Here is a 72,089-nt window from a genome sequence, read left to right on the forward strand (position 1 = left end):
ATTATGACTGCATTATTAAGTACCATCCTGGGAAGGCCAATGTAGTGGCCGATGCTTTGAGCCGTCAGGTACAAATGGCTGGATTGATGGTTAAGGAATTTCGATTGTTAGAGGAAGTTAGCTATTGGAATCCTCGATTAGAACCAAGGAAGGTGATTTTGGGGAATATTGTGATAACCTCCACTTTATTGGGACGTATTAAGGAATCTCAGGAAAAGGACCCTGAAATGCAGAAGTTGGTGGAGAGAGTCAAGATGGGAGACCAGACCGATTTCACTTTGGGATCAGATGGAATATTGAGATTTCGAAATCGGGTGGTTATGCCAAAGGATGAAGAGCTTAGAAAAGAAATTTTGGAAGAGGCACACCGATCAAAGTTTACAGTACATCCAGGAGGGAATAAAATGTGCCAAGACTTGAAGAGTTTATATTGGTGGAAAAATATGAAGAAGGAAATTGCCCAATTTGTTCAGACATGCTTGGTTTGTCAACAGGTTAAAGCCGAACATCAGAAACCATCAGGACTTTTGCAACCTCTAGAAAATACCTGAGTGGAAATGGAAAATATTACCATGGATTTTGTATCAGGCTTACCAAGGACACAGAGAGGCCATGATGCCGTTTGGGTGATAGTAGATAAATTGACTAAGTCGGCTCATTTTCTGCCGATTAATATGAAATATCCATTGGAGAAGTTGGCCAGATTATACTTGGATGAGATCATTAGACTACATGGTATACCTGTGAGTATTGTATCGGATAGGGATCCAAGATTTGTTTCGAGGTTTTGGCAAAAGATGCAAGAAGTGTTGGGGACTAAGTTGAACTTTAGTACTACCTATCACCCCCAGACTGATGGACAATCTGAAAGAACAATTCAAACTCTTGAGGACATGTTGAGGACTTGTGTACTGGATTTTGGAGAGAATTGGAGTAAGTTCTTGACTTTAGTAGAATTTGCCTACAATAATAGCTTTCACTCTTCTATTCAGATGGCCCCGTATGAGGCACTTTATGGTCGGAAGTGTAGATCCCCCATTTGTTGGGATGAAGTAGGTGAACGGAAAATCTTAGACACGACTACTGTATCTTGGATTGAGGAGGCCAATGAAAAGGTGAAATTGGTACGGCAAAGAATTCAAACCGCTCAGAGTAGACAAAAGAGTTATGCCGACAATCGGAGGAAGGATTTGGAGTTCACTGTTGGAGATATGGTATTCCTCAAGATTACGCCTTTAAAAGCAAGTTTGATGTCCGGAAAAGGGAAGAAATTACAACCAAGGTTTGTAGGGCCTTATAAGATTATTCAGCGAGTTGGGAATGTAGCCTATAAGCTGGAATTACCACCGAGTTTATCTCGTATCCATAACGTGTTTCATGTGTCCATGCTTAAGAAGTATCATCCAGACCCCTCTCATGTTTTACAACCGGAGAATATTGAGATCGATGAAACCCTAACCTATGAGGAGAGACCGGTAAAACTTCTGGATCGAAAGGTGAAGGAATTGAGGAACAAGCAGATACCACTAGTGAAAGTTTTATGGAAGAACCATGGAGTAGAAGAAGCAACATGGGAAGTTGAAGAGACAATCAGAGAGAAGTATCCAGACTTGTTCACCAACCAAGGTAAAGTTCGAGGACGAAATTTTCTTAAGGGGGAGAGGATGTGAGGACTCGCAAAAAACTATTATTCTATGCCTAATTTATGGCTTAATAAATTATTTAATTGGATTTTATTTCCAAGGAATATTTTCTAGTCTTATGAGACCTAAACGCATGATAATATAACTTCGTTATATTTTTAAAATGATTCGTTTCGAAATTAATTTCCTAGAGCGCGTTTAGTAAAAATAGTGAATAGTACTTGGAGATTTTATCCGCGTAGTAGCCCAATAAGCTTGGAATATTGGAGACTTGTACTAGGGTCCTAAAATAGGTAATTGTATGAATAAATATTCAAGTGATAGTTAGTAGTGCAATCGTTATAAGAATTTTTCGAAAGTTCCGCGTTATAGCGGTAAAATTTGACGGTACGCGTTTTCACACGCGCGACTTCAATTGAAGGACTTTAGACCCTTATTTCGGGACAATTAAGAGTGAATAATAATTACAAGAATATATATGCATTGGAGGTTTATTGCACTAGTGAACCAAACGCGCGAGAAAAATCGAGTCCAAACGCACCCTACATTGCACTATTTCAAGTTGACTTTGAGGTGCATTTTGCACCACACAAAGAATCTTCCTTTGGAAGCCAATTGCATCAGCACTCTCTCTCTCTTCACCTCACTTGGCCGAACAACAAGAAGGAGAAGAGCTCTCCATTGTCTTCATTTTTCATCTTCAATCCATGCACCAAAATCCACCCAAATCACACCAAACTTGGAGATCTCTTAGCAAACCACTTGGAGACTACATCTAGCTAAGGAGGAAGGGAGCTTTCACGGTTTCTTTGGAGCTTCTAGAGGGCCGAAAATTCTGACCTTGCAAACCAAAGGAGTAGGTAATGATCAACCCTTGGATTCTTATCTTTTGGAGATTATATGACAAGATTAAGTTCATGCATGCACTTAGTTACTTGTTTATGGTGTAAAAATGTGATTGTGGGCTCTTGGAATTCCCACACTTGGGTTGTTGTTGCTGATGTGATGATTAATGGTGATTATATTGTTGGTTTAGTGATTTTAATGATGCATTAGTGATGGGTAATTAGTGGAAACTTCATTGGGTGTAAGAAGCTAAACTTTCCGATTTTGCCCCTGCCATGTTCGGCCATTTCGAGGCCAATTTTTAATGGTTTAATTGCTTGAATTGGATGTTTGTAGGATGTATTAGATGTGTGAAAAATTGCATTGAAAAATAATGAGGTTTGAATGGGCAAATGAATTTTTTTTAGAAACCAGCAAATCTGGAAAACTGATTCGCGTATGCTCTGACCAGCAGTAGTATATTGGCTATAACTCTGTCCTCGGATGTCGAAATCATGTGCCGTTGGTGGCGTTTGAAACTAGACATTCCTACTTTAATTTGGTATATAATGCACGTTCTGAGTCTTTGTGAGCAGGCCGAACCAAATGTTTTAAGTTCGCTGTCCTGTCACTCTGTTCATCTGGAATGAAGTGTGCAGGCTGCAACTTGATGGCCGAATTTGAACCAGATGGGTGCCGAATTTGGAAACGATTTCTTCTATGATATTTTAACTCTATGAATGTATTTTCCAACGGCGTAAGCCATGCTCAATTTCGAGCTATATTGACTGAGTTGTGACTAAAACAAGTGGACTGCTCTGTTTTGGAAAACCCTAATGTTTGGACTGGTTTGGAACAAAATCTCGGAGTGAACTTGTTAGTTGATGTTTTTGATATTAAACACTTACCAAAGGTATCATGGGTATATCTTAGACCCTTATTTCACAAATGAACCATGGTTGGATAACTTTCTTGGTTAAACGATTGGAAATTTGGAAAATGAAGGTCCAAGGCAGATTGCCTTAGGATTTTTCTTGAACTTCGGTTGGCTCATTAACTACCTTTCCGAAGGTATTTTTCCCCGAAATTCGATAGAGAGATACTTTCCATATAGTATTGAAATACTGCCAATTTTGGTGCCGATTCAAGTTCGTTTCGATACCAATTGAATTACTAAAGTTAGAGGTTCAAATCTGGAAAATTCTCATCCAGTCTTGAATTTGCTCAACTTCGGGCTACCGTATCTCAGTGCTCGAGACTCCGATTCTTGATCCGCTTGTTTTGTCATACACTTCACTTGCAACACTAATTGAGCTGAAAATTTCAGAGGCCGGTTTGCAACGTGCGAATCGTGCCGAATTTTCAAAGTTGGCCAAAAACCAACTTCATTCTGCCTTGTGAACCAACCCTGCATCTTCAAGCTCATTTTTGACCACTTTCCACTTCGATTCATGGAAAAGTGTCTTCTAGGAACTTATAGTACTCTCTAAGAGGTTTCCAACGGTATAAAGTTTTCCAATTCTTGACTTATATCGAGCGAGTTACGATTTTTCAAAGATTTATCGTAAAACTGAAAAATTTTCCAACTTCAAAGAAATAGAGTTTTTCAAAAACTCTTTATTCTTTTGATGTTCTTAAACGTTTTGTTTACGAATTTCATGATCAAAACTCAAATAATATTGTACATGATAAAAGGCAAGTTGAACCTCGATTTACGTGTAATTGAGGTTCCTTTTTGCAAAATAATTCTTAGATTGTACTAGTGTACAATCTTCCTGATAAGTGGGTTAATTGTATGATTTCGCCATTTAATTGTCAGGCGCGCAAGGTGACCTTCAAGAGGATCTCACCGCGGACACTTGAACTCCCAGAAAATAATTCTTATTGAATTGCTCGGTGAGTGTCAAGTGTATGAATTTGATACTTGCTATTGTGATACTTGTTGGGAGTTTTAAAAATAAGGGCGGGTGCGTACTTTATCGCACTCGTTCTAATTTCAAATGAATGAATGAATGAATGAAATGTATTGAATGAATGAATGAAATGCAATGTCATGTCATGAATGATTGTGTCGTTGGAGTGAATCTCCTCGACTACCAAATGAATGGGGGACGCCCAAACTCATAGGCCGTCCTTAGACTCGAGCCGGCAATGGGCTTGGTCGGGAACTTGGGCGAGCCATGAGATTATAAGCTCGACCTAATAAGAGGTCTTGCTTGGCATACTCGTCGAGTATCGCCCTAAAAATAGACTTGTGGGCCCTTGGGGTGTATGGTGGACGGAGGGAAGAAAGTGGTGATCTACGGAAATGGAAATACCGACCCGGTTGACAGGAGGGTCAATGCGGGAAAGTATACGAATGACATCGACAGATCGAGTGGGACTTAGCTCCTGAGAGCTACTATATCCTTGAATTGTTTCTGATTACTTTTCCTGTTTGATAGATTGATTATTGAAAAGACATGGCTTTATTTATTAAAGTTGGGATTGTTATTTGATTACGTGCTTGCATGTGTGTTCTTGGCCTCACGAGCGTTAGCTCACCCTATAGTTTTGTTTTCCTTAACAGGACCGACTCTTGGAGAAATATGGAGATACTATCCGTTGAAATTTTGTTAAGACTCCTATTATACATTTTGACTAGACCCTGGTTTGGGTTGTACTTTTGGAAATTGTAAACTTGAAAAGTTTGGGCCCTGATGTGTACTTTGAATTTAAGTCGTTTCATGACTACCGATGTACTGGTGATACATTAAATGACTTGTTAAGTTTGAAAGCTTCCGCATTATTGTATTCATGTTGCTCTCATCGAAGTGTTTAGTTCGTTTTGAAATTGAATGGAATTGCTTGAGTCCTGGCGTGAGCTGGGCAGGCGTCCGCGGATACCCTTTGGTCCGCCTTAGGGAGATGTGGGGCGTCACGAGGTTTGGTTTTGGAAACTGATTTGGGGGTGTTTGGGGCTGGTTAGAATTCAATTAAGGTTGGAGACTCAAGAATTGGAAACCAATCAAGATTTGGAGACTCAAGTTTTGGGAAACCAATCAAGATTTGGAGACTATTCAAGAATTGGAAACCAATCAAGATTTGGAGACTATTCAAGAATTGGAAACCAATCAAGAATTGGAAACTCAAGATTTGAGATACTTGATTTCCTTTGTGTGAGAGCCGATTCCTTCTCTTCTTTGTTTTTTTTTTTGCTTCGGCTCTTCAAGGAACACAAATTCAGGTCACACCAACAAGTTCAAGAAAAACGGATGAAAGGTTATGCAAATTTCAAGAAGGCCCTGATTCTTGATTTATTGTTCAAGAATTTTCAAAACAAGACTTGATGGTCCAAGAACTTCAAGAATTTGTTCAAGAAGCTCAAGAACTTCCCCAAATTACGTTGTGGTGTTTAGGGTTTGCAAGAACAACAACCAATACTCAAGAAATAGGCAAAACAGAATTTCAGCAATACTCGAAAGAAAAATTCCAGCAATACTCTAGCAACTTGGACACTAAAAAACAATATAAGGTACGTGACTCCTTTTTTTTTTTTTTTTTTCTCTTTAAACCCTAACAACCCGAACAAAAGTATAACAGACTCAAGAACAAAAGTTGGACTGAAAACACAAAAAGACAATACCCAAACAGTTTTTTTTTTCGGATGAACAGTAACGTGAACAGTCGCTACAGTACGATGAACAGTATTTCGGAACAGTAACTATGAACAGTAATCGCTACAGTTTTTTTTTTTTTTTTTTGACAAGAGACACAAACTAATAAGATATGAACAACTTCAATTGAAAGAGAATTAACCTGATGCTCTGATTACCAACTGATGAGCAACCCTAGGGGAAGACCCTCCTAGAACCTCCCAACCTTGTAATTATCAGAGTTGGACCTTTTCTCCCAATGAAAATTGAACTCGATTGTTCTCATGAACTCAAGACCTCTGACACACAAAGGCAATCAGCAACCTTAAGCAAATAAAGATGGATGAAGAGACACCACGATTAGGGAACAAACTCATCGATAAAGTCAGATTTGAATCCTAAGCAATGAACTCAAGAATTCAAGAGTAAGTTCGATTAAGAACTTGAAAGGAAAATTCCTCACGATTTTTGGTTGTAAAATATTCTGTCTTTTACTCATACAAGAGGTGCCTTTTTATAGGTTAAAACTAGGGTAAAATCCGGCCCACATAAACCTGGAAGAAATTCGGTCCGCATAAAGAGCTTAAAGAGCCAGCTCTTTAAGGCTTTCCGATAAGGCCCAATAAGTAATAAAATACTCAATGCCTAACAACTACTAAACTAGACAGTCTTAAAACAACTACTAACTAATCTACCAAGTAGGAGATCATTCTTGCACTTCAAATGTACAAGTGAGCAAGGTAACTTCATGGTCCATCAATTCTTCAAACTTAGCCTGCTCCTTGCTTGTATGGTGAATAATCAAGGCTCTTAAAACTTTCTTCACCTTCTTGGATCTTGATCTTGTCATCGGACCGTCAATGTTGTCCTTGACCCAAGGTTGAAGTGGTTGCGCACCCGTATCTGCATCAGAGGTTGTCCTACGCTTGGATTGCGGGACCTTAAATCAACACAGACGACACGAGTTGGTTTAAAGTGGTAGAACGATGACTCCAATGAAGGTGATTACTCCAAGGGATAGGTCGGAAGAACAATCATGGACAAGACGCAAGATTACTCAATAACCCTTGCCAAGCAAGTGGAAGGCTCGAAACTCTCTCTTAGAGGAAGAATCGAAATAAAGGAAAAACTTTATTCATCAAACTTGTCTCAAAACCCTTACAAAGCAAGCATTTTTATAGGCTAGAGGTTACTAAAACCCTAAGGAGAATAGGAAAAGGTAATTCGGCCATCTTGGTGGACAAGATGGGCCGTCCCATGTTCTTCTAAAAACAACTAACCCAATCTAATAAGTATTAAGGACTAAGGCCCTACTCGGCCGACTCACGTGGAGGCCCACTCGGTTCCTCATGGGCTTGGATCAAGGTGTAGATTACTTGATTGTCTCTTTCCAAGCCCTCAATATCTCTATGGACTCCATGTTGGTCTTGAACATTCCGCACAAGGGCTTGGAGTGATTCCTTGAATTGCTTAGCCCATGCACGTGTGACTGGGCCCAATGGTACTAGAACTGGGTCATTGCATGGGCCAAGGTTCGTGCACACATCACATATTAAGTCACAACACAAGTTGAATAAGCGTCATGTTAAGTGGATTGCATTTATTGAAACCTTCCCTTATGTGATCAAGTACAAAGTAGGGAAAGCTAATGTTATTGCTGATGCATTATCACGCCGGTACTCTTTGCTCACTCAACTTGATGCAAGGTTGTTAGGATTTGAATTAGTTAAAGAGTTATACACCAATGACCCAGATTTGTCAGGTATTTATGACTCTTGTGGTTCAGCAACTCAAGGTAAATTCTACATCCTTGATGGATTTCTTTTCTACCTCAATCGACTGTGTATACCTAACTGCTCTATTCGCTCTTTACTTGTTAGGAAAGTACACGGATGTGGCTTGATGGGACACTTTGGCGTGGCTAAAACCTTAGCTATCCTTCAAGAGCACTTCCATTGGCCAAGGATGAAGCGAGATGTGGAGCGAATGATGGCTAAATGCATCACTTGCCACAAAGCTAAGTCTAAATTTCAACCCTATGGCCTTTATAGTCCTTTACCTGTACCTAAGCAACCTTGGACCGACATTTCCATGGATTTTGTTTTAGGGTTGCCTAGGTCAAAGAGGGGAAATGATAGCATCTTTGTTATTGTTGACAGATTTTCAAAAATAGCACATTTTATACCATGTCACAAAACAGATGATGCATCGCACATTGTTGATTTGGTTTTCAAAGAAATCATTAGATTGCATGGCATGCCTAGGACAATTGTCTCTGATAGGGATGTCAAATTTTTGAGTTACTTTTGGAAAACTTTGTGGAGAAAATTGGGTACTTTTGGAAAACTTTGTGGGGAAAATTGGGTACCAAATTGCTATTTCCTACTACTAGTCGCCCACAAATTGATGGCCAAACTGAGGTTGTCAATCGTACACTATCTACACTCTTGCATGCCATCATTAGAAAAAACATTAGAACCTGGGAAGAGTGTTTACCCCACGTTGAGTTTGCATACAATCGCACGGTGCATAGTTCTACTCATTTTTCACCATTTGAAATAGTCTATGGTTTTAACCCTTTAACACCACTAGACTTATCACCTTTACCTTCTTCTGAGCACATTAACATGGATGGTGCTAAACGAGCAGATTTTGTCAAGAAATTACACGAGCAGGTACGCCTAAACATTGAGCGAAGGATGGACCAAGTTGCTCAATGGGTTAACAAGGGATGCCAACACGTCGTGTTTGAACCTGGTGACTGGGTATGGTTACATCTACACAAGGAAAGGTTCCCAGTCCAAAGGCGCAATAAATTATTTCCCCAAGGAGATGGGCCATTTGAAGCCATCAAGCGCATCAATGATAATGCTTACAAACTGGACCTACCCTATGAGTACAATGTGAGCACATTCAATGTCTTTGATCTATCTCATTTTCTTGCAGACGATGAAGCTGATTTGAGGACAAATCCTTTTGAAGATGAGAGGGATGATATGAACCAAGAGACACCATTGCGAACTATTCGAGTTCCCCTAGGACCCGTGACTCGAGCACGAGCTAAGAAGATGAGGGAGGAACTCCAAGGGCTTGTTTGTGAGATACAAGGCCAAGAAATTGTCCCCAAGGTCATTGAGGGACTTGAGCATGAAGGAATGAAGGTCATCCATGTAGTGCACGTCAAAGAGAACCATGCGTGACCCTTCTCTAGTCACATTTGCTGTTTTAGTTAATTCATTGTAATAAGGGTTTAATGGTCCATAGCCTTGTTTTATTTATTTAAGGGATGACCTCATAAGGTTATTTACCTAAGGAATAACCTCATAAGGTTCGGTCAAGCCCACAATTCTTAGTCTTATGGAAATAGTCAAGCCTACAATTCTTAGTTTTAGTCAAGCCCACAATTCTAGACTAGTTCCACATTATTTAGTTTTTCATCTCTATGTAAGGCTATAAATAACCCACACTTCCAACGGTTTTAGGCATTCAATCAATAAATCAGATTTTGAGGGTTTTCTTGGTTTCTCCAAGGCTTATTGTATACCTTAGAATTTCTCTAGGTGTTCGTGGCTTATCAATCTAGAATCGCACTAGGTTGTGGCATCTTCTACCATTATACCAAGGTTCGTTAACCACGTGATTAACGGGTTGGGGTCATCCGCTCCAAACTTGGTGTCCTCTTGTCGATCCTGAAGCTAATCTTTTACGGGTTTTGTCACAAGGTTGATGATGTTCGTATCATAGGGTTTTTTCTTGCGGCTAGGGTTTTGTTTTGCGCTAGGGTTTGATTGTCCAAATCTGTCCAAGTTTGTCTTGTGCATCCAAGTTGTTTTACTTAGCTTTCTAAACGGATTTTTGGGTTAAACTTGTTAGGGTTGTGAATCTTGAGAGAATCTACAAGATTTAAGAGCTTCTTGAATTTCTTGCTTACCAACTTGAAGTTCTTGAAATTCTTGACAAGTATCTTCGAAGTTCTTGAGGGAAGTCAAATATTGTTGCATGTCTTAAGCCGAAACCAAATCTGGAATTGTTTCTTTCGGCCAAGTGCCTTGGTTGTTCGTCGTTTGAGTTAAAAAAAAGGAACAAAAAAATAGAAACGAAAAGAAAAGAGAGACAACCCGATTGGAAAGAAACAAAGAGAGGAAGAAATTAAAAAAAAACAAAAGAGGAAAAGTTGAATCTTATTGCCCAAACAGTTTCTGACATCTTATTTCCAATCCAAAACAGAAAATTAAACAAGGAAAAAAAGAATTCAAAAGTTTTGACCCATCTCCTCTTGGAGTTCTTGAATTTCTTGTTTCTTGGAAACTTGTACCACCCTTTGAATAATTTGATCACCTTGTGTCTTGGAAACTTGAACCACCCTTCGAATAAACATCTTTTTATACTCTCTTGCGGTGGTGAAGGGCTTCCTTGGTTTGGGAGTAAAATTCTTGGGAAACTCTTGAGTAGCCATTGGGGGGGAAGCTTGAGTGACATTGCTTGCATCTTCTTGAGACGCCATCTTCTTGCCTTGACCAATACCCGAATTATCGATCTTGAGCACTAAGACCAGAAATTCCAAATTGCACTTGGTTTTCTTTGAGACTGTAAGTGACAGATATAGTGAAGGGCTTTATGTGACGACCCCACTTCTCCCAAGGGCGAACCCAAGGGTATCGGCGGGCCGCCTGCCTAGCTCGCGCCAGGACTCAAAGCTTAAAGTTCGAAAGAGCACTAAATACAATATATACAACCCCCAAAGAGTTATAATTACATTCTCCAAAAGTATCGAGTCAAACCACCAAAGCAAAAACAAACATCCTAACTGTTCAACTATTACAAGCCAATCTAACTATACTAGTATACGAGCCAAAAGTCCCCGCGTCGGCCCCTGCTAAGGAAAACAAAATGAATGGGGTAAGCTATATGCTTAGTAAGTAAACAGGGGCGAAAGCATAAATTTCACGTAACAGTTACACAATAAGAGTAAAGCAAAAGCAGAAAAGTAACATCACATAATAAGGATACAGGTGGTTCCAAAGCCAACTCATGTGCCATGCGTGATCTCCTGCCGACACTCCGTCGACTGCAAATAATAGTCCGTAGAACTTCACTTGTACACCCACCGACACCTTATCACCCTCACTGGCCAGTCACCTCACAAACTTGCCCGGGCGAACGAAATCACAAACTTGAGCTTGAGTCACAAGCTCGGGTCACAAACTTGGTCACCTTCTCGGTGAACCGGATTCACAAAATTGGTTCATAACATGAACCTACAAACTTGGTGACCTCAGACTAAGTTAGACTGCCTTCGACCAAGCCCTAACCGGCTCGAATAGTCCAACCAGGTCAAGAGTTCGCCCCAAACTCACAAACTTCACAAAATTATTCAAAATCACAAACTTTGCAAACTTCACAAACTTTATTCGAAAGTCGCCCCGAGCCACAAGCTCAAGGGTTTTGGTTCCAAAAGGTTCATATACATATGCCAAGTACAATTATACATTCAAATTAGGGTTTAGGTCGAGTGCGATAAAGTACACCCTCGCCTAAGTGCCCTTTTCACATATCTCAAACACATAGCAAAGAAAACACACCAAACCGGCCTGAATACTTACTCAAAATACCAAAAGTAGTACGAAAGCAAAATCGCTTCGCGCGTTCGCTAGTAGTGGGCCCCACCGGCTCCGCCTAGCTCACCGCTGTCTGAAATAGAAGATTTTATCACAAACGGCCACTAACATGCCCAAAACAAGCAAAACGGCAAAACAACACGCGCGCACGTAAATATGACAGACGGAAACGGAAACGGCAGATTTGATACTCATTTCTAGTTCACCCATAAGTTGAGCTACGAATATCGGATTAAGGTGGATGAGATGCCAAATCGAAGCTTAAAGGATGAACAACAACTGTTATGAAGACATCCAGAACTGAAACTGGAGGCTTCAGTCCCAAATGAACCAAACACAATCACTTACGAAATCTGGCCAATGCACAAATGGTCAGTTTTGAGTGCTAACTGTTTTCTATGCTACACATGGTCAAAAGAGCTGAAACTTGGCAGTTAGATAGTTCATTCCAAATGGAACAACTTTCATGAAGGTCGGCAATCCAAATTCGGAACGGAAATTGGTCATCAGGACCAAAACAGATTTCTGGTCATTTTCACGGGCAGGCCTTGTTTGCTCGGCTATATCTCAGGTTTTATAAATCCGATTCATGAAATTCCAAGGGCGTTAGAAAGCTCTGATATAGGGCTATAAGTTTGGTGTTTTGGTCGGAAGCCCAAACAGCTTGTAACTCAGTCAAATGTGAAGCCAAAGTTCCAGCCATAAACTTTCCAAAAACGTACCAGAATCACAAACCGTATTTGACCTCAATATGCGGTAATGGCACCAAATTCACTACGGTTATCGGATGGGGGTGTAAGACCCACCGTTTCGAAGCTAAGAAACAGGAGTACAACAATGTAGAAGGCCACTCAGTCCAAATCCTAGCACAACTAGGTCAAATATGCAAAATACAAATCCAGAATTACCAAAACAGGTTTGCAAATCACATAAAACTGTAATGACTATAACTTAGTCTATACAAGTCCAAATGCCGAAATTCCAAAGGCATATGGTAGCTAAGACGTCCAGCTACATTTCATCAGATGACACCAACATCCAAATCCAAACCAATTCCAGTCAAAATGGCCAATTACCAGTACAGTTTTCGCATTCTGTCCAAAGCAGAACAGCTACAGTAATTTCATTATATCTCATTCTACATCAATCCAAATGACCTTAAATTTTACAGGCACCTCAAACACATCAATACCTACAACTTTCATGTTTTGAGAAAAGTCAAATTCGGCCTCTAACCTTATGATCCAAAACCGGACAGAATTGGGGTTTTATGAACCCTAGCTTTTCATTTTCCAATCCAAATCCATAATTGGTTGCATTTATCCACAATTCACACCCACTAGAGTCATTATAGTCCATTACCATTCATCATACAAGGCCACAACATCCCATTCATATTAAACCAGAAAAATTCCCAATAAAATAAAAACTTCACCAAAACTCTTCAAATCAAGAAATAAATCATATATTCCATCACTCAAGCCACCATTAAGCACAAAAAAACCATCATTAAGTATAGGGGAAAGGTTGAAGCATCACTCACCTAATAACAAGAGAGAGGAAGATGATGGACACCTTAGCTCTTCCAAAAAGCTTCAATAAACCAACCAATATCACCAAAAGGAAAGATTGTATGGAGTAAAACTAACTTAAACTCTTGATTTGGTGGATTTTGGTCCAATTGGAAGCTTGAAAGTTGAAGAATTTCCTTCTTCTTTGAGAGAGAAAGTCTGAGGCCCCAGTTCGTTCTACGTCGATATATTCATTATTTGGGCGGTAACGTTTGGTTTTGGGAGTATTTCGACAACTCTAAGTAGGAATTAAGATTTAAACCCTAAGTTCCGGTTAAGATTGAAAACCCGTTTTTCTACTTTTTTTTATTAGAAAATTCCCCAGATAATTTTTATTGAGTAAATAGAGTTTTTAGATGATTTTCTAGTATTAGTTGGTTTTTGAGAAATTGAGAACGTATATCGGACGTGGGACCCACTAGGGCGGAAAGTTCGGAGAAATTCGGCCAATTAGGTTAAATTCCGGATACTGTGTGAAATTTATCGGGTGTTAAGAGATAAGTAGAGAGTGAAATTTGATTGATGTGAGAGGAAAAGAAAGTGATAGAGATGCATTAAATAAGGTGACAAGTGTCACCACAAGATTAACTCTTACAAGTTGATTTACTATTCATGTTTTTGACTTTTGACCAAAATTGGTTAAATATCTAAAAATTTCACAAAAAATCACCATTTCTTCCCTCTCTTTGGCCGACCTTCTCCAAGCAAAAAGAGAAAAGAAACTCTCCACAATCTTGTCTTCAATCTTGCCCAATCTCTCAACTAAACCGATTAATCTTCAAGTTCCTCCATAAAATCCATTAAGTGAGTGATAGTGAGTTGTGTGGTGAAGTTGGTTGGAAGCTTAAGGTGCTAAGTGGTCTCTCTTCTTTGGTTCTAAGGTAAGTGACTATGGAACCCCTCTCTTCTATCTAAAGATGCTTAATAAATGACTTGTGGTTGTTATAAGTGTGATTTTGTGGACTATTTCTTGATTTTGGTTAAGATTGATGAAGTTTTCTATTTATTTGGGATTTTTGCTGGTTGCATATGATTACTATGATGTGGCTATGTATGATGATTGGAAATGATTGGGAATGAAGCTAGTTGGTGTGAATGGTAGTTAATTGCAGCAAATTTCTGGTTTGGAAGATAAATTAGCAAGTTAGGGTTTGAAAATCCCTAATTCTGTCCGGTTTTGGATCATAGGGTTAGAGGCCGAATTTGACTTTGCTCAAAACATGAAAATTGTAGGTATTGATGTGTTTGAGGTGTCTGTACAATTTCAGGTCATTTGGATTAATGTACAATGAGTTATGACGAAATTACTGTAGCTGTTCTGCTTTGGACAGAATGCGAAAACTGTACTGGTAATTGGCCATTTTGACTGGAATTGGTTTGGATTTAGTTGTTGGTGTGTTATGATGAAATGTAGCTGGATGTCTTAGCTATCATATGCCTTTGGAATTTCGGCATTTGGACTTGTATAGACCGCGTTATAGTAATTACAGTTTTGTGCGATTTGCAAACCTGTTTTGGTAATTCTGGTATAGTATTTGGCATTTTTGACCTAGTTAAGCTAGGAACTGGACTGAGTGGCCTTCTTCAACATTGTAGCCTCTTAGGTCCTGAATCTACTTGTAAAATTTCAGGTCAAACAGATTAGTGTATCCTGAGTTATGGACAAAACCATCAGGCCTGTTTTAGACGTTCGTTTGTGTACGTTTTGAATTTCAGTTTCGGACCGTGGGTTTTTCCGTATTGATCCCATTCGATCTGGGTGTCGACTTCTTCATAAGAAATTTATATCTTGGTCTCAGCTTCGAAACGGTATAAAGTGCGTCGAAATCCGAGTTCCGTAGCTCCTGTTATGATCAAAACAATATCGATCGTCAGAACTGCCTTGTATTTGGACAGTTCTGACGGGTATTTTGGCACTCGATTTTCGTTCTATTCTGAGTGGATTCTGTGAGGACTCGCAAAATCCTTACATATTTCTCAAAAATTCCCTTTTATTTGAAAATTATTATTTCATGTTATTCATGGTTCAATCACCCTAGAAAAGTGCCAATGACCATAGGAAATTAGGGTTTTCCTATTCGTTTTCAATTCAAGATGAAATCGGATTTTTCGTGTAACCGCAGTATAATTATCCGGTACCGAGTAAGGATCAAATTTGGTGCTTAAGAGTGACTTTTAAGTGAGAAATAATATGTGATTAGGAGCAATGATATAAAGTTGGTGAATAGGAAGTAAAAATCCTAGTACGGGGGATTTAAGGAAAAACAGTGCGACCCGACGTGTACCGGGTACTACCGATTTAACCACCACTTGACCACCACTTTCTTGCCATACAAGCTTATCACTAATTGAGCAAAATATCTTCCCTCTCATGATTACTTATTGACCAAAATATGTGGCCCAAAATGCAAGGAAAGAAAGAGAAAATTGTGTGGTTGAGGTTGAGCCAAGTGTTGGCCAAACTTGTGGTTAGAATTAAGTCTTATCTTTCTACCTTCTTATAAGACAAACTTAGCTTAATCTCCTTCATTTTATTCTTCATCTTGGCTGAGCAAGAGAGGGATAAAGGGAGAGCAAGAGAAAACAAATTCCTTCTTGATTTACACCAACCAAGTGCTAAAATCGAATTCTAAACCGATTGATTGTAAGTTTGGAAGCTTGGGAAGCTAAGGGAACCAAAAACTTCAAGAAATAGTGGAGGATCACTCTTGCAAGCCTTCTTTTTGAGGTATAAAATCTGATCTATGGCTTTGATCCTTTTATTCTTGTTTAAGATGTTAAATAGTCCATGTTTTGGGTTTGATTACAAGTGATGCAAGTTGTTGTGGTGATTTTTGGATGAAATATGTAAGTTAGAGTTTGATTAATTTCTGCCTAAACTTGTTGTATAGTTAGTATATGTTGTATATAAGGTTATATAGGGGGTTTTGGTAGCAAGTGTAGCAAGAAATTAAGAAAACTATCATTGAAACCAAAAGATTTCAGATTTCTGGAAATTTTCATCCTATTCTGTCCGAATTTGAATCCCTATGTTAGAGGCCGAATTGGCCTTAGATCAAAGAAGGAAAGTTGTAGAGAATGGTATTTTATAGGTTCCTACAAAATTTCAGCTCAATCGGAGTAATGTAAGACGTGAAAAGTCCAAAATACCCTTACTATTTTAGGTATTTCCCAAGCAGTCCGTGTGATCCGTTAAGTCCAGTTTATCACATTTTTCGACTAGCATCCATTCTGATTTAGCTTTTTTCCAAAACATGAAAGTTGTAGTATTCTGAATTAGCTTTCAAATGCCTCTAAGAACACCTGTTTCGGACTTGTGTACTCTGAGATATGTCCATTACAGTGTTCTACGTTTAATCAGCCGACGAATTGGTTTCTAGTTTAGTAATTTGAGAATTTGACTAAGTTACATTAGGAACTGGACTAAGAGACCTTCATGAATGTTGTAGCCCTGTGTCTTAGCTTCGAAACGGCATAATGTTCATCCCAATCCGATAAGTGTAACTCCGGTTGTGACCATTATGCATGAACCCGTCAAAACTGTCTTTTGTCAAATTGCATTTCCGCACTTGTTATTACTTTGATTTTTGTTCTTATATTGTCTTGAGCCTGTGAAATGGCTATTATGATGAGTTTGTGCTGTACATGACTTTGGGTTTGGCTGAGAAAAAAATCATGAAGCCATAAATGGCTGGAAAATTAGGTAAACACAAAAGGGCATGCTGCCCAAATTTTCGCCCGAAAGCTAAGTTCTATTTGAACTTGTATAATACTATGACCGTTTTTCCATCTTAAAAACATAATCCTTCTTCAATTGGAAACTCCAAATGTTTACTTACTCTTACCAAATAAAGAGGAGTAGTTTAGGATTTTCTTGAGTATTTTGTCCTCTCTTTTTCATGAATTTCATTAAGACAATTAGTCTACAATATCTACTTGAATATGAGATAAGTTTCAACCATATAAACGATTCCAAAAACGGTATTTCTTAGTCTATCTAGTTGGATTTTGACTTGTCTTTAGTTCAAGTGTTTCCATTAGAAAATTTTATAACCCTTTTGAGTTTGGTTTTATGTGTGGTCTATGAAACCCTAGTTATTTTTGTCCACGGGTCCAAATGTCCTCGTTCCACTTTAAAGTCTTTTATTACGTTCTACTCATCATTCGTCGAGCCTCTTTGATTGCACCTAATTGGTTGTGATAAATGAGCTGTAATACTCTTTTCGTTTAATCTTAGGTTTTCTCGGTGATTAAAGATAATATCCGGAAAGATATTTTGCCGTTGTTTTTCATATGTAGGTGAGTGTTCTATATACGTTTTGTTTCTATGACTATGTGGATTGTTGGGTCTATGTGATTATTTGTGACTATTTGATTAAATGTTACTTGTTTTCTATGATTTCTAAAATGAACTTTTTCTAGGTGAGTGTGTACTTTATCGCACTCGACCTAAATAAATATGAAATTTTCAATGATTTAATGATGGAAACATTAGTTGCGCATGATGTAAGCCTTTTGGCTGAATTGGGCCCTGCCCTTCGTTACCGATCGACTCGAGCCAGAAGCGGACTCGGTCGGGCGATATGGTGACCCTGGGTGAATTTGGTATACTCGAGTATTATCTTGTAGTCCGGCTACGTCCGGATGGGTGGAGTCCGGCCAATGGTCGGATGGGTGGAGTCCGGTCAACGTCCGGAAAAGGGGATGAACGAACAAAAGGATGAACGAGGGATTCTACTTACAAAAAAATGTATTTTCAAACGATTGGAGGAATAAGGGGAAATGTCAGGGGAACGAACGAACAAACAAATAGCTCCTCGTGAGCCTGTATCCTTTTAATGAATGTATTATCATTGCTTTATATTGAACATGTTTTCTGGATTAAATGTTATTACATGACTAATGTTCCTTGTTTAATTACTTGTTTATATATATAGAACCTCACTGGGCTTTTTAGCTCATACCACGTCAATTGTTTTCCTTAGCAGGGGAAGGCGAGCAAGGACGAGCGTTCTGTATAGTCTAGTTGATCTAGTTCTTTGGCCTTGTAATGGTTCTCGCCCTAGTGCTTGGCATGGGCTGGTTGTATGAGGAATGAGAACCTTTGTATATTCGATGGTTGTACTTGAATGGTAAAAACTTTGAAGACTTCTGGTGTGTAGAAGTTTCTTATCTTTTACTTGAGCATCTATTGTCTATGGATGTATATACATGATTCGAGTTCCATAGTGAGTGAGTCCTGGCGAGAGCTGGGCAGGCGACCCGCTGAACCCTGGGGTACGCCCTAGGGGGAAGTGGGGCCGTCACAGATTCCGATCTTGGCTAAAACATCAAAGTTTTAGCCTTATGTCTCAGCTTTCTAATGCCTTTGGAATTTCCTGATTTGTACTTGTGAGCTAGAAGTTATGGTCTAGTAAACAGACCCTGTCTGTCATTCAAAGTGCAAACCTCTGGTACCGTTTTCCATGATTTCAACTTGTTTTGATTCGGATCCAGTTTAAGGTGTCTTCATGAGAATTGTAGGCCTTCCTCATAGCTTCGAAACGGTGTCCCGTTCACCTTGATCCGATATTTCTAGCCTAACATTTGACCAAAACGGTTTGAGATGGCAGATTTGGCCGTCCCGTTTGCCGTTCCGCGCGTGCGCGTGTGCCCCTTTTTGCCGTTTCCGCACTTGCGCGTGCCAATTTTGCCGTTTTGCTTGTTTTGGGCATGTTAGTGGCCGTTTGTGATGATAATGTGATAAAATCTTCTATTTCAGACAGCGGTGAGCTAGGCGGAGCCGGTGGGGCCCACTACTAGCGAACGCGCGAAGCGATTTTGCTTTAGTACTACTTTCGGTATTTTGGGTAAGTATTCAGGCCAGTTTGATGTGTTTTCTTTGCTATGTGTTTGAGATATGTGAAAAGGGTACTTAGGCGAGGGTGTACTTTATCGCACTCGACCTAAACCCTAATTTGAATGTATAATTGTACTTGGCATATGTATATGAACCTTTTGGAACCAAAACCCTTGAGCTTGTGGCTCGGGGCGACTTTCGAGTAAAGTTTGTGAAGTTTGTGAAGTTTGTGAGTTCGTGGGCCCGATCTAAGACCTGTTTGGACTATTCGAGCTGGTTAGGGCTTGGTCGAAGTCAGTCCAACTTGGTCTGAGGTCACCAAGTTTGTAGGTTCATGTTATGAACCAATTTTGTGAATCCGGTTCACCGAGAAGGTGACCAAGTTTGTGACCCGAGCTTGTGACTCAAGCTCAAGTTTGTGATTTCGTTCGCCCGGGCAAATTTGTGAGGTGACTGGCCAGTGAGGGTGATAAGGTGTCGGTAGGTGTACAAGTGAAGTTCTACGGACTATTATTTGCGGTCGACGGAGTGTCGGCAGGAGATCATACATGGCAAATGAATTGGCTTTGGAGCCACCCGTATCCTTATTATATGATGTTGTTCTTTCTGCTTTTGCTTTACTCTTATGGTGTAATTGTTGCTACGTGAATTTATGCTTTCGCCCCTGTTTACTTACTAAGCTTTTAGCTTACCCCATTCCTTTTGTTTTCCTTAGCAGGGGCCGACGCGGGGATTTTTGCACTTACACTAGTGTAGTTAAGTTTGTTTGTAATAGTTGGACAGTTAGGATGTTTGTTTTTGTTTTGGTGGTTTGTATAAGGACCCTTCTTAGGGTCTATCTTCTGCTGGTTGTGGTTGTAGTATATTAGAGTGGTGTGACTCGAGACTTTTGAAGATGTAAATATAACTTTTGGATTGTATATATTGTATTTAGTGCTCTTTCGAATTTTAAGTTTTGAGTCCTGGCGCGAGCTAGGCAGGCGGCCCGCCGATACCCTTGGGTCCGCCCTTGGGAGAAGTGGGGTCGTCACAGTTGGTATCAGAGCGCCTAGGTTAGAGGACTTGGGCAATTGTGGGACATACGTGATAGGCACTAGGCATATCTGATTCTTTTAAGTTGAATGATACCTTATAAGCTGAAATGCCGGTTGACTGACGACTTAATGTTTTGTAGGTATGTATCCGGGCGGTTCGAGTGATGCGGGACCCAGTGGTGTGGGACCGAGACCTCCGAGTAGGAGGGGCCCAGAGGATCGAGCGCTGCGTAAGCGGGCGATCCGTTATAGGCAGAGGCTGGGAGAGCCTTACACTTTGTACTCCCCCTTCGGCCAGGTGTCGCGCCGACCCTGCGCGTGTTGGTATACGTATGGCTATCCCGATGAGGTAGTCATAGCATTGGATGATGAGCGTTATTACCTCGACAGGACGGTCGAGACTCTGAGGGTGCAGCTCGACGAGGCTAGAGCGGTTGGCCGTGAGCAGGCGAGGCGCATGGGATACTTGGAGCGGGGTCTCCGAGAGGAGAGGGAGAGGACGGATGCTTTGCACCGTCAGCTTCAGGACACACACCAGCACCTCTTCGCTATGAAGAGGCAGCTGAGGGACAGGGCTCGGAGTATGTCTGTTGACTGCGAGCTCTTACTAGATTTAGCCGCTGAGGCTCCGCCACGAGCCACCGGTCTGGAGATGATGGATGAGGTGGATACGTTAGGTTCCGTTGGGAACCTGGGTCCTAGGGGTGACGCATAGGGCCGCTTTTGTACTTTTGACTGTTAGGCGGGTTACTTTTGTTAGAACTAGTTCGGCTAATTCCTTTTGTTACGTGGCCAACTAACTAGATTTTTGGAGCCGGAGTGCTCGTGTATATTGGGTTTTGTACCGACTGGAGGTCGGGTAATGTGTAAATCTTTTGGTGTGACTTTGTAAATACGTGTATATATTTGAATAGAATGTTGAACTTATCTTTTGTGTGCCTTTTGTGCGTAAGTTTTGTGTCTCTTCTTTTGCTCATAGTTTGGATAATAAGTATACGTATTGTTCCGAATTATAGACTTGTACACTAGATGGCCTCCGGTACTCGAGGTGGAGGTAGAGGGCGAGGACGAGGCCCTGAAATGGAACATGAACAAGAACCAGACCAAGTAGCTACAGCCATCCAGCGAATGGCTGACTTGATGGAGCGTATGATTGACCAACAGGCTCAAGGCCATGGGAATGCTGTTGGAAACCCTGGACATAATCCGGGACATAGTCATGAGGGCGAGGACCGTGCCTTAGAACGGTTCCAAAAGTTTGCACCTCCCAAGTTCATAGGAGGACCTAATCCTGATTTAGCAGAAACCTGGATGGACCGTATGCTGAATATATTTGCCGCGCTTAGGTATTCGGAAGAACGGCAGATATCTTTTGCTGTGTTCCAGTTTGAAGGAGCCGCTCGAGCCTGGTGGAACGTGATTAAAACTAAATGGGAGCGTGAACGAACCCCCTGGACCTGGATCAATTTTACCCGAGAATTTAATGAGAAGTATTTGCCGCCCATCGTGCAAGAGAAACGGGAAGATGATTTTATCCGCCTGCGTCAAGGTGCATCTAGCGTGGCCGAGTACGAAACCCAGTTCACTAAACTTTCTCGCTTTGCCCCAGAGCTGGTGTTAACGGAGCATAAACGAATCCGTCGATTCGTTCAAGGTTTAAATGTGGAAATCCAGGAATCGCTAGCAGCTGCTCAGTTGGACACGTTTAGCCAAGCGCTTGAAAAAGCACAACGGATTGAGACTGCCAGGGGACAGGTTAAAGCTTTTCATGACCGGAAAAGAAGGCAACCCAGCTCGAACGATTCCTCGGTTGGACAGAGTTCGCGAAACGAGCCACCTGCTAAAACAAGTAAAGGCACAGATGGTCCACGACCTACAAGAAATCTGACTAGCTTTGGGCAAGGTCAAATAGTACGAGAGCTCCAGAGGAGTGCCCAGCGTGGAGGGGCAAGTACGGCCACTAAGCCAACCTGTGGTTTCTGTGGGGGCAATCACACTGATGAAAATTGCTGGAAAAATAGTTCGGTACGGAAATGCTTCAAATGTGGCAGCACCGAACACCTGATTGCCCTATGCCCTAAGATGAAAAAGGAAGGATTTAAGCCACCGACTGAAGGGACCACAACTAAGCCGTCAAACGCAGAGGACAATCGACCTAAAGGGCCAGCAAGAGTGTATGCAATGGGTCAACAGGAGGCGATTGACCCTTCGGCAGGTTTTGAAGGTACGCATTGACCAACGAATTAATTTCGAGGACGAAATTGTCCTAAGTGGGGGAGATTCTGAGGCCCCAGTTCGTTCTATGTTGATATATTCATTATTTGGGCGGTAACGTTTGGTTTTGGGAGTATTTCGACAACCTTAAGTAGGAATTAAGATTTAAACCCTAAGTTCCGGTTAAGATTGAAAACCCGTTTTTCTACTTTTTCTTTATTAGAAAATTCCCCAGATAATTTTTATTGAGTAAATAGAGTTTTTAGATGATTTTCTAGTATTAGTTGGTTTTTGAGAAATTGAGAACGTATATCGGACGTGGGACCCACTAGGGCGGAAAGTTCGGAGAAATTCGGCCAATTAGGTTAAATTCCGGATACTGTGTGAAATTTATCGGGTGTTAAGAGATAAGTAGAGAGTGAAATTTGATTGATGTGAGAGGAAAAGAAAGTGATAGAGATGCATTAAATAAGGTGACAAGTGTCACCACAAGATTAACTCTTACAAGTTGATTTACTATTCATGTTTTTGACTTTTGACCAAAATTGGTTAAATATCTAAAAATTTCACAAAAAATCACCATTTCTTCCCTCTCTTTGGCCGACCTTCTCCAAGCAAAAAGAGAAAAGAAACTCTCCACAATCTTGTCTTCAATCTTGCCCAATCTCTCAACTAAACCGATTAATCTTCAAGTTCCTCCATAAAATCCATTAAGTGAGTGATAGTGAGTTGTGTGGTGAAGTTGGTTGGAAGCTTAAGGTGCTAAGTGGTCTCTCTTCTTTGGTTCTAAGGTAAGTGACTATGGAACCCCTCTCTTCTATCTAAAGATGCTTAATAAATGACTTGTGGTTGTTATAAGTGTGATTTTGTGGACTATTTCTTGATTTTGGTTAAGATTGATGAAGTTTTCTATTTATTTGGGATTTTTGCTGGTTGCATATGATTACTATGATGTGGCTATGTATGATGATTGGAAATGATTGGGAATGAAGCTAGTTGGTGTGAATGGTAGTTAATTGCAGCAAATTTCTGGTTTGGAAGATAAATTAGCAAGTTAGGGTTTGAAAATCCCTAATTCTGTCCGGTTTTGGATCATAGGGTTAGAGGCCGAATTTGACTTTGCTCAAAACATGAAAATTGTAGGTATTGATGTGTTTGAGGTGTCTGTACAATTTCAGGTCATTTGGATTAATGTACAATGAGTTATGACGAAATTACTGTAGCTGTTCTGCTTTGGACAGAATGCGAAAACTGTACTGGTAATTGGCCATTTTGACTGGAATTGGTTTGGATTTAGTTGTTGGTGTGTTATGATGAAATGTAGCTGGATGTCTTAGCTATCATATGCCTTTGGAATTTCGGCATTTGGACTTGTATAGACCGCGTTATAGTAATTACAGTTTTGTGCGATTTGCAAACCTGTTTTGGTAATTCTGGTATAGTATTTGGCATTTTTGACCTAGTTAAGCTAGGAACTGGACTGAGTGGCCTTCTTCAACATTGTAGCCTCTTAGGTCCTGAATCTACTTGTAAAATTTCAGGTCAAACAGATTAGTGTATCCTGAGTTATGGACAAAACCATCAGGCCTGTTTTAGACGTTCGTTTGTGTACGTTTTGAATTTCAGTTTCGGACCGTGGGTTTTTCCGTATTGATCCCATTCGATCTGGGTGTCGACTTCTTCATAAGAAATTTATATCTTGGTCTCAGCTTCGAAACGGTATAAAGTGCGTCGAAATCCGAGTTCCGTAGCTCCTGTTATGATCAAAACAATATCGATCGTCAGAACTGCCTTGTATTTGGACAGTTCTGACGGGTATTTTGGCACTCGATTTTCGTTCTATTCTGAGTGGATTCTGTGAGGACTCGCAAAATCCTTACATATTTCTCAAAAATTCCCTTTTATTTGAAAATTATTATTTCATGTTATTCATGGTTCAATCACCCTAGAAAAGTGCCAATGACCATAGGAAATTAGGGTTTTCCTATTCGTTTTCAATTCAAGATGAAATCGGATTTTTCGTGTAACCGCAGTATAATTATCCGGTACCGAGTAAGGATCAAATTTGGTGCTTAAGAGTGACTTTTAAGTGAGAAATAATATGTGATTAGGAGCAATGATATAAAGTTGGTGAATAGGAAGTAAAAATCCTAGTACGGGGGATTTAAGGAAAAACAGTGCGACCCGACGTGTACCGGGTACTACCGATTTAACCACCACTTGACCACCACTTTCTTGCCATACAAGCTTATCACTAATTGAGCAAAATATCTTCCCTCTCATGATTACTTATTGACCAAAATATGTGGCCCAAAATGCAAGGAAAGAAAGAGAAAATTGTGTGGTTGAGGTTGAGCCAAGTGTTGGCCAAACTTGTGGTTAGAATTAAGTCTTATCTTTCTACCTTCTTATAAGACAAACTTAGCTTAATCTCCTTCATTTTATTCTTCATCTTGGCTGAGCAAGAGAGGGATAAAGGGAGAGCAAGAGAAAACAAATTCCTTCTTGATTTACACCAACCAAGTGCTAAAATCGAATTCTAAACCGATTGATTGTAAGTTTGGAAGCTTGGGAAGCTAAGGGAACCAAAAACTTCAAGAAATAGTGGAGGATCACTCTTGCAAGCCTTCTTTTTGAGGTATAAAATCTGATCTATGGCTTTGATCCTTTTATTCTTGTTTAAGATGTTAAATAGTCCATGTTTTGGGTTTGATTACAAGTGATACAAGTGATGCAAGGTGAACGTTCGTTTGTGTACGTTTTGAATTTCAGTTTCGGACCGTGGGTTTTTCCGTATTGATCCCATTCGATCTGGGTGTCGACTTCTTCATAAGAAATTTAGATCTTGGTCTCAGCTTCAAAACGGTATAAAGTGCGTCGAAATCTGAGTTCCGTAGCTCCTGTTATGATCAAAACAATATCGATCGTCAGAACTGCCTTGTATTTGGACAGTTCTGACGGGTATTTTGGCACTCGATTTTCGTTCTATTCTGAGTGGATTCCGATCTTGGCTAAAACATCAAAGTTTTAGCCTTATGTCTCAGATTTCTAATGCCTTTGGAATTTCCTGATTTGGACTTGTGAGCTAGAAGTTATGGTCTAGTAAACAGACCCTGTCTGTCATTCAAAGTGCAAACCTCTGGTACCGTTTTCCATGATTTCAACTTGTTTTGATTCGGATCCAGTTTAAGGTGTCTTCATGAGAATTGTAGGCCTTCCTCATAGCTTCGAAACGGTGTCTCGTTCACCTTGATCCGATATTCCTAGCCTAACATTTGACCAAAACGGTTTGAGATGGCAGATTTGGCCGTCCCGTTTGCCGTTCCGCGCGTGCGCGTGTGCCCCTTTTTGCCGTTTCCGCACTTGCGCGTGCCAATTTTGCCGTTTTGCTTGTTTTGGGCATGTTAGTGGCCGTTTGTGATGATAATGTGATAAAATCTTCTATTTCAGACAGCGGTGAGCTAGGCGGAGCCGGTGGGGCCCACTACTAGCGAACGCGCGAAGCGATTTTGCTTTAGTACTACTTTCGGTATTTTGGATAAGTATTCAGGCCAGTTTGATGTGTTTTCTTTGCTACGTGTTTGAGATATGTGAAAAGGGTACTTAGGCGAGGGTGTACTTTATCGCACTCGACCTAAACCCTAATTTGAATGTATAATTGTACTTGGCATATGTATATGAACCTTTTGGAACCAAAACCCTTGAGCTTGTGGCTCGGGGCGACTTTCGAGTAAAGTTTGTGAAGTTTGTGAGTTCGTGGGCCCGATCTAAGACCTGTTTGGACTATTCGAGCTGGTTAGGGCTTGGTCGAAATCAGTCCAACTTGGTCTGAGGTCACCAAGTTTGTAGGTTCATGTTATGAACCAATTTTGTGAATCCGGTTCACCGAGAAGGTGACCAAGTTTGTGACCCGAGCTTGTGACTCAAGCTCAAGTTTGTGATTTCGTTCGCCCGAGCAAGTTTGTGAGGTGACTGGCCAGTGAGGGTGATAAGGTGTCGGTGGGTGTACAAGTAAAGTTCTACGGACTATTATTTGCGGTCGACGGAGTGTCAGCAGGAGATCATACATGGCAAATGAATTGGCTTTGGAGCCACCCGTATCCTTATTATATGATGTTGTTCTTTCTGCTTTTGCATTACTCTTATGGTGTAATTGTTGTTACGTGAATTTATGCTTTCGCCCCTGTTTACTTACTAAGCTTTTAGCTTACCCCATTCCTTTTGTTTTCCTTAGCAGGGGCCGACGCGGGGATTTTGGCACTTACACTAGTGTAGTTAAGTTTGTTTGTAATAGTTGGACAGTTAGGATGTTTGTTTTTGTTTTGGTGGTTTGTATAAGGACCCTTCTTAGGGTCTATCTTCTGCTGGTTGTGGTTGTAGTATATTAGAGTGGTGTGACTCGAGACTTTTGAAGATGTAAATATAACTTTTGGATTGTATATATTGTATTTAGTGCTCTTTCGAATTTTAAGTTTTGAGTCCTAGCGCGAGCTAGGCAGGCGGCCCGCCGATACCCTTGGGTCCGCCCTTGGGAGAAGTGGGGTCGTCACAGAAAGGGCCGGCCAACACAAGGAAGAAAATGGTGATTTTTGAGCAATTTTTGGATATTTAATCTTTTGGTCAAAAAAATCAAGAAAGTGAATAGTAATTCTTAAGTCTTCTCCAATGAAATGGTGACACTTGTCACCACCATTAATGCATTCCTATCCTTTCTTTTCTCTCTCACATCAATCATATCTCACTCTCTACTTATCTCTTAACACCCGATAAATTTTACACAGTATCCGGAATTTAACCTAATTGGCCGAATTTTTCCGAACTTTTCGCACTAGTGGGTCCCACGTCCGATATACGTTCTTAATTTTCTCAAAATCTAATCAATACTAGAAAAATCATCTAAAAACTATATTTACTCATAAAAATTATTTGGGGAATTTTCTAATAAAGAAAATGTAGAAAAAACGGGTTTTCAATCTTAACCGGAACTTAGGGTTTAAATCTTAATCCCTACTTAGGGTTTTCGAAATACTCCCAAAACCAAACGTTACCGCCCAATTAATGAATATATCAACGTAGAACGAACTGGGGCCTCACAATCTCCCCCACTTAGGACAATTTCGTCCTCGAAATTTCTATGAACGGAATCTATCAAATCTAAAGTAACCAGTAGCCTGTACCTTCCACGGTCTTAAAAGAAACGAGGCTCTTCATTCCAGTCCCTTCTCTAGTTGACGGTCCAGGGTCGGTCTGGGTTAGTTGCTGAGTTCCTTTCTTTTCGTGCAATAAACCCGGGCAATTAGCAATTTGGTGCTTGGCGTTCCCACAGCGCAGACATCTCCTCCCCTTTCTCCAACAATTCACTTCAATGTGATTGGATTTTCTACAATAACCACAAATTGTCACACCACCCGCTCCACGACCCTTCTTAGCAGATGACCTACCTCGCTTACTCGGTTCTGGCCTTTGATTCTCAAGAGATGCGCTCCTTTTCTTTGCATGGAAGGTCTTCACTTGCGGCCTTGATATTTCTGTCCTTTGAGTTTTCTCTGGAACCCCCATAGAAGTAGTGCTCTGTGCCATTGCTAAGGCCTCCCCGGAAATCCCTTCGTATTTCCTTTTTAGCTCTAAGTTCTTGTGCAAGAGCTCAATTTTCTCTGAATACTCGTGCTTCCATCGCCCTTCCCAATATGCGACTAGTTTCTTTTGGACTTCTATTTCGTCTCGAAGAACCGCAATTTCCTTATACATCTCAACCCAATGTGCCATCTCACAAAATTACTGGAACTCAGATGGTAGCCTGTCGGGCAAAACAATGGGTCATAATCAATTCTTGGACACAAGTGGCATTCTCGGTCCATGTTTTGTTCAGCTATTGTTTCCTCCCTTTCTTCTCTTAACTCTCGGCCTCGTTTTGTTCCACAGCCATGACCATGTCCGCGACTATGTCCTCCTTCCACATATATACATATATATATACATAGTTTTCCCTTCTCTCTCTTTTCTTTCCAAAAAGGTACTTTAATGAATGAATGCAGTAAATTGACTACAATAACAAAATCCAACATACCAATTACACAAATAACATATCGCACATAACACGCCATATCAAAAAACGGACAAGCAAGTATACAAATACATATCAAGTTGGACAGATAACCATGTACACAAACACATATACTAACGTCAGGTGGTCGTAATACACGGGCGAACCAAAAGGAAAAGGTGAAGTCGTCCCAGTATCAGCCCGTCTGATCTCTCACGTCCCTTACTATCCAAACTAGATGTCCATTGACCTTTTGTGCTCATTCTAGTCAGACAAAGCCTGTTCATGTTTCCAAAATACAAGTCTCAAGTACCTAGTAGCTTGCATCGCCTCAATTCTGGAGTATTCGAGCACAAGAATCCGAAATAAGATAGTTCACATCTCGAGCTGGCCAGTCCCAAGAGTAAACCATCTACAAATCGAACTTCCTACCCGACATACCTATCTATGGTCCTTAGATATCATGAGAATGATTGAAGACCTATAACACTTCAGGGTTCATAGCTTATGCTCGAACGAGCACTTAATCCTTCATACCCATTCACCACTCAGCCCAAGCACACTCCGCGCGGAGACCACGCAAAGCAGGCTTTGGGTTTTATCCCTCAATTGCTTAACATTCAAATCAAATCGAATCCCACAGTCCGGCATCCTAAACTTCAAGCCTAGGATACACTACAGGAATTTGAAGCCTAAGCTCTGATACCAACTGTGACGACCCCACTTCTCCCAAGGGCGAACCCAAGGGTATCGGCGGGCCGCCTGCCTAGCTCGCGCCAGGACTCAAAACTTAAAGTTCGAAAGAGCACTAAATACAATATATACAACCCCCAAAGAGTTATAATTACATTCTCCAAAAGTATCGAGTCAAACCACCAAAGCAAAAACAAACATCCTAACTGTTCAACTATTACAAGCCAATCTAACTATACTAGTATACGAGCCAAAAGTCCCCGCGTCGGCCCCTGCTAAGGAAAACAAAAGGAATGGGGTAAGCTATATGCTTAGTAAGTAAACAGGGGCGAAAGCATAAATTTCACGTAACAGTTACACAATAAGAGTAAAGCAAAAGCAGAAAAGTAACATCACATAATAAGGATACAGGTGGCTCCAAAGCCAACTCATGTGCCATGCGTGATCTCCTGCCGACACTCCGTCGACTGCAAATAATAGTCCGTAGAACTTCACTTGTACACCCACCGACACCTTATCACCCTCACTGGCCAGTCACCTCACAAACTTGCCCGGGCGAACGAAATCACAAACTTGAGCTTGAGTCACAAGCTCGGGTCACAAACTTGGTCACCTTCTCGGTGAACCGGATTCACAAAATTGGTTCATAACATGAACCTACAAACTTGGTGACCTCAGACTAAGTTAGACTGCCTTCGACCAAGCCCTAACCGGCTCGAATAGTCCAACCAGGTCAAGAGTTCGCCCCAAACTCACAAACTTCACAAACTTTATTCGAAAGTCGCCCCGAGCCACAAGCTCAAGGGTTTTGGTTCCAAAAGGTTCATATACATATGTCAAGTACAATTATACATTCAAATTAGGGTTTAGGTCGAGTGCGATAAAGTACACCCTCGCCTAAGTGCCCTTTTCACATATCTCAAACACATAGCAAAGAAAACACACCAAACCGGCCTGAATACTTACTCAAAATACCAAAAGTAGTACGAAAGCAAAATCGCTTCGCGCGTTCGCTAGTAGTGGGCCCCACCGGCTCCGCCTAGCTCACCGCTGTCTGAAATAGAAGATTTTATCACAAACGGCCACTAACATGCCCAAAACAAGCAAAACGGCAAAACAACACGTGCGCACGTAAATATGACAGACGGAAACGGAAACGGCAGATTTGATACTCATTTCTAGTTCACCCATAAGTTGAGCTACGAATATCGGATTAAGGCGGATGAGATGCCAAATCGAAGCTTAAAGGATGAACAACAACTGTTATGAAGACATCCAGAACTGAAACTGGAGGCTTCAGTCCCAAATGAACCAAACACAATCACTTACGAAATCTGGCCAATGCACAAATGGTCAGTTTTGAGTGCTAACTGTTTTCTATGCTACACATGGTCAAAAGAGCTGAAAATTGGCAGTTAGATAGTTCATTCCAAATGGAACAACTTTCATGAAGGTCGGCAATCCAAATTCGGAACGGAAATTGGTCATCAGGACCAAAACAGATTTCTGGTCATTTTCACGGGCAGGCCTTGTTTGCTCGGCTATATCTCAGGTTTTATAAATCCGATTCATGAAATTCCAAGGGCGTTAGAAAGCTCTGATATAGGGCTATAAGTTTGGTGTTTTGGTCGGAAGCCCAAACAGCTTGTAACTCAGTCAAATGTGAAGCCAAAGTTCCAGCCATAAACTTTCCAAAAACGTACCAGAATCACAAACCGTATTTGACCTCAATATGCGGTAATGGCACCAAATTCACTACGGTTATCGGATGGGGGTGTAAGACCCACCGTTTCGAAGCTACGAAACAGGAGTACAACAATGTAGAAGGCTACGCAGTCCAAATCCTAGCACAACTAGGTCAAATATGCAAAATACAAATCCAGAATTACCAAAACAGGTTTGCAAATCACATAAAACTGTAATGACTATAACTTAGTCTATACAAGTCCAAATGCCGAAATTCCAAAGGCATATGGTAGCTAAGACGTCCAGCTACATTTCATCAGAAGACACCAACATCCAAATCCAAACCAATTCCAGTCAAAATGGCCAATTACCAGTACAGTGTTCGCATTCTGTCCAAAGCCGAATAGCTACAGTAATTTCGTCATATCTCATTCTACATCAATCCAAATGACCTGAAAATTTACAGGCACCTCAAACACATCAATACCTACAACTTTCATGTTTTGAGCAAAGTCAAATTCGGCTTCTAACCCTATGATCCAAAACCGGACAGAATTGGGGTTTTATGAACCCTAGCTTTTCATTTTCCAATCCAAATCCATAATTGGTTGCATTTATCCACAATTCACACCCACTAGAGTCATTATAGTCCATTACCATTCATCATACAAGGCCACAACATCCCATTCATATTAAACCAGAAAAATTCCCAATAAAATAAAAACTTCACCAAAACTCTTCAAATCAAGAAATAAATCATATATTCCATCACTCAAGCCACCATTAAGCACAAAAAAACCATCATTAAGTATAGGGGAAAGGTTGAAGCATCACTCACCTAATAACAAGAGAGAGGAAGATGATGGACACCTTAGCTCTTCCAAAAAACTTCAATAAACCAACCAATATCACCAAAAGGAAAGATTGTATGGAGTAAAACTAACTTAAACTCTTGATTTGGTGGATTTTGGTCCAATTGGAAGCTTGAAAGTTGAAGAATTTCCTTCTTCTTTGAGAGAGAAAGGGCCGGCCAACACAAGGAAGAAAATGGTGATTTTTGAGCAATTTTTGGATATTTAATCTTTTGGTCAAAAAAGTCAAGAAAGTGAATAGTAATTCTTAAGTCTTCTCCAATGAAATGGTGACACTTGTCACCACCATTAATGCATTCCTATCCTTTCTTTTCTCTCTCACATCAATCATATCTCACTCTCTACTTATCTCTTAACACCCGATAAATTTTACACAGTATCCGGAATTTAACCTAATTGGCCGAATTTTTCCGAACTTTTCGCACTAGTGGGTCCCACGTCCGATATACGTTCTTAATTTTCTCAAAATCTAACCAATACTAGAAAAATCATCTAAAAACTATATTTACTCATAAAAATTATCTGGGGAATTTTCTAATAAAGAAAATGTAGAAAAAACGGGTTTTCAATCTTAACCGGAACTTAGGGTTTAAATCTTAATCCCTACTTAGGGTTTTCAAAATACTCCCAAAACCAAACGTTACCGCCCAATTAATGAATATATCAACGTAGAACGAACTGGGGCCTCACACTTTAATAAGCCATCTCCACCGACTTGGGAAGAGGTTTTAGGGGGAGGACCGAAATTTGCTAAGGAAACTCGACTTGGGTTGGGATTTGGAAGCTAATCAAAGTTGTTCAAGAAAAGATTTTCTAAATGGTTTCCAAAACTAACTTGTTTTCCAAATCAATTTAGGAAACTAAGTAAAACACTTGGATAACTCCTTTGTTTTCACTTGGCTACTCTCCTACATTCTCTCCTACATTTTAGGAATACTCTCCGACATTTTAAGAACCCACTCCTACACTTTAGGAAGCTAGGAATTCCTTCCTTCGTGTTCTCATTTTACATCTCCAAATTTGCCCATTCCTACTTCATTTTCACCCACATTTGTGTCTTACCTTCTTGGTTACTCTTGTGGAAAAAGTTGGTGACAATTATTGGACTTGAGTGGCATTTCTCAACTACCTAATCCAACAGGTAAAGGTATTTGGTAAGATCATTAGAGTGATTTTGGGTGCCAAATACGAGAGTGAGTGATACACTAAGGGAGTGAATTAAGGTTCTATTTGCTCTATTTTCTTATTCACTAACCCTTTGCAGGACTGAGAGAGAGACATGGAGCAAGCTCCACTAACCAATGACTACTCTTTGATGTTCGCGGCCATGAAAAACGAACTCAGACGCATTAATGAGCAACAAATGGAGGAGTTGAACACTCGTTTTGATGAGCTATCCAAGAGTCTCATGAGAGGCTCTCGCTCCCGCTCTCACAACCGGAGTAACCATGGCACCAAAGAGGCAAATAGTGAAGGCTACTCGGCTAGTGAGGATAACGAAAGAGCCGAAAGGCCTAAGAGGGACACACCTAAGAACAAATTCAAGGGACTTAAAATTCAAGTTCCCGCGTTCAAGGGCAAAGTGACCCTGAGGCTTACTTGGAATGGAAAGGCCGCATCGAAATGGTCTTCAACTGTTATGACTGTAGCGAGGAACAAAAGGTGAAAGTTGCTACCGTTGAATTCATTGACTATGCCCTAGTTTGATGGGATCAAGTGAGGACCCATAGAAGGAGAATGGGAGAACCACGAGTTTGAACTTGGTGAGAACTCAAGGCATTGATGCGCAAGAGATTTGTTCCTAGCTACTACAACTGCGATCTCCACTCCAAACTTCAAACCCTCACTCAAGGCAACATGAGTGTGGAGGACTTGATGTGTGCATGAGTGGCAGGACCTTGAAGGCTTGAAGGATGTTAATCAAGTTACCTACACATTGATCCAAGCCCACGAGGAGCCAAGTGATAGTTGTTAGTTTGGGCTCTAGCCCAAACGTTAGTCAAGTAGTTTTTCCAATTAAAGGGAGTCGGCCAACTATTGGGCCTTTTTAGTCTTGAGCCGTCAAGTTATTGTTTGGATTAGTTACTAATTGTAGGGCCTGTTGAGTCATGGATTCGGCCCACCTTGTCCAAGGCCTGGCCGAACACTTATTTCCTTTTTACTAGCATTAGGGTTTCGTTAGATTGCCTATATAAAGGCTTGCTTTGTTAGCATTAAGGGTAGACGTTTTATCAATAAAACTTTTGATTATTTTCGATTCTTCTTAGAGAGAATTCGAGCCTTTTACTTGCTTTGGCAAGGGTTGTGAGCAATCTTGCATCTTGTCTTAGATTGTTCTACCGACCTATCCATTAGAGTAGTCATGATGTGTGCATGGATCAGGGCCCACACAATGACCCAGTCTGAGTCCCATTGGGCCCAGTCACACGTGCACGGGCCAAGCTCTTCAAAGAATCCCTCCAAGCCCTCGTTCGAGTTGTCCAAGACCAACATAGAGCCCATAGAAATATTGAAGGCTTAGAAAGAGACAATCAAGTAACTTACACCTTGATCCAAGCCCATGAAGAATCAAGTAGGCCTCCTTGTGCGTCGACCGAATAGGACCTTAGTCTTTATTACTTATTCAGTTGGATTAGTTGCTTAGTAGAAGGCATGGGCGGGCCTATCTTGGAGTCAAGATGGCCGACTCCCCTCTTAGGGTTTCTTTAGGGTTTTTTTTGTTACCTTTAGCCTATAAATAGGCTAGCTTTGTAAGATTAAACACACAAGTTTTATGAATAAAATTCTTAGTATTTTCGTTTTCTTCCTAAGAGAGAAATCAAGTCCTTAACTTGCTTTGGCAAGGATTCTTGAGCAATCTTGCATCCTGTCCTTGATTGTTCAGCCGACCTATTCCCTTGAAGTATTCACCTTCATCGGAGTGTCGTTCTACCGCTTTAAATCAAAGCATGCCGTCCGTGTTGATTTAAAGTCCCGCAATCCAAATGTAGGACAACCTCGCTAGATCCTTGAGCAAACGTGCTACATGTCTCGAAACGAATTGATCGAGGAACGTATTAGTTGGCTTCAGAGCTTTGGTTGAGGTATCTTCTGTTATATCCGTAGCTTTGTCTTAGTTTTCTTTTTCTTATTTGATTCTACTGCCTTTGTTACAAAATTCTGTTCGAGTAGCTATATCCTTGTTGCGTCGTTTGTCAAAAACCAAAAAAAAAAAAAATTTGTCTGCAATTTTTGTGTCTTGTTACGTCAATTCAGTTGTGACTTTGTGTTCAATTCTGTCCGTATTCTTGTGTGTCAACAAATTCTTGTTTGGTTAAGTGTTTCTTGTGTCAAAAAAAAAAAGGAAATCTGCTCGCACGTGCCTTGTGCTTGTTGCCTTCGGTTTAGTTTTCTGTTCGCCGTTTGTGTTTGGTGTTGCACCAGATTCTGGTCGTAGATTGTCACCAATCTGACCTTGATTTGTGCCATAACTTGGTGGAAAAATTTCTGTCCAAGTAGTGCTACAAATCTGTCCGTCACTTGGTTGGTATTGTGAGTTGCGAACTTGTTTGTTGTACACCCCAATTTTGCCCACAGGTGTGCGTTATTGTTGCTAGCTCTAATCTGCCCAGGTTTTGTACTCTTGTTGCATCAATTCTGCCCAGCATCTAGTCATAGCCGAAACTACAAAAAAAAAAAAAAAAAACCCGCGGCTAGGGTTTTGTGCGGCTAGGGGACTTGCGCGGCTAGGGTTTGCCTTTTGGTTGTCAAATCTGTCCAAGTGTTCAATTGTGCATCTAAGTTGTTTGCGTAGCTTCCTAAAACTGATTTTGTGGCTAAACTTGTTTGGCGTTGGAATCTTGAAGAGGAACTACAAGGTCTTAAGGTTTCTTGAAATTCTTGATTACTATCTTGAAATTCTTGGAAGTCTTGAAGAAATTTTGCTAGTTTGAGGAAGTTGGGTTGTGTGTTTTTGCGTGTTGAGGGCTGGCCTTATTTCTGGAATTTTATTCCAGTTCGGCCAAGTCGTGATATTCGTTTGATATAAGAAAGAAAGAAAAAAAAACAGAAATGAAAAAAAGAAGAAAGCCATTCGGGTGGAACAAGCCAAACAAAGAAGGGCCGAACAAGAAAGAGGAAAACTTGGTTCGTTTATTGCCAACTCAGATTTGTTACATCTTGGGGTACCAAAACCAGAAAATTACACCAAGGAAAAGGAAAGGAACTCAAAAGTTTTGGCCTACCTCTTCTTGAAAATCTTGATCACCTTGAGCCTTGATCACTTGTACCACCCTTTGAGGTTCTTGGAGTTCTTGATTATCTTGATCCTTGAAAACTTGCACCTCCTTTCGAATAAAAAGTTTCTTGTACGTTCTTGCATCCATACGGGGCTTTCTTGGTTTAGGAGTAAATTTCTTGGGAGCTTCTTGAGGAAGTCTCTTGGGGGATCCTTGAGTGACATTGCTCACATTATCTTGAAACAAGAACCAAAGCTGCCTTGCCTTGCAAAGAGAGAGGGGGCCGAATTGTCTTGTTCCTTGAAGTGTGAAGGGGGCCGAATTGCTTGGAGCAAGTTGCGGCAGTGAGGGAGAGAGTTTTATAAGGGTGTAGCCGACTTGGGGAAGGGTTTTAAGGGGGAAAGAATTCTGGAAATTTTCAGTTGAGGGAGGAAAGAAACCAAACCTGTTTTGGAGTTTCCAAAGCCAACTTGATTTCCAAATTCATTTAGGAAACTAAGTACACATGTGAGAACCCTCATTTTTAAAGTACAAATTCCCCAAATTAATTGCCTTATTCTAGGATTTAAATCACATATTATATACCATTACATTAGCTTTTCTAGGTGTTATAATAATTTTCATGCATTACACCTTATTCCTTTTACTTGTAGTAAAACATTTTTTTTAAGATAATTTTAATTAATGCACCACTTACATTTTACCAAGTGTCTTTATATTAGTCGTAGAAATCTTACATGTAGGATTATAGGTGCTAAAATATGATTGGTATACTTGGAAAGATTAGTTAAAGGTGTTAAAATATTATTGGTGCATTTGGAAAGGTTAGTTAGAGGTGTTAAAATCTTATTGGTGCATTTGGAAAGATTAGTTAGAGGTGTTAAAGAATGATTGGTGCATTTGGAAAGGTTAAGACACCATTAGTCAAAGATTAAGAGAGAGTTGGACAAGTAAGTGGACATGTGGCAAAATCCTAGCCAAGTATCTTGTTGGAACCAAGATTAGAAGATTATTTAAACTAGCCAAGGCCTTTTCTTTTCTTGTGTTGGCCGAATTTCTGGCTTCAAGAGAGAGAGAGAGTGAGCTACATAATCTTGTTTTCTTACCATAGCAAATCAAGAACAACAATCAAAAGAGAAAGATTTGAGTTAGTAAGAGAGTTTCTCTAACTCCAAGTGTTTGATCCAAGCTTGAAGACTTACTTTGGTGAAGTGATTTTGGTGGTGCAAGCTCACTATAAGAGAGGTATATGTCCTTTAAATCTTGGTTTTTGATGATAGATCATGCACTTGAATTGTTAATAGCAAACATATAAGTTGTTTGGTTGAGATGTTGAGTTAGTTTCTTGAAGTAAACAAGTAGTAGCTAGGTTTCTTAGTATGTATACCAAGTGTTTGATGAAATGTTTGATTCTTATTCATGTTTGTTTATGAGGTATTATTATGTTTTAAACCTCTTTTGAGCTAGAACTACCACTTGATATGATGATTGAGTAGAAAACATGTAAGGGTGAAGATTGAACAAATGTTGAAAAGTGTAGGCTGGTTGCTTTGTCTAGGCTGGCCGGTTCTTGTAGGAGGGATTTTCCCTCAATTTTGCTGTTAAATTTTGTCCTCATCAAGCCTAATAAACTAGGTTAACTATTGGTTAAGCCTATGAGCAAGTTGGAATGGAGTTGAAGCAAGTAAAGTGGTGATTTTGAACCATTAGTAGACTGTTTTAGGATTCTTGTGGTTATGGGATCATTATGGCTACCTTAAATCATGTTGTATGTTATATTGTAAACTCCATTGATTCTAAGTGACTTGAATCCTTATATATGATCACTTGAGGAGTGAATTGGGTGAATTTGAATCAAAACTAATGAAGTTAGCCCTAGAACTAGAGTAGTTTGGTATAGGATTAATATTGATCCAGGGTTGGAAAAACAGCCACTTTGTCTGAATTACTGTTGTTGATAGGATATGAACCACAGTGTGATCTTGGTACCGTTGGAAATCCCTTCGAGTCTAGTTTCCAACGCCACTGACGGCACCTAATTTCGACTTTTCTACAATGAGTTATGACCGTTTTCCTAAGACTGCCAGGGCATGACTGTGCAACCCGAGAAGAAATCCTTAAGCATAATTGGAACTTTTCTTTTGCCAAACTTTCATGCACCTACTAAACCTGTTTTCTCATGAACTTTTACCATGGTTTGGACCTTGTTTGCATGACGGATTAAGTAGCTTAGACTACTCACTTGGTCTCTTATTAAGCCTAACCTAGTGGGGCATGAATCTAATTGTTAACGATTTCGCTCGTTGCCCTAGGTTTGGGAAACGAAGGTGACCGTAACTAAGACGTTTGACATCGATTGCTTCTTTTGATTGACAGGTGAGTGTTCCACGACCTGCTACTTGTTATGTGGGATACTTGTATATGTGAAAACCTTGATGTGCTATTGACTGAGCCAAACACTGTTTTAATTAAAGTTGGAAGCGAGTGTGTACTTTATCGCACTCGACCTTCCTTGATTTCCACTGAGGCTATATATATTGTTACACTGTGATGTGAAATTTTAATTGTGACTATGAATGAGTTGTTAGGGTGATATCCCTTCAACTACTGGTACTGTTTGGGTACCCAACCTCATAGGTGAGTCGGTTGTGTCGAGCCAGCAAGGGCTTGGTCGAGAAGGCCGATAAACCTTGAGGACTGTTTATTGTTCACTGGAAATTGAATCTTGCTTGGAGGTTCCTGGTGAAGCATAGCCGTTGTGCTTGTTTGTTGTGTTGTCCAGCACCACCAGTGATAAAATCCTCGGCTTGATACTGTTTCATTGGAATCCTTGAGCATTGGAACTCGGATTCCTGGTATACTCGAGTATTACCTAACTACTGTTTATGAAGTGCGGGCCCGGTGGGGGGTTGATTGGTGGACGGAGGCAGGTGAAAGTGGTGTTTTACGGACTTAATATTCTGTGTATACAAGTGTTGACGGAGTGTCAACGAAGACATTTATGATCAAGCTCAAGGGGATTTTGGCTTTTGAAAGCCACCCGTATCCTTGAATTGAATTGTGGTTAATTGTTATTGTATCATACGGTATTTATTTGAATTATTCTATGCCTTAATTTGGCTATGTGTTTACTTGCTTTACTTGGAACCTCACTGAGCTTTAGCTCACCCCACTCCCTTTGTTTTCCTTAACAGATCGGGGATGGACTAACGGTCAAGAGCTTTCTTAGCTTTGTTTTGCTTGAACTTGTAACTTTTGTTAAGATGACTTTACTTTTACTTTTGTAAGCTTGAGTCTATAAGTTGACTTATGTCATGTAATTCGTAGTATGGAATGGTAAGTGTGACTCTTAGCTTGCCGTATTAAGTTTTGAAAGTTGATTGATAGTTATGTGTTATTAGGGTCGTATGATTTAATTTGAAGCTATTTTTCCCAGTTATTTTGAGTTGCTAGTTCTTTGATCGACTGAGTCCCGGCGAGAGTTGGGCAGGCAGTCCGCTGATACCCTAGGGTTCGCCGTAGGGAGAGGTGGGGCTGTCACAACACAGTTGGATAACTCTTGTTCACTTGGACACTTCCCTATATTTTCTCATCCACTTTAGGAAGTTATCCTACATTTTCTCATCTATTCTAGGAAACCCTCCTATATTCTCTCTCACCTACTTTAGGAAACCACGCTTACACTCTAGGAAAGCTAGGGTTTCCTTCCTTTCTTGTATTCCATTGCTGCCTATTTCCTTGCTATCCGCTATGTGACGGCCCCACCTCCCTCTAAGGCGAACCAGAGGGTTCGGCGGGCCGCCTGCCCGGCTCTCGCCAGGACTCAGTCGTTCACTAAAGTCCTCAAATGAATTACAATATAAATCTCAAATATACATCAAATGGTCCACAAATATACATCCAAGTCTCCAATAATTACATGTCACAAATGCAGCGGAAACTAATTCCCAACTATACATCAAATGATTCCAAATCCAAAACAGTACAAGATATAGGCCATCCATTCACGTGAATAAGCACAACAAGTCCTGCCTTCGCCTGGAGCCCTGTGGAGGGGAATAAAATATTTTTGGGGTGAGCTAGAAGCTCAGCGAATAACCAGAAAATCAGTAATCAAATCGGTTTAACAATATTTCTTTTCAATGATGTCATAAATCAAATGATAAGTCCAGAAACGATTACAGCATTTACAAAACATTAAATATGGAGTATCAATAATTCAAGAAACATGTACAATGGAAAGCAATAGTAACATTCATGAAAAGGATACGTTCACTTTTTATAAATAATCTCTCGTTCATCTTTTTATTCGTTCATCTTTTTTTTTTCCGGACGTTGGCCGGTCTCCACCCATCCGGACGTAGCCGGACTCCACCCATCCGGACGTAGCCGGATTACAAGGTAATACTCGAGTATACCAAATTCACCCAGGGTCACCATATCGCCCGACCGAGTCCGCTTCTGGCTCGAGTCGATCGGTAACGACGGGCAGGGCCCAATTCAGCCAAACGGCTTACATTCATGCGCAACTAGCATTTAATCATTAATCATTGAAAATTTCATATTTATTTAGGTCGAGTGCGATAAAGTACACACTCGCTTAGAAAACTCGTTTTAACAATCATTAAAAGCACTTAACATATTATCAATCAATAATAACAAGCCAATAAATCAAGTGATATATCAAACAAGGAACACTCATATGCAAGCACGCATGATATGCAAGAAAACAGTTCAAAAGTAACATTGGAAATAGTTTAAAGGTAAATAATGCAAAAAAAACGGTTCATAAATAACTTTAGAAATAGTTTGAGGTCACTCACCTCCATGGCTCAGAAACCATCCATCATATATCATTGCCTTGCTCAAATCCAAGTCTTAGATCACAAACTCAATGCAAACAAGTCCTTTAAAAGTTCGGACAGCACTTCCCCTAAATTTGCTTACTTTTCCAGCCATCATGGCTTCATGATTTCCTCAGCCAGTCCCAAAGGTACACACCCAACAACAAGTTCATCCAATAGTCATTCAGCAAGCTCCAAGTAGTACTACTACAAGTCAAGCTCGGGAAAAGTTCGGAAATGAAGGTTAAGCTCAAAACCAGAAAAATAGCTTTTGACATCCTTTTGCGGTAATGGTACCAAAGGCACTACGATTGTCGGATGAAAGTGCAAGATACACCATTTCGAAGCTAAGAGATAGGGCTTCAATATTGCAGAAGGTCACTCAACCCAGTTTCGAGTGTAACCAGGTCAAAAATGCAAGATACTACATCAAAATCACAAAAATGGATTCACAGAACGCATTCTAGCGGAAACGTCATAACTCAGGCTCTCCAAGTCCAAATCCAGAAATTCCAAAACCAGCTGAAAGCTAAGAAACAAGGATAAATTTCATCAGAAGGCCTCAACATCCAATTCGGAAGCAATTCCAGACAAAACAACCAATTACAGTCGCAAATCCCAATTTCGGGTAAACCAGAACAGCAATAGTAATTTTGACTTTCTCACTCTACGCTACTCCGATTGACCTGAAATTTTGTAGACACCTCTAAAATGTCATTCCCTACAACTTTCATGTTTTAAGCAAAGGCCAATTCGGTCTCTATCTAGGACCTAAAAATTCGGACAGAATGTTCATCACAAAACCCTCACTTTTCAATTTTTGGTCCAAAACAGAAATTGGTTGCAACTAATCACTTTTTGCACCTCATAGAGTCCTTAAACATCATTTCCAATCATCATACATGACCCCATAATCATATCCATATGAAAACAGAAAAATCCTCAATAATTATAAAACTTCACCAATTCAACCAAAATCAAGATATAATCCATCAAACCATCTCTTTAACTCACATAAGCCACTAATTAAACATGATTGAGAAGAAAAGGGAGGTTCCTTAGCTACTCACCTTACCAACTCAAGAAAGGAAGCAACTTAGCACCTTGGTCTTCCAAACCACTTCACAACCAACCTTAATACCACTAAACTAAGAGGTTTTATGGAGGAAATCCAAGTTTAATCGGTTAAATTGTTTGATTTGAGCAAGAAATGAAGAAGTAAGATGAAAGCTTTCCTTTCTTTTCTCCTTGTGAAGCTCAGCCAAGATGATGAAGAATGAAGGTAATTTTGGATCAATTTGGTACTTATTTGGTAAAGGTAGTAAGATGGTTAAATGTCAAAGTCCAACCTTCAATAACAAGGTGACACTTGTCACCCTTTAAGCTTGAGATTATCTTCTTGTCTCTCCAAGACAAATATCTTAACACCTTGTAAAATAATATCACTCAATACAAAATTCCAACAAGTTGTCAAAAATATAATGCATTTACCGCACTTGCGGGTCCCACGTCCAAAATACGCTTTTAATTTCTCAACAACTAACCGATACTAGAAAAATCATTTTAAAACTATTTTTGCTCTTAAAATTTATCTGGGGAATTTTTCTAATCAAGAAAATGTTGAAAAGGCGGGCGTTAAAAAAATAAACCCTAGAAAATTAGAAAATTTCCGGGTTCTCAAACTCATTTTTTTCGGGGCGTCACAATCTCCCCTCCTTAAAAGAATGTCGTTCTCGACATTCCCTCTTGTACCAATCAAGTCAAGACATCCCGCAAGAATCACTAATATTACAAACCAAACCCACAGTCTGGCATCCTAAACTTCAAGCCTAGGAAACACTACAGAGATCTGAAGCCTAAGCTCTGATACCACCTGTGACGGCCCCACTTCCCCCTAAGGCGAACCAGAGGGTTCGACGGGCCGCCTGCCCGGCTCTCGCCGGGACTCAGTCGTTCACTAAAGTCCTCAAATGAATTACAATATAAATTTCAAATATACATCACATGGTCCACAAATATACATCCAAGTCTCCAATAATTACATGTCACAAATGCAGCGGAAACTAATTCCCAACTATATATCAAATGATTCCAAATCCAAAACTGTACAAGATATAGGCCATCCATTCACGTGAATAAGCACAACAAGTCCTGCCTTCGCCTTGAGCCCTGTGAAGGGGAATAAAATATTTTTGGGGTGAGCTAGAAGCTCAGCGAGTAACCAGAAAATCAGTAATCAAATCGGTTTAACAATATTTCTTTTCAATGATGTCATAAATCAAATGATAAGTCCAGAAACGATTACAGCATTTACAAAACATTAAATATGGAGTATCAATAATTCAAGAAACATGTACAATGGAAAGCGATAGTAACATTCATGAAAAGGATACGTTCATTTTTTATAAATAATCCCTCGTTCATTTTTTTTTTTTTTCCGGACGTTGGCCGGTCTCCACCCATCCGGACGTAGCCGGACTCCACCCATCCGGACGTAGCCGGACTACAAGGTAATACTCGAGTATACCGAATTCACCCAGGGTCACCATATCGCCCGACCGAGTCCGCTTCTGGCTTGAGTCGATCGGTAACGAAGGGCAGGGCCCAATTCAGCCAAACGGCTTACATTCACGCGCAACTAGCATTTAATCATTAATCATTGAAAATTTCATATTTATTCAGGTCGAGTGCGATAAAGTACACACTCGCCTAGAAAACTCGTTTTAACAATCATTAAAAGCACTTAACATATTATCAATCAATAATAACAAGCCAATAAATCAAGTGATATAGCAAACAAGGAACACTCATATGCAAGCACGCATGATATGCAAGAAAACAGTTCAAAAGTAACATTGGAAATAGTTTAAAGGTAAATAATGCAAAAAAAACGGTTCATAAATAACTTTAGAAATAGTTTGAGGTCACTCACCTCCATGGCTCAGAAACCATCCATCATATATCATTGCCTTGCTCAAATCCAAGTCTTAGATCACAAACTCAATGCAAACAAGTCCTTTAAAAGTTCGGACAGCACTTCCCCTAAATTTGCTTACTTTTCCAGCCATCATGGCTTCATGATTTCCTCAGCCAGTCCCAAAGGTACACACCCAACAACAAGTTCATCCAATAGTCATTCAGCAAGCTCCAAGTAGTACTACTACAAGTCAAGCTCGGGAAAAGTTTGGAAATGAAGGTTAAGCTCAAAACCAGAAAAATAGCTTTTGACATCCTTTTGCGGTAATGGCACCAAAGGCACTACGATTGTCGGATGAAAGTGCAAGATACACCATTTCGAAGCTAAGAGATAGGGCTTCAATATTACAGAAGGTCACTCAACCCAGTTTCGAGTGTAACCAGGTCAAAAATGCAAGATACTACATCAAAATCACAAAAATGGATTCACAGAATGCATTCTAGCGGAAACGTCATAACTCAGGCTCTCCAAGTCCAAATCCAGAAATTCCAAAACCAGCTGAAAGCTAAGAAACAGGGATAAATTTCATCAGAAGGCCTCAACATCCAATTCGGAAGCAATTCCAGCCAAAACAACCAATTACAGTCGCAAATCCCAATTTCGGGTAAACCAGAACAGCAATAGTAATTTCGACTTTCTCACTCTACGCTACTCCGATTGACCTAAAATTTTGTAGACACCTCTAAAATATCATTCCCTACAACTTTCATGTTTTAAGCAAAGGCCAATTCGGTCTCTATCTAGGACCTAAAAATTCGGACAGAATGTTCATCACAAAACCCTCACTTTTCAATTTTTGGTCCAAAACAGAAATTGGTTGCAATTAATCACTTTTTCCACCTCATAGAGTCCTTAAACATCATTTCCAATCATCATACATGACCCCATAATCATATCCATATGAAAACAGAAAAATCCCCAATAATTATAAAACTTCACCAATTCAACCAAAATCAAGATATAATCCATCAAACCATCTCTTTAACTCACATAAGCCACTAATTAAACATGATTGAGAAGAAAAGGGAGGTTCCTTAGCTACTCACCTTACCAACTCAAGAAAGGAAGCAACTTAGCAACTTGGTCTTCTAAACCACTTCACAACCAACGTTAATACCACTAAACTAAGAGGTTTTATGGAGGAAATCCAAGTTTAATCGGTTAAATTGTTTGATTTGAGCAAGAAATGAAGAAGTAAGATGAAAGCTTTCCTTTCTTTTCTCCTTGTGAAGCTCAGCCAAGATGATGAAGAATGAAGGTAATTTTGGATCCATTTGGTACTTATTTGGTAAAGGTAGTAAGATGGTCAAATGTCAAAGTCCAACCTTCAATAACAAGGTGACACTTGTCACCCTTTAAGCTTGAGATTATCTTCTTGTCTCTCCAAGACAAATATCTTAACACCTTGTAAAATAATATCACTCAATACAAAATTCCAACAATTTGTCAAAAATATAATGCATTTACCGCACATGCGGGTCCCAAGTCCAAAATACGCTTTTAATTTCTCAAAAACTAACCGATACTAGAAAAATCATTTTAAAGCTATTTTTGCTCATAAACTTTATCTGGGGAATTTTTCTAATCAAGAAAATGTAGAAAAGGCGGGCGTTAAAAAATCAAACCTAGAAAATTAGAAAATTTTCGGGTTCTCAAACTCATTTTTTTCGGGGCGTCACACGCTATCTCAAGTCATCCAAACCAACCCTTTCTATGTCACTCCCCACGCCAATTTTGAGTCTCATCTCGTGGTTACTCCCAAGGAAAAGTTGGTGACAATCATTGGACTCGAGCAACATTTCTCAACTACCTAAACCGACAGGTAAAGGTACTTGGTAAGTCTAATAGAGCGAGTTGAGTACTATACAAGAGCGTGAGTGATACACTAAGGGAGTGAAGTGAAGTTGTACTTGCACTTTTCTTTGCCTTGTCACTAACCTTTGCAAGACACCACGAGAGGCATGGAGCAACCACAATGTGAGGACTCGCAAATTTCATATATTTTTCTCAAAATTGCCTTTTTATTTGGAAATTATTCCTTTATTATAGCCCTACTACCCAATCGTTCCACAATAAGTGCAAATGAACCTAGAAAATAGGGTTTCACTTTTCATTCTCAAGTTGGAGCAAGTTAGGGTTTTCCCGTGTAGCCGTAGTGTAACTATCTGATACAGAGTCAGGATCAAATTTGGTGCTTAAAAATGACTTTTAGGTGAGAAATAATATGTGATTAGAAGCAATGATAAAAAGTTAGTGAATAGGAAGTAAAAACCCTAGTACGTGTGATTTAAGGAAAAACGGTGCGAACCGACGTGTACCGTGCACTACCGATTGAACATACCACTTGATCACCACTTTCTTACCATCCAAGCTCATTACTATTTGAGAAAAATATCCCCTCAATCTCAGCTGCTTTGGCCGAAAATGTTGACCAAAATTACAAGGAAAAGAAACAAAAAAATGAGTGGAATTGGTGGTGACACTTGTTGGCTATTGAGGGCCTTGACCAAGACCAACTAGTCTTGCCTTCTTATCACCATGGAGCTGCCTTTCTTCATCATTTTTCTGCTGCTTTGGCTGAGAGAGAGGGAGAGAAAAACCAAGGGAGAGCTGCACCATTTCATCTTGAGTTTGAGTATCTTAAGTGAGGAAACAAGAAACTAAACCGATTAAAACCTTCCTTGAGTGTTTAGCTAGTGGTGTGTTGGTGAATTTTTGGAAGGAAAAGCTAGGGTTGCTCTTGGTAGTCACTTTAGCAAGGTAATAATGCTGATTTCCCCATTTGTTACTCTTAATCTTGTTTCACTTGGCATAGCACCTTAAATTTGTGGTGGATGATAGCTATTATAGTGATTTGGGTGGATATAGTGTATGTTTTCTTGAGTTACATGAGTTAGGGTTTGAAGGATTTGCTGCATATACTTGTTGTATGGATGTATATGTTGTATCTAAGCTTAAATAAGAGGTTGTGGCAGTGATTGAAGCAAGAAATGAAGAAAGTTTCCTTTGAAACCGTAAAATTCCAGATTTCTGAAAAATTGTAGTTCAGTTCTGTCTGGTTCCAGTTCATCATGTTAGAGGCTGAATTAGGCTTAGCATAAAACATGAAAGTTGTAGAGAATGATGTTTTATAGTTACCTAAAAAATTTCAGTGCAATCGGAGCAATGTCGCCTGTGAAAAGACCAAAATACCCTCACTGCCCTAGGATGCATCTAGTGATCTGTTTTAGACAGTTCATCCAATTGACCATGTCTATTCACTATGATCCATGCTGATTTAGTCATTTGCCAAAACATGAAAGTTTTAGTACTCTGTCTTAGCTTTTCAATGCCTCCAAGAACGCCTTAAACGCTAGTGCTCCAACGATGTTTCCCCATAGACATACTACTTTCAGGTCGTAGGGTAGACGAGTAGGTTTTGTATCTATTCCATACATAAAATTGGGGTTGACAAATGAATGAGTAACACCGGGATCTACTAAGATTTTCGTAAATCGGTGGAATACCGAAATCGTACCTTCCTCAATTTCAGAAAAATCGGGGACCTGTTATGGCTCCGGTGAATACACTCGAGCCGCTACCTTAGGTTTGGTTCCTTCCACCTTGGCCGGTTCGGAATTAGTCCTCGTCGATTGCTGACTCCCCTTTCTATCTCGTGATAGGACTGGACAAGTGGCGAGCTGATAGTTTGCACTTCCACAACACAAACATTTTCCCTCCTTCTTCTAGCAATTGTCCTCCGAGTAGTTTAACTTTCCGCAATACCCACAGGGTCCGCGTGCTGCAGAAGCCGAGCCTCCTCTCTGGTCTCTCCCCACTTGGCCGCCTCGTGACGGGCCCTCTCGTGATACTCTCGGCATCCTTTCTCCACCTGTTTCCCGCCCAAATTTGGAAGGGGTACTCTCATCCCCCTGCCCCAAACTATTTCCAGGAAATCCTCGCTTTTTCACCTGGAAGTTTCTCACCTGTAGCCTAGCATTCTCTACTCGTTGCGCCTTCTCCACTGCAACGTTGAAGGCGTTAATTTGGGCTACCGCAAGGTCCTTTTGAATTTCTACGTTCAGGCCCTGGACAAATCACCATATTCTTCGTTGCTCGGTCATGATGAGTTCGGGTGCAAATTTGGATAGGCGGGTGAATTGGCTCTCGTACTCCGCTACAGATTGGGCCCCCTGACGAAGACGAATAAATTCATCCTCCTTCCGCTCCTGAACTAGAGGAGGGAAGAATTTAGCATTGAATTCCCGCAGAAAATTCACCCAGGTCCTGGGCGTTTATTCCCGTTCCCATTTTTGTCGAATAACATTCCACCAGGAACGGACCGCCCCTTCCAGTTGAAAGACGGCGAAGGTCACCTGCCTCTCCTCCGTATAATGTAGGGCGGCAAAGATATCCACTATCTTCTCTAGCCACCTTTCGGCCACGTCCGGATCGGGCCCCCCGATAAACTTTGGTGGGGCAAACTTCTGGAACCTCTCGAGAACCCTATCCTCGCTCTCCACGTGATTACCGGGGTTCCCAGGGTTGGGGTTAGGGTTTTGACCCTGTTGGTGCACCACTTGGGCTAGTAAATTAGTCATTTGCTGCATGGCAGCCGCTATTTGGATGTTAGGATCAATCCTAGGTTCAGGGTTAGGTCCAGATCAGGTTTCCCCAGTGCCCCTTTCAGGCGTGGGTTGCCTACCCCCGCGTCCACAGCCTCGACCACTACGAGTGCCTTCCATCAATCTAAGTCAATCTAGGTCACAAAATAAATATACTGTTAAAGGGCACATAACCCTCCTTTTCGTAGCACTAAACAGGAACAATTAAACAAGAACAATTAACTAAAACAACTACCTCGTACAGCATGTAAACACATAACACATATACGTAGAACACATAACCGGATCAAGCAATTATACACAACAGTCAGTCAAGAGCATACAAAGTCATCCCATGAAACAAAAAGGGGTCCTCCAAAAGTACTATAGACAGACTAGGTCACGAGTACAAAAGAACTCACGAAAAGCTTTTCCCCCTCTAGGGCTCCGTCCATAATCTACGAGAACAACACCATTTATATCTTAATCAAGGTTGATCACGCTTAACCACACCCGAACAAACCACACGAAGTTCCATAGAATCGCCTTTCTAGTTCGCCCAAACCTTTCTAACCTAGGCTCTCATCTCTTTCGTATCCGGGCGCAAGAATCCCATCAAAAATGATTCACAACTCGAGCCGGCCGATCCCAAGCGTAAATCATCCATATTAAAGATTCCTACCCGACATACATACCTAACTTCCTCAAGTGCCATGGTAATGATCCTTACACTTATGACATGCACGGTTCATAGCTTACGCTCAAAAGAGCACTTATACCTTTTAATGCATTCACGAAAGCAGGACCATAACACCACTTGGCCCAAGCTCTCTCCGCGCAGAAACCATGCGAAGTGGCTCTGATACCACCTGTGACAGCCCCACCTTCCCCTAAGGCGAACTGAAGGGGTTAGCGGACTGCCTGCCCAGCTCTCGCCAGGACTAATGGGACAGTTTAAAGCGATCTAAAACGTTTTGGAAAGTATAAGCGCGCTTAAACAAGTCAAAATCACAAAATAAAAAAAAATAAAAATCGGAGCCGAACATAAATAGTGCGTGGCACGTCAGAATCCGATCGGAATCTGGCCGGATTTCCAAAAATTCTCAGGGCAATCCGGCCAATTTCTGGCCGGATTCGACCCTTTTTCCCGCCAAATTTTTTTCCTTCGTCGTTTGAAATCCGAATCGATCCGAAATCCAACCCGATATCAATCCAACATATACACATGGAAATTCAACATTTACAAGCCAAAATAGCATACAAAAGCTATCCCATAAGTTTATACATGTACGGTTTACAAATCTCAACTGAACGAATGGGTTGGATTAAAATGCGTTTAGGGCTTTGCCCAAAAGGAGCTATTCAAAATATATATGTACATAAGCTCAACTCGACAATCCCTATTCATCGCCTTTCCAAAAGTATTCACTTTCCTGTAAGGAAAACAAACGGAATAGAGTGAGATTACGCCCAATGAGATACTATCACTCAAGTAACCAAGTTCATATAAGCATAAAAGATTTTCATTTCAAATCATCAAAAGTAAACCAAGAGCACACATTAATAGAGTTGATAAAAGGATACGGACGGCTCTCAAGAGCCCCTTTCCTCGCTTACATTCTTGATCGGACCTCATTGACCCTCCGTCAATTTTTAAGAGTAACCAACCGTAGTTTCCACTTTACTTCCATTCAATGTATGGAAGTAGTGTGTGAAATATGTATGTGAACGTGTGCGAAAGTGAAAATAAAGGCCGTGGGATTGTGAAATGCGACGGTTTGGCCAAATAAAGTTCAAAAAGGGTTTTTGGATGAAAAAAATGGAGTCGCCACTTGGTACGGAGTTAGGGTGTACCAAGTCACCCAAAAATGATTTTTGTTTTGTTTTTTGAAAGAAAAAGTAGGCAAACCCTTTTAAAGAACTTTTAGGTCTACGCAACCAAAGAGAGGGATCGGGGGTCACATTTGATAAGGGAGAAGGCAAAGGCAAAGCCTAAGGCACTCCCTTATCCTAGCCAAAGCTAGTTGCGTGACTTAGCCCCACTTTTCCTAATTCTTCTACCCAAGATATGCGTTGCATGTTGGACATGACTAATGGATATGAAAAAGAAATGCAATCCTAAATCTAAAATGTCTCTTATGAGGCTTTTTGGTCCCAACCACATGAGTTGTGGCGGCCAATAAGGAAAGTCCTCATAGAGGTCGCGAATGATGCAAATGAAGACTCAAGTATGAGTGCAAGTGTGAAAATGTAAGAAAACGTGCATGTGTGCAAATGTAAGACAAGTACATGTGTGCAAATTGAGAAAATAAAGGTGTTTGTGTGCAAATAGATGAAAATATGATAGTAGATACATATAAGTGCAATTGGGTGCAATTTGTGAGGTAGAAAAACAAGTGACAAGAAGAGAAATGTGTGATTATGGCATTTGTATTGAGAAAGATATAAGTAGTGAGAAAATGTGGATAAGAGGGTGAGGGAGTGACATGATGAGAATGAAAGTGTATGAACCTATAGGAATGCATCAAGTCGGGTACGGGAATGACTCCTAACTTCACGACTTTAATTCTCCCTTTGATTAGAAGGAAGAACTAGCGTGCTAAGGCTATTTTTGTAGCCACACTCGCTCGTTTCCCTTATCGAAAGGGGACTCTCAAGCAAATGTACCCTATAACTAGCATGAAGATGTAAAAACCTAAAATGAAGGGGAAAGGGTTGGAGGAGCATGCCAAATGCTAGAAAACTAAGAAAATTGCATGGAATGTAGTGAGACATACAAAAAATGCACTAGTGAGAGGGACGGGCCTAATGGGTCTAGCATTGGACTAGCCCTTCACTAAATGCTTTATCACAAGCGTTGGACTTGTGAGGATCAAAAGAGAGGACCATGACTAGCATTGGACTAGCCATGGTATACGCATTCATCCATCACATTCATTTACGATTATAGAAAGCAAGTAGACATGCCAATCACCAATAAACACGTAGCACATAACACTTAGCATGCTCGACTAAATGCAAGAGCCTAATAAAGCAAATTAACACGTAGCAACAAAAACAAGCAATCAAGCTAATGAACCTATTACATTTGCTAACTAAAACAAATGGGGAAGAGGGAAAATGAATAAAAATGCTCTCCAAGCCCTATCTATTACAAGCCAAGAGGTGTACACATACCCCATAAAAGAATAACTTAATAAAAGCAAAAGTAAAAGAAATAAATGAAAGGAGTTAAGGAAAGGCAAGGAAAGCAAAGTAGACATGCAATTCTCACTTAGCACGTTGGATCACATAGAGGAGAGACAAAAAAGGATAAAAGAAATTATACCTCCCCGTTTGTGATGAAATGAAGGAAATATTAGCTTCAAAATAATAAAAAGGGTCAAGGCACCTCAAATAACCAGATAAACATGAAGTTGAACCATTGAAAGCATTTAAATAACTAAACAATCCATAATTCACAAAATTAGGATCTAATTGAAAGGAAAAAGAAAGTTAGAGGGATCAATTTGATTGATTTTTTCAATTGTTTGGGCCATAGTGAAACAAAGGGAAACTTAGGGGCCAAAGTGCAATTTTTCAGAAATTATCTCATGCAAACTCCATGCAAGTTAACGTGAAAAAACATTCTGAAACAAAACGAATCAACTGCTGCACCTTCATTCCACTTTCAATCACTAATTCAGATTCGATCTCATACTTTGACCCAAAGCTTAAACTAAACAACACAAAAATATGAACTTGACATCCAAACAAGAAAAATCATAGGAAGAGATCATGCAAATATTGGAAAAAATAATCTTCATGCAGAAAGGCGTGGAGAAACTTTCTGTTATCAAAATTGCAATTTCAACTCACACAAATTTCATAGTAACACTCATTACCTATCCCCAAATCATTGCTTAAAACCAAACATGAGTTTCCCAACTTTAATGATCCCCTCGGACAGAACCCGAGCCCAGAAAACAAGGACAAAACGGAAAAATACAACAAAAGATACTTCATCATCTGCTTGCTATGACCAACTAAACATGCAACAGAAAACATTTCACTCTTCGACCAAACGTTGAACCCCTCATGAAAGAACCAGATGAGCAAGCTATGTTTATAAATCAATAAACTCGAAATGGAGAAAATAATACTTTAAAAGTGCAGATTTTTGCAACATGGTAAAAGACTTGCAAAATCCTCCTTGGCCATTTTGCAAGCCAGCTCTTCATAGCTTATAGTAATTTTATACCAGCTATCCTGATCATATAGCAAGAAAATCAAGTATTTGGAGCAACTATGAATTTCAACAACCCAAGATGACCAGCAAATCATGAAGCAGCTTCCTTTCTACCATTTCAGCATGCATGTGATAGAATTTATAAACCCCAATGGAGCATGTAGACACATCAACTAATGCCCCAAGGTTCAACCCGAGTCACTTAGGACCAAACAAACAAAATCATAATATAAAACCAGAGTTCCAGTAGCTGCCTTTCCCAAAGAAAAATCCACAGCCGAGGCAATTTACTCGTCTAAAATCAGAAACAAACATTGACTAAAGGACCAAAACTGATGCACTAGGCTTCTGGAACATATCATATATGACAGAGGCGACACAAGGCAATCTTATTGACATAAAAAACAATACTTCAGCAAACCAAAAGGGAAAACAAAAGAACTGTTACACCAAGCCTAACTCACTGACTCATCCGATTTCTTCATGCGTAAAAAAAATGCAACAAAACCATCTTTCAACAAGAATTTTCGGCTAGACATTTCATCGAACAGATTAGGGGCATTAGAAACTTCACTACTTCCTTACTCAATTGAAACCATAATTGGCCCCAAAATATTCAGCAAACCCAAAATTTCAGTCCAATCAACATACGGAAAAGGCCATGAACCATTGACATGAAATTTGAAACAACAAACTAATAGCGAACATGGCATGTTCATCGGCAGACATGCTCTGAAAACTTTCAGAGCTTGTATTCGAATGAAAAAACTGAAATGTAAAGGAGAGGATTAACTTACAGTGATCTCTCGCGGTGGCGATTCGTAGGCGGTGATGGGAAGTTCCGGTGGTATGGTGGCGAGCGGCGACGGTTCTAGCTTTCTGCATTCATCCTTCATTTTGCCGAAGCTTTCTTCCTCTGTTTCCGTTTGCAGCCGTGGCCTTTCCTCTGTTTTTTTTTCTTTGTTCTTTTGGCCGAAAACTTTCCTCAGTCGTCTCCTTCCTCTCACTCAGCCACCAACCTTTTTCCTCTGCTCTAGATTTTTCCCCCCAAAGCTTCAGCAGCTTTTCCTTGGATTTTATTCCTAGCTCTGTTGTCTCTCTCTCTCTCTCATTCTCTTTTTCCCGTTGCCCTTTTTCCTCTCCGTTTTGCAGCTCTATTCTACCCATTTTACTCTGCCCGAAATTCCTCCTTCAAGTTCCAGATTCAGCCGCGGCTTCCTTCTCGGTTTTCCTTGTTTCGCCGTCCACCTCAGATTTTTCCTCCTTAGCAGCCGTCCGCCGCCACTCTCTCTGTTTTCCTCAGCCGCCAGTGCTGTCACCAGATTTTCTTTAGCCGTTTTCCGTAGCCTCCACCGCAAGCCCTCTCTCTCGGTTCCTCCCTCTGCTAATTTTCCTGTCTGCCGCCATTTCCTTCTCAGCTCTCTTATTTTTACCCTCTCTCGCTCGTTTTTTTTTCGGAAAACTTCCCCCAATTGCCTTGTCTGCCGCCCCTGTTCTAGCTTCTTCTTTATTCTTTTTTCCGTTTTTCCTGTCCAACCCGTAGGTTTTTTTTCGCCGCCAACCTTTCCTTATCCTCTGTTTTCGGCTCCACCATTTCTCTTAGCCGACCTCCCTTTTTTAATTCCTCCCCCAAAAACTAACCCTAAAATGAAAGGTCAAGATCTCATCCTCAAAATAGGTTCATGTCTTGTTTTTGTCCTTTGATTGATTTTTGACTTTTCCTTTTCTTTCTTTCTTCTTTTTTTTTATATTATATGTTAAAATGTCTAAAAATGAGATTAGTAAAACCAAACTAAAATAAATATCAATAAAACTAATAATGACAAATAAAGTCAAAAATTTGGTGTCTACAATCAGTTTCAATGGCACATAGGCCCTCATGGCATCAAGTTCAAATATAGCAAAGCCACATTGTAAACAAACAAGTGAGTAGTCCACTCACCAGGCAAGCAAGTGAAATTTCATAAACTTTCGCCCAAAGAGCGTCTTTAATCACCGTCACACCCTAAAATATTCAAACAAGCACAATAAGACTCGATTACAAGTCATGAACCAGTTCCGCATACTACCAAAATAGGGCTCCATAAGAATGTATAAGCACTAGAGTAAACCAGGGAAATCCGGAAATGGAATTAAACTTTAAACCCTAAAAACAGTTTTTGACATCATTTTGCGGTTTTGGCACCATTGGCACTACAATTATCGAATGGAGGTTCAAGATACACCGTTTCGAAGCTAATAGATAGGGCTACAATGTTACAGAAGGTCACTCAGTCCAGTTCATAGTGCAACTAGGTAAAAAATTCAATATACTAAACCAGAACCGTAAAAACAGGTTAACAAACTGCATTCTGATTAACGAACCGTAATTCAGGCTACTTAAGTCCAAATCCAGTGATTCCAAAGCCATCCGAAAGCTAAGACACCAGGCTACATTTCTTAAGAAGACATCAACAAGCAAATCAGAAGTATTCCCAACCAAATTAACCAATTACAGAAGCAATTATCAAGTTCGGGTAGAAACAGGGTAGCAGCGGTATTTTGGTCTTTTCACAAGTTACGCTACTCCGATTGGCGTGAAAATTTGTAGGCATCTCTAAAATATCATTCCCTACAACTTTCATGTTTTAACCTAGGGCTAATTCGGCCTCTAACTATGACATAATGAGGGGAAATGAAACCCTAGTTTCCACAATTTCCTTCCAAAACAGAAATTTTCTGCAATTAACCACACTTTCCACCTTCTAGCTTCCTTCAATATCATTTCCAATCATCCTCCATGGCCACAACATATGAATCATATGAAAATAGAAAAATCCCAAATAAATATAAAACTTCACCAATTTCAACCAAAAGTCACTAAATAACACCAAAAATTATCTCTTTAACTCACATAAGGTACCAATTGAACATTAATAGGATCAAGGGAAGGTTCCTTGGTCACATACCTTGCAAACCCAAGATAAGACCTAATTTAGCACCTTGCTCCTCCAAACCACTTAACAACCAAGCTTAATACCACTAAACTAAGAGGTTTTATGGAGTAAATCGAAGTTTTAATGGTTGGATCAAGAGATTGAGCAAGAAAATGGAAGGCAAAAATTGAGGGATTTTCTTTCTTTTCTCCTTATTGTGAGGACTTGCAAATTCCTTACATATTTCTTAAAAATTTCCTTTTATTTGAAAATTATTTGGAAATTATTATTCTATACCATATTGCTACTTAATCACCCTAGAAAAAGTGCCAATGATCATAGAAAATTAGGGTTTTCCTTTCCGATTTCAATTTGAAGTGAAATAGGGCTTTTCGTGTATCCATCGTGCAATTATCCGGTACGGAGCGATGATCAAATTTAGTGCTTAAGAGTGACTTTTGGATGAGGAAATATTATATGATTAGAAGTGATAATAATAAGTTAGTGATTAGAAGTTAAAAACCCAAGTATATATGATTTAAGGACAAACGGCTTGGACCGACGGGTGTCGCGCGCTACCGATTTAACCACCACTTGATCACCACTTTCTTGCCATACAAGCTTATCACTAATTGAGCAAAATATATTCCCTATCATGGTTATCTCTTGACCAAAATATGTGGCCAAAATGCAAGGAGAAGAAAGAGAAATTTTTGTGGTTGTAATTAAGCCAAGTGTTGGCCAAACTTGTGGCTTAGATTAATCTTAATTTCTTGTCTTCTTAACTCCCTAAGAACAGCCTTTCTTCTTCATTTTTTTTCTGCTCCATAGCCGAGACAAGAGAGAGAGAGAAAAACAAAGAGAGTTCATCTTGTTCTTCTCCAAATCTTGAAAAGTTTCTTCTATTTGCGCAAATCTACTCCGATTAAGTTGTTATCTAGCACAAGGGCTACCTACTGGTGTAATTTTCTTGAGGAACAAAGGCCTTAAACACTTGTTTCTAGTCTCCTTGGAAAGGTATACATGCTAGAACCTTGACTCTCTGATTAAATTCGCGATTAGTTGCTAAATATGTCACATATGGTTGAATTATTGATGTATGTGGTGAAATAGAGGCTTGGATCATGATTTTCCATTTTTATTGGAATTTTTACAGCTTTCCTATAATTTTTCTAGTGCTTAAAAAATTGGAGCTTTGATGTTTATAATCTGATATGGGAAGTTAAGGTAGTGAAGCAAGCCAAAAATAAGGAAATTAGCAATTGATTGCAAGAATCCCAGATTTTTGGAAAATTTCAGTTCAGTTCTGTCCGGTTTTAGTACTCATAGTTAGAGGTTGAATTAGGCTTGGCCCAAAACATAAAAGTTGTATAAAATGGTATTTTATAGGTGCCTACAAAATTTCAGCCCAATTGGAGTAACGTAGACTGAGAAAAGGACAAAATACTCTCGCTGCCCTAGGATGCATTCCAGTGACCCGTGTTCGACAATTCATCCCGTTAATCGTGTTTGTTCACTGTGATCCATACTGATTTAGCCAATAGACAAAACATGAAAGTTTTAGTATTCTGTCTTAGCTTTTAAACGCCTCCAAGAACACCTTAATCGGACCTTGGTAACCTGAGATATAGCCATTTAAAGGTAGTGCGGTTAATTAGCCGACTAGTTGGATTTTGGTTCTGTAAATTGGGAATTTGACTAGGTTGCATTGGAAACTAGACTAAGTGATCTCATGAAAATTTTAGCCCTGTGTCTTAGTTTCAAAACAGCATAAGATTCATCCCAATCCGATAAGCGTAGCCTTGGATGTGTTCTTTCCACAACCACACGTCAAATCTGTTTTTTGCTAGATTGCATTTCCGCACTTGTTATTAGTTTAATTCTTGTTCTTATACTGTTTTGAGCCTATGGAACGGCAATTGACTTGAATCTATGATATGTATGACTTTGGGATTGGTTGAGAAAAAATAATGAAGCCATAAATGGCTGGAAATAGGTAAACACAAAGGGCGTGCTGCTCAAATTTTCGTTTAAGAGCTAAGTTTTTATTTGAACTTATATATTTTCGATTGGCAAATCCTATGACTGTTTTTCCATCTTAAAACATGATCCTTCTTCAATTGGAAACTCCAAATATTTACTTACTCTTACCCAAATAAAGAGGAGTGGTTTAGGGTTTTTCTTGGGTATTTTGTCCTCCCTTTTACATGAATTTCATTAAGGCATTTAGTCTATAATATCTACTTGAATATGAGATGATTTTGAACCATATAAATGATTCCGAAAACTGTATTTCTTAGCCTATCTAGTTGGATTCCGACTTGTCGTTAGTTCAAGGATTTCCATTGGAAAATTTTATAACCCTTTTGAATTTGGTTTCTCGCTTGGATTACGAAACCCTAATTATATCCGACCACAGATTCAAATACCCTCTTTTCACTTAAGAATCATCATTGTACGTCCTACTAGTAATTAGTCAGACTTCCTTTAATTTTACCTAGTTGATTTACTAGATAACTTGTAATATGTTCTCTTGCTTAATTTTAGGTTTCATTGGTGATTGAGGAATTGGACGTTATTTTGCTTGTATAGGTGAGTGTTCCTTGTTTGTTACATTTTCCTTGACTTCATGACTTGTTGTTATTGTTTGATAATGTGTGAAGTTTTTCCAATGATTTCCAAAACGAATTTTCTAGGCGAGCGTGTACTTTATCGCGCTCGACCTAAATGAAACGTGAAATTTTCAACGATTTAATGATTGAAACGTTACTTGTGCATGAATGTAAGCCTTTTGGGCTGAACTGGCCACTGCCCCTTGTTACCGGTCGACTTGAGCCAGAAGCGGACTCGGTCGGGCAATTTGGTGACCTGGGTGAACGTTTTGGTATACTCGAGTATTACCTTGAAGTCTGGTGGAGCCTGGCCAATGTCCGGGAAGGGGGTGAATGAAATGAATGAACGAATGAATGAACGAGGGGTTTTATTGACAAAAATGCATTTTCAAATGATTGAAGATATAAGGGAATGAAAGGAGAATGAATGAATGGCTCCTTGAGAGCACGTATCCTTTTAATGAATGCGTTTTATCGCTTTGTATTGTAAATGTTTTCTTGAATTATGGGTTAATGTATTGGGTTTATTACTTGTATATGTGTTCGGAACCTCGCTGAGCTTTCAAGCTCATCCCTTTAGTTTTGTTTTCCTTAACAGGGGACGGCGAGCAGGATGAGAGCATAGACTAGCCAGTTTAGTTCTGTTGTAATGGTTCTCGCCCTAGTGCTTGGCACGGGCTGGACGTATGAAGGATTGGGAACCTTTGTATATTCGATGGTTATACTCTCTTTTGGGATCAATGTATATATATATATATATATATATGTTCCGCTTTAAGTTTTGGATAGTTGCCTATTTATTCTTGAGGTTTTATTTCGATTTTAATTGAGAATTGAAGTGATCGACTAAATCCTGGTGTGAGTTGGGCAGGCGACCCGCCGAACCTTGGGGTACGCCCTAGGGGGAGGTGGGGGCGTCATAGGTGGTATCAGAGCTTAGGCTTCAGATCTCTGTAGTGTATCCTAGGCTAAAGTTTAGGATACCGGACTGTGCAATTTGATTTGATTTAAAAGTTAAGGAATTGAGGGATAAAACCTATAGCTGCTTCGCGGGGTCTCTACACGGAGTGAGCTTGGGCTAAGTGGTGAATAAGTAAGAAGGACTAAGTGCTCGTTCGAGTATAAGCTATGAACCCTGAAGTGTTATAGGTCTAAATCTTTCTCATGGTATCTAAGGATCATAGATAGGTATGTCGGGTAGGAATTTCGATTTGTAGATGGTTTACTCTTGGGACTGGCCAGCTCGAGATGTGAATTGTCTTATTTCGGATTCTCGTGCCCGTGTACTCCAAAGTTGAGGTGATGGTAAGTGCTTAAGACTTGTATTTTGGGAACATGAACAGGTTTTGTCCGACTGTAATGAGTATAAGAAGTTAATGGACATCTCGTTTGGATAGTAAGTGACGTGAGAAACCGGACGGGGTTATTTAATTGAAACTGGGACGACTTCACATTTTCTTTTTGATTTACCCGTATATTGTTACTACATGACGTTAGTATACGTGTGTGTACATGGTTATCTGTCCAATTTGATATGTATTTGTGTAATTGATTATCTGCCTCATTGATATGGCGTGTTCTGTGCGTATATGTTTATTTGTGTATTTGGAATGCTAGAATTTGTTACTTTGGTCAATTTACTGTGTTTATTTACTAAATTACCTTTTGGGGGAAAAGAAAAGAAAAGAGAGAGGGAAAAACATATATATGGAAGGGAGACGTAGTCGTGGACGTGGACGTGGCCGTGGAAATAAACGAGCTCAAGAGCCAAGAGAGGAAAGGGAAACTATAGCTGCACAAGAGCAAGGACCGAGGGTTGAAGCCGGGGACCAAATGGCGACGGCAATGCAACAAATGACAAACATCTTAGCAAGTTTGGTGGACCAACAAGGTCAAATACTTGTGAATCAACCTCCGAACCCTGAAATAGGAGAAGATCGGGCTCTTGAGAGGTTTTAGAAGTTTGCTCCTCCAAAATTCCTTGGAGGGTCTGATCCGGATGTAGCCGAACAGTGGCTGGAGGCCATGATCAACATCTTTGCAGCTTTGAACTATACCGAACAAAGGCAAGTGAACTTTGCGGTATTTCAATTTGAAGGACCGGCCCGAGCATGGTGGAACGTGATTAAGGCAAAGTGGGAAAGGGAACAGACCGTATGGACATGGGCGAATTTCATAAGGGAATTTAACGAGAAGTACCTCCCTCCTTTAGTCCAAGAAAGGAGAGAGAGGAGGAGTTTATTGGGTTACGCCAGGGAACGTTAAGTGTGGCCGAATATGAAACGAAATATACAAGACTATCCAAGTTTGCTTCTGAATTGGTGGCCACAGAACGGCAAAAAGTAAGACGGTTTATACAGGGATTAAATTTGAAAATCCAAAAAGCATTAGCGGCGGTACAAGTGAACACGTTTACGGAGGCCCTTGAGAAAGCTCAAAGAATCGAGACTGCAAAGGCACAGATAAAAGCCTCCCAGACCCGGAAAAGGGGTACATCGGGCAATGTAGTGGAGGAATTAAGTGAAACAATAACACCTCCTAAAGTGCAGAAAGTGAACCCGTTACTCCGCCCACCATGGACATTAGGGGCGGTAGATAAAAGGTCTACTAAAGAAAGCCAAATCGGACCTGGGAAAAGTTTTCAAGAAAGCCAAAAGATGGCTTCTCACGTGGTCTGTGGATACTATGGAAAGGCAAATCATGCCGAAAGCAATTGTTGGAGAAAAGGACGGAAATGCTTAATCTGCGGAAGTGACGATTATCAAGTTAGCAACTGTCCGAGGAGACAGTCACGTGAAAGCAATATTCCACAACTGGATGGAGCTAAATCACAAGTGAATGAAAGAGGGAAACGAACTAGTGTACCGGAAAAGGTTTATGCTATAGACAACCGACAAGTTCCGGACTCGTCTGAGGCAACTGAAGGTAAAATTTCGAGGACGAAATTCTCTTAAGGGGGAGAGTGTGTGAGGACTTGCAAATTCCTTACATATTTCTTAAAAATTTCCTTTTATTTGAAAATTATTTGGAAATTATTATTCTATACCATATTGCTACTTAATCACCCTAGAAAAAGTGCCAATGATCATAGAAAATTAGGGTTTTCCTTTCCGATTTCAATTTGAAGTGAAATAGGACTTTTCGTGTATCCATCGTGTAATTATCCGGTACGGAGCGAGGATCAAATTTGGTGCTTAAGAGTGACTTTTGGATGAGGAAATATTATATGATTAGAAGTTAAAAACCCAAGTATATGTGATTTAAGGACAAACGGCTTGGACCGACGGGTGTCGCGCACTACCGATTTAACCACCACTTGATCACCACTTTCTTGCCATACAAGCTTATCACTAATTGAGCAAAATATCTTCCCTCTCATGGTTATCTCTTGACCAAAATATGTGGCCAAAATGCAAGGAGAAGAAAGAGAAATTTTTGTGGTTGTAATTAAGCCAAGTGTTGGCCAAACTTGTGGCTTAGATTGATCTTAATTTCTTGTCTTCTTAACTCCCTAAGAACAGCCTTTCTTCTTCATTTTTTTTCTGCTCCATAGCCGAGACAAGAGAGAGAGAGAAAGACAAAGAGAGTTCATCTTATTCTTGTGACGCCCCGGAAAAAAAAATGAGTTTGAGAACCCGGAAATTTTCTAAATTTCTAGGGTTTATTTTATTTAATCGCCCGCCTTTTCTACAGTTTCTTTATTAGAAAAATTTTTCAGATAAAGTTTATGAGCAAAGATAGTTTTAAAATGATTTTTCTAGTATCGGTTAGTTTTTGAGAAATTAAAAGCGTATTTTGGACGTGGGACCCGCTAGTGCGGTAAATGCAATATATTTTTGATAACTTGTTGGAATTTTGTATTAAGTGAGATTATTTTACAACGTGTTAAGATATTTGTATTGGAGAGACAAAAAGATAAGTTTTAAACCTAAGGGTGACAAGTGTCACCTTCCTATTCAACCTTGACTTTGACCATTATTTCTTACCTTTACTAATACTCAATTTTGACCTAAAAAGCACCCAAATTTCTGCAAGCTTGGCCGAACCTCTTGGAGCAAAAATACAAGAAGAAAGCCTTCAACTCCAACTCCATTTCTTGCTCAATCTTGTGAATCAACCGTTAAACTTTCAAATTCCTCCACAAAAATCACTTGTTTAGGAAGATTGAAGGTAGTGGTGGAGTGATTAGAGAAGGCAAAGGACTAAGCCATCAACTTTCTTGATATTTCAAGGTTCATGTCTAGCAATCCTTTCTTTGTTCTTGATTATGCTAAATTAGTGACTTGTGATGGCTAAAGAGATGGTTTGATGGATTATATCTTGAGTTGTGGTTGACTTGATGAAGTTTTATAATTTTTGGGGATTTTTCTGTTTTAATTTGAACATGGTTGTGTGGTTATATATGATGATTGGAAATGATGTTTAAAGACTCTATGAGATGGAAAAAGTGGTCAATTGCAATCAATTTCTGTTTTGGAAGAAATTTCAGAAAATTAGGTTTTGTGAAGGAACATTCTGTCCGAATTTTTAGCTCCTAGTTAGAGGCCGAATTGGCCTTGGCTTAAAACATGAAAGTTGTAGGGAATGACATTTTAGAGGTATCTAAAAAATTTCAGGTCAATCGGAGTAGTGTAGAATGAGAAAAGTCGAAATTACTATTGCTGTCCTGGTTTTACCCGAATGTAAGAATTGCGCCTGTAATTGGTTGTTTTGGCTGGAATTGCTTCCGAATTGGTTGTTGCGGCCTTCTGATGAAATTTAGCCCTGTTTCTTACCTTTCAGTTGGTTTTGGAATTTCTGGATTTGGACTTGTGTAGCCTGAGTTATGATGTTTCCGCTAGAATGCGTTCTGTGAATCTGTTTTTGTGATTCTGGTGTAGTATCTTGCATTTTTTACCTTGTTCCACTCGAAACTGGGTTGAGTGACCTTCTGTAATATTGTAGTCCTATCTCTTATCTTCGAAACGGTGTGTCTTGTACCTTCATCCGACAATCGTAGCGCCTTTGGTACCATTACCGCAAAATGACATCAAAACTGTTTTTCTGATTTTGAGCTTAACTTTCATTTCCGAACTTTTCCCTAGCTTGACTTGTACTAGTACTACTTGGAGCTTGCTGAATGGCTATTGGATGAACTTGTTGTTGCGTGTGTACCTTTGGGACTGGCTGAAGAAATAATGAAGCCATGATGGCTGGGAAAGTAAGCAAATTTAAGGGAAGTGCTGTCCGAAGTTTTAAAGGGTTTGATTGCTTTGAGTTTGCGATCTAAGACTTGGATTTGAGCAAGGCAATGTTATATGATGGATGATTTCTGAGCCATGGAGGTGAGTGACCCCAAACTATTGTTAAAGCTTCTTATGAAATGTTTCTTGCATTATTTACTCGACTGCATATCATGCGTGCTTGCATGTGGGTTCATGACATGTTTTGGCTTGAAATGAGTACTTGGGGAGTCTTGTACTGAACACCAACGTGTCCTCCGTTTGTTTATGTTCATGTTCATCTGGAGCTCAAAAAGGGGCTCCCTCTTAATGTTAATGTTAATGTTAAATGATCTGTTTGAGCGTTGGGTGTTCAAGTACTATGATTTCACTGGCTCACGAGAGTAATAAACGGACATTTGTTCTTTCAATCATGACATCATCGAAAGGATCGAAATGCAATATTGTGAAAGATATTTGATTACTGATTTTACTGGTCACTCGCTGAGCTTCTAGCTCACCCCAAAACTATTTTATTCCCCTCCACAGGGCTCAAGGCGAAGGAAGGGCTTGTTGTGCTTATTCACGTGGTTGGATGGCCTATATCTTGTACAGTTTGGATTTGGAATCATTTTATGTATAGTTGGGAATTAGTTTCCGCTGCATTTGTGATATGTAATTATTGGAGAGTTTGATGTAAAATTTCAGATTTATATTATAATTTGGTTGAGGACTGTAGTGAGCGACTGAGTCCCGGTGAGAGATGGGCAGGCGGTCCGCCGAACCCTTTGGTTCGCCTTAGGGGGAGGTGGGGCTGTCACAGTTCTTCTCCAAATCTTGAAAAGTTTCTTCTATTCGCGCAAATCTACTCCGATTAAGTTGTTATCTAGCACAAGGGCTACCTACCGGTGTAATTTTCTTGAGGAACAAAGGCCTTAAACACTTGTTTCTAGTCTCCTTGGAAAGGTATACATGCTAGAACCTTGACTCTCTGATTAAATTCGCGATTAGTTGCTAAATATGTCACATATGGTTGAATTATTGATGTATGTGGTGAAATAGAGGCTTGGATCATGATTTTCCATTTTTATTGGAATTTTTACAGCTTTCCTATAATTTTTCTAGTGCTTAAAAAATTGGGGCTTTGATGTTTATAATCTGATATGGGAAGTTAAGGTAGTGAAGCAAGCCAAAAATAAGGAAATTAGCAATTGATTGCAAGAATCCCAGATTTTTGGAAAATTTCAGTTCAGTTCTGTCCGGTTTTAGTACTCATAGTTAGAGGTTGAATTAGGCTTGGCCTAAAACATAAAAGTTGTATAAAATGGTATTTTATAGGTGCCTACAAAATTTCAGCCCAATTGGAGTAACGTAGAGTGAGAAAAGGACAAAATACTCTCGCTGCCCTAGGATGCATTCCAGTGACCCGTGTTCGACAATTCATCCCGTTAATCGTGTTTGTTCACTGTGATCCATACTGATTTAGCCAATAGACAAAACATGAAAGTTTTAGTATTCTGTCTTAGCTTTTAAACGCCTCCAAGAACACCTTAATCGGACCTTGGTAACCTGAGATATAGCCATTTAAAGGTAGTGCGGTTAATTAGCCGACTAGTTGGATTTTGGTTCTGTAAATTGGGAATTTGACTAGGTTGCATTGGAAACTGGACTAAGTGATCTCATGAAAATTGTAGCCCTGTGTCTTAGCTTTGAAACAGCATAAGATTCATCCCAATCCGATAAGCGTAGCCTTGGATGTGTTCTTTCCACAACCACACGTCAAATCTGTTTTTTGCTAGATTGCATTTCCGCACTTGTTATTAGTTTAATTCTTGTTCTTATACTGTTTTGAGCCTATGGAACGGTAATTGACTTGAATCTATGATATGTATGACTTTGGGATTGGTTGAGAAAAAATAATGAAGCCACAAATGGCTGGAAATAGGTAAACACAAAGGGCGTGCTGCCCAAATTTTCGCTTAAGAGCTAAGTTTCTATTTGAACTTATATATTTTCGATTGGCAAATCCTATGACTGTTTTTCCATCTTAAAACATGATCCTTCTTCAATTGGAAACTCCAAATATTTACTTACTCTTACCCAAATAAAGAGGAGTGGTTTAGGGTTTTTCTTGGGTATTTTGTCCTCCCTTTTATATGAATTTCATTAAGGCATTTAGTCTATAATATCTACTTGAATATAAGATGATTTTGAACCATATAAACGATTCCGAAAATAGTATTTCTTAGCCTATCTAGTTGGATTCCGACTTGTCGTTAGTTCAAGGATTTCCATTGGAAAATTTTATAACCTTTTCGAATTTAGTTTCTCGCTTGGATTACGAAACCCTAATTATATCTGACCACACATTCAAATACCCTCTTTTCACTTAAGAATCATCTTTATACGTCCTACTAGTAATTAGTCGGACTTCCTTTAATTTTACCTAGTTGATTTACTAGATAACTTGTAATATGTTCTCTTGCTTAATTTTAGGTTTCATTTGTGATTGAGGAATTGGACGTTATTTTGCTTGTATAGGTGAGTGTTCCTTGTTTGTTATATTCTCCTTAACTTCATGACTTGTTGTTATTGTTTGATAATGTGTGAAGTTTTTCCAATGATTTCCAAAACGAATTTTCTAGGCGAGCGTGTACTTTATCACGCTCGACCTAAATGAAACGTGAAATTTTCAACGATTTAATGATCGAAACGTTACTTGTGCATGAATGTAAGCCTTTTGGGCTGAACTGGCCACTGCCCCTTGTTACCGGTCGACTCGAGCCAGAAGCGGACTCGGTCGGACAATTTGGTGACCTGGGTGAACGTTTTGGTATACTCGAGTATTACCTCGAAGTCTGGTGGAGCCTGGCCAATGTCCGGGAAGGGGGTGAATGAAATGAATGAACAAATGAATGAACGAGGGGTTTTATTGACAAAAATGCATTTTCAAATGATTGAAGGTATAAGGGAATGGAAGGAGAATGAATGAATGAACGAATGAATAAATGGCTCCTTGAGAACACGTATCCTTTTAATGAATGTGTTTATCGCTTTGTATTGTAAATGTTTTCTTGAATTATGGGTTAATGTATTGGGTTTATTACTTGTATATGTGTTCGGAACCTCACTGAGCTTTCAAACTCATCCCTTTAGTTTTGTTTTCCTTAACAGGGGAAGGCGAGCAGGATGAGAGCATAGACTAGCCAGTTCGACTTTGATTGGCTGCACAAGCCAGGAAGAGAGAACGCGGTTGCCGACGCGCTTAGCCGGAAGCATGTTGAAGAGTACGTCACGGCCCTTAGCACTTTGGAAACGGACTTCCGGGACAAGATTAAGGCGGAGTCCCCGAACGATCCAGTGTACCAGACCCTGGTCGCTCAGGTCCGTGCGGGCAAGCAATTCCAGAAGGAGGTGGAAGCTGTGTTGGACCACAGAACGATGGGGCAGAGCAAGATTACACGGCTCTGATCCATTAGACCGTGCTTTTGTTGTGTTTGTTTTGTAGGGAATGATGGTTGGACACGAAAACATTGTCCAAGAGCGGTTGCAACGCCAGGAATCCGCGTTCGAGGACTTGATGCAGCGTCTGGGAGACGTTCCAGAGGGCTTCAATGTCATGGACGCCTTGTTGCAGACCCGAGAAACGATCAACGCCCTAACCGTGCAGATGGAGGAAACCCGAGCTAAGGTCTCTTCCGTTGGGGATGTTGAATCGTTGAGGAACGAAGTGGCTTCGTCCCATGCTAAGATCACGACTTTGCAGTCGGAGATCGGTGTGTTGAAGAAGGCGGTTGGTTCTTCCAACACACAGACCGTTCAGAAATCTTCGAGAGGGAAAGTGAAGGTCCCTGAGCCGAAACCGTATCAGGGGAGTAGGAGTTCGAAGGATCTGGAGAACTACCTATGGGATGTCGAACAGTACTTCAAGGCTGTTGACGTTCCTGAGGGAGAGAAGGTGTCTATTGCATCCATGTACCTTAGCGGGGATGCAAAATTGTGGTGGAGAACGATGCAGTCAGACCCCACCAGGCCCAAGATAGAGACTTGGGATGTGCTGAAGGAGGAATTGAAGAAACAATTCCTTCCCACGAATGTCTTGTAGAAAGTTCGGGACGCGTTGTGGAACTTGAAGCAGAACAAGAGCGTACATGAGTATGTTGCTGAGTTCCAGGCCCTGATGTTGGATGTGAAGGAGATGTCTGAGGAAGACAGACTCTACACCTTCATCCGTGGACTGCAGCCGTGGGCGCAGACGAAGTTACGGAGACAGAATGTTCAGACCGTGTCTCAGGCACTCGCTGCCGCAGAGAAGTTGATAGACTTCAGGTCCACGGGATCCAACCACAAGAAGAAGGAGAAGGGCAAGGATCAGAAAGGTGGACCATTCGTGAAGAAGAAGAAAAAGAAGCAATCGGTGGTCACGAACGAGGCCGGTGGTGCTACTTCTTCTAAGGAAAAGCAGGCACCGAATCCGAAGAAGGATGGCTGCTTTAATTGCGGAGGACCACACTTGGCCCGCAATTGTCCCAACAAAAAGAAGGACCAGAACGTTAGTGCCTTGGTTGCTGAGGATGATGGCTACCAGTACAAGATGCAGGATGCACGGGTCAACCCCATGCAGTTCGTGAATGCCATCACAGGTACTAATGGTCGTTGTACTTGTAATGGTTTGATGTATGTGTAGGTTACGTTGAATGGTAACCGGATACTGGCGATGGTGGATACGGGAGCATCGCACAGTTGCGTGACGGAACGTGTGGTTAAGCAGTTCCGGTTGAAGTTGAAGGACTTAGGCTTCAAGTTGAAGGCAGTCAACTCTGAAGCCAAACCAGTGTTGGGCGTGGCAACGGTGGAATTGGAGTTGGGGCCATGGAAGGGATGGTGCAGCCTCATGGCCAGTCAGATGGATGACTTTGACTTGATCCTTGGCAAGGACTTCATGGTTGCCAATCGGATCTATCCCATTCCGCACTTGGATGGCGTCATGGTGGACGACGACCAGAATCCAGGCTTTGTTTGTTAGAACCCGTAAATACCCTAAAAATTTTCCTAGGGTTTTAGTTCCCTTAATTGCATAATTTTTGCATTTTCAGGCTTAGAAACATTTTCTGGGTTGATTTTATGAGCAATTATAGTTTTTAGATGTTTTTTCTAGTATTGGTGAGTTTTTAGAAAATTAAGAATATATACTGGACGTGGGACCCACTAGTGCGAAAAGTTCAAAAAAATTCGGCCAATTAGGTTAAATTCCGGATACTGTGTAAATTTTATCGGGTGTTAAGAGATAAGTAGAGTGTGTGAAGTGATTGATGTGAGAGAGAAAAGAAGTGATAAGAATGCATTAAATAGAGTGACAAGTGTCACCATGTTATTGGTTTTCCTTTAAGATTTACTATTCACAATTTTGACTTTTTTGACCAAAGGATTAAATATCCAAAAATTGCATAAAATTCACAATTTTTCTTCTCTTGTTGGCCTGCCCTCTCTCTCAAGTTCAAGGGAGGAAGAAAACCTCTTCAAGTCTTGATTTCTTCTTGCTTCAATCCATAACTCAACCAACTAAACTAGTTTCTACTCCATAAAATCTTTCTAGTTGGTGTTAGTGGTTGATTTGGTGAAGTTTTTGGAAGAGCTAAGGTGTCCAACACCTCTACCTCTCTTGTTACTAGGTGAGTGGTGTGTGTATCTTCCTCCTACATCTAATGATGCTTAAGTTATGCTTATTAGTGATTAAAGTGCTGAAATTTCTGGTTTTTATCTTGACTTGAAGTGATTTGGTGAAGTTTTCCATTTATTGATGATTTTTCTGGTTTAATTGGATTATGATGGTGTGGTTGTTTGTGATGATTGGCAATGGCCTATAATAACTCTAGTGGGTGTGAAATGTGGATAAATGCAACCAATTTTGGATTTGGAATGAAAACTGAAAAGTTAGGGTTCTTAAATCCCCAATTCTGTCCGGTTTTGGATCATAGGGTTAGAGGCCGAATTTGACTTTGCTCAAAACATGAAATTTGTAGGTATTGATGTGTTTGAGGTGTCTGTAAAATTTCAGGTCATTTGGATTAATGTGGAATGAGTTATGACGAAATTACTGTAGCTATTCTGCTTTGGACAGAATGCGAAAACTGTACTGGTTATTGGCCATTTTGACTGGAATTGGTGTGGATTTAGTTGTTGGTGTCTTCTGATGAAATGTAGCTGGATGTCTTAGCTAACATATGCCTTTGGAATTTCGGCATTTGGACTTGTATAGACTAAGTTATAGTAATTACAGTTTTGTGTGATTTGCAAACCTGTTTTGGTAATTCTGGTATAGTATTTGGCATTTTCGACCTAGTTAAGCTAGGAACTGGATTGAGTGACCTTCTTCATTGTTGTAGCCCTGTTCCATAGCTTCGAAGCGGTGGGTCTTACACCCCCATCCGATAATCGTAGTGAGAGTTGTGCCATTACCGCATTATGAGGTCGAATCCGGTTTTCTTTCCAAGGCCTAAGTTTAAGGCCTTTCTTAATTCCTGGTTTGCTATCATGCTTGTATATGTTTATAAAACCCTATTGGGGTTGTGATTGGCATTGCTATATGACTCGTTATCGAGTCTCATTGCATTTGTTTACTTGTTCTAGGGCGTGACGGTGGTTCACGACATTCCCCTGACGGAAGTGCATGAAATAGCACTTATTTGATTTGTGAGTATACTACTCACTTAAATGTTACAATGTGGCTTTGTTATATGTGTAATTGATGCCTTGAAGGCTTATTTGCTTATTGGAAGTGATTAAGGTGAGGGTGTACTTGACCGCCCTCACCCCTTGTGATTTTATTCATGGTTAATGACTGTTCACTGAAATACTGTACTGGTTATATGAAATACTGAATTCCACTCATGGAAACTGATTTGGTGTCGTTTGGATGAATGTCCAACGGCTTTACTGTATCACTGAGCTCAACCCCGTTTGGTAGTCAATTGGATCGAGCCGGCGAGGGCTTGGTCGTGAAAATTGTCTTGCCACGGGGACTGTACTGAGGAACCTTGTAGTAATGAGACTCTTGGTTCCGGTATACTCGAGTATTACCAAAAGTGACTGAATGGAGTGCGGGCCCGGTTGGGGTATGATTGGTGGAAGGAAAGGAAGTAAAGTGAGGTCTACGATTTTGGTACTTTTAACATTGACAGAGGGTCAATGAGGTTGGATCAAGATTGCAAGTGTGGAAATGGGCTCTTGAGAGCCAACCGTATCCTTTCACTGGTTTGATTTATCTCTTAATTGCATATTTGAACTGAACGGTTATGATTATGTGATCTTGACTGCTTTTGTGTGATAGTTGCTCACTGGGCTTTAGCTCATACCGTGCCATTTGTTTTCCTTACAGGAAAATGACCACTTTTGGAAAGAATGTGCTAGTTGGTTCAAGTTGAGCTCATGTGAATGTATATTTTGAATAGCTCCTTGAGGGTGAAAACCCTAAGTGTTTTGTTGCAACCAATGGTTGGCTTGTAAATGGTTATTTGTACATGTATGAACTAGTTGAATATTTGATATGCCGTCTTGGCTTGCAAATATTGGTTTCCAATGTATATATATGTTTGGTCGATGCCTGGTTGGATTTCGAACTGATACGCGTTTCAAACGGAAAAGAAAAAAAAAATTTGGAAAAAGGAAAGGGCCAAATCCGGCCGGATTCTGACGTGTCCTCTACTGTTCATCGCGGCTTCGATTTTCGTTTTTTTTTATTTTGTGATTTTGACCTATTTGCGCGCGTTGGTAAGCTTCGGAGCGCATTAGATCGACGTTAACTGATCCGTAGTCCTGGCGAGAGCTGGGCAGGCAGTCCGCTAACCCCTTTGGTTCGCCTTAGGGGAAAGTGGGGCTGTTACAAGTGGTATCAGAGCCACGTCGCGTGGTCTCTGCGCGGAGTGAGACTGGGCCAAGGGGTGTTGTGGTTCTAATTTCATGAATATGTCTAAGTGCTCGTTTGAGCGTAAGTTATGAACCGGGCATGTGATAAGTGTATGAATCATTATTATGGGACTCGAGGAAGCTAGGTATGTATGTCGGGTAGGAACCTTTAATAAGGATGGTTTACTCTTGGGACCGGCCGGCTCGAGATGTGAACTATCTTAGACAAGATTCTTGCGCCCGGATACGAAGGATATGAGGGCCTAGGTTAGAAAGGATTTGGTGAACTAGAAAGGCGATTCTATGGAACTTCGTGTGGTTTGTTCGGGTATGGTTAAGCGTGATCGACCTTGATTAAGATATAAATATTTGGACGAAGCCCTAGAAGGGGAAAAGCTTTTCGTGAGTTCTTTTGCACTTGTGACCTAGTTGTTCAAAGTACTTTTGAGGACCCTATTGTTTCATGCAATGACTTCGTATGTAATTGACTGACTGTTCCGTATGATTGCTTAACCTGGTTATGTGGGCTATGTGTACGTGTAATGTGTTTAAATGCATTTTCCGCCCACATACCTTCTAAAGAAATTCTGTTTTGGGATTTTGAAGAAAAACTAGGATGTACTAGTTTTATTTGTAAGCGATGAGTGGAAATAAGATATATATGCTTTAAATATGTATATTTTCCTGATTTTGGTAAAAAGGTGAATTTTACTTGAATTTCAAATTTGAAAATTAGTGAATAACTGATGAGTTGTTGACTTTTGTATATGATGGGTTAATACCAGGATAACAATTTCTAAACTAAGTTTTCCCCTTGATTGTATATTAGTGTAGTCTCACACTTGAAATTGTCCATGCTTTACACGAAGAAAATATATATATATATCCTGAATTTTTGAAAGAATGGCAAGCTTATGGTTAACATTGTGAATTT

General features: G+C 40.1%; 1 long non-coding RNA gene across 1 annotated transcript; it reads left to right on the top strand.

The window, feature by feature from the left end:
- The first annotated feature begins 37,057 nt into the window (after positions 1 to 37,057).
- LOC140035957 (uncharacterized) lies at positions 37,058 to 39,104 on the top strand. The gene is made up of 3 exons (XR_011839852.1): positions 37,058 to 37,135; positions 38,203 to 38,266; positions 39,085 to 39,104. It is a non-coding gene; the product is annotated as an uncharacterized lncRNA (long non-coding RNA).
- The last annotated feature ends 32,985 nt before the right edge of the window (positions 39,105 to 72,089 follow it).

Source organism: Coffea arabica, chromosome 2c (assembly GCF_036785885.1).
Source record: "Coffea arabica cultivar ET-39 chromosome 2c, Coffea Arabica ET-39 HiFi, whole genome shotgun sequence".
In the NCBI taxonomy this organism is placed as follows: Eukaryota; Viridiplantae; Streptophyta; class Magnoliopsida; order Gentianales; family Rubiaceae; genus Coffea; species Coffea arabica.